This window comes from Acartia tonsa, chromosome 4 (genome assembly GCF_053477335.1).
Source record: "Acartia tonsa isolate MP-2025a chromosome 4, ASM5347733v1, whole genome shotgun sequence".
Classification (NCBI taxonomy): Eukaryota; Metazoa; Arthropoda; class Copepoda; order Calanoida; family Acartiidae; genus Acartia; species Acartia tonsa.
In genome coordinates, this window is record NC_137263.1 from 4,274,637 (window position 1) to 4,346,725 (window position 72,089).

Below are 72,089 nucleotides of genomic sequence, written 5' to 3' on the forward strand. Positions count from 1 at the left end.
TAAATGAGTAGGGGGGCTCATCAAGCCTCCATCCTCCCCCCCCCTCAAAATATTAAACCTTCTCTCATTCTTACACACTTTAAACGTGAATCTTTTGTTAATCCTCTTGGCTTAGGGACTGCATTGATGATACCCCATTCCCCCTCATTGTAATTTCTGTCTTTTCAAAACCATCATTTCTCTCTCTCTCTCTCTCTCTCTCTCTCTCTCTCTCTCTCTCTCTCTCTCTCTCTCTCTCTCTCTCTCTCTCTCTCTCTCTCTCTCTCTCTCTTTATCTTACCCTCTTTTTCTCCGAATAATTGTAAGTGAACATTAATCTAACTCTTCCTTTTAACTTCCCCCCCTCTCTTGTTTTTTTTCCTTTTTGGCTACTTATTATCCACCCCCCAACCATCCACCCTCTCCCTGGCTCGGGACCACTACAGGACCTCATTGGTTTTGTTATGTTGGTATTTAGGCCCAGGTTATGCAGTATTTTATACCAAAGGGGAATATTCTTATCCCATTTCAGGCCTATTAGCCTCAAGCAAGGCCTTATCATGGCTTTACAAATTTATCAAAATAAAGAAAATCCCCCAAAAAATTTACTAATAATCTACGAATTTGATGTGTATAGGTATGTATATTTAAAGTACATAGTATAATAAACAAGCAAGAAATTATATATTCCTCAATGAACATAGTTGTGTCGGACCCTCTCTGCATAATGATGTCAGGGAAATATATCCTTTAAAAAAACCTTAAACTTAATCTTCCAATATTTTTAACTAATATTTTTTTTATGTAAGTAATAAGTGCAAATGATAATCCCTTAAGGAGAGATTTCATATTGATTGTTAAATTAATCCACAACCATTTCAACCTGACTATTTAACATCCACTAAAAACAGGATTTCATACAATAATAAAGGCAAATACAAATTCATTGTCCATTGTCGTATCCCTGAAGCTTTGGGGAGTATCAGGGAAGAAGAGGACTTTGGGCTGCTAATTATACTAGTCCCCAAAGTTTTATAATAATGTTTTCTTATACGTTGCCTTAATAACTTTGGAGACTTTTATTTGACTTTTGATAATTTGTTTCATTAAGTTGAGTGTCCAAATGTTTCAACCACTACAGATAATCTACAGATGGGGTAATTTTGCGTACATCCTTGGGGGGGATGTACATCAATTTATCGGCCATTGTCTTATCCCTGCAGCTGTGAGGGAAGTACACACTACTGTATAGTATACAGGACTCTATAGGAGTGGAGAGGCGCGGTAATCGGATGGTTAAATGTAAACCCGGTGCTACTTCTGTGTGTGTGGTGTGTGTGTGTGTGTGTGTGTGTGTGTGTGTGTGTGTGTGTGCTCAATATCATGCAGTCCTCACTTACTCTAGCAAAAGTTACCACCAGACTGTTGAATCATCATAACAAACTTTCAGAAATAAAATAAAAATAGAATTTGTGTTGATAAAAAGGTTAAAAAATGCATTAAATTAAGTGCATAAACAACAGTTTTACGTGGATTTTTTTTACAACCAAAGCTTAAGTAGTATTCATTGAGAAATGTATTTAAAATTTGCACGAGGCGCAGAGTTGCGAAAGTGACCAAGGATTGCAGAAAAGTTTGCGTACAGAATACATTGGATGAAATTGGTGGCAATTTTGCAGACTTTAGGTCAGGTAACTTTTAGATTTAATCGAGCATGGCATTATAAAGTTTTCTTTACAAGTGTACAATAAATGCTATAGTAAAAATTTGAAGCTTTATCCTTGAAGTACATTTTGACAAAGGATTCTAAAGAATAAACCCTATATTTTTCATTAACGTATCCGCGGTTAGATTTTTCTCTTTCGTACAATATTTTATCAATAAAGCCATCTAACTGTTTTATTAAATTAATTATAACTTCTAAGAGAATAAACTACCTAATTTTTTTCTGGCTTTTTTTACTTTATAAACTTTATTTATAAAATTAAAGTAGGTTTTAATCATCAATAGATCTTTAAACATTGATGGTAAACTGAATTCATTAATATCTAAGTTACTAGAAGCTTTTATTGGAATTGATAAAACTTGGTTTATAAATGACACCCTAAACTAAACAAAGCATTTGACATTAAAACTTTTGTAAAATAAAATTTTTTCCCTTTATTTATACTATACTGTTGGTTGCGACCCTAGATGCCTCTAGGGGCAATGGTACTTGAGATAGGTGAAGCGATGAATTCGACCCCCCCCCCTTACAAACACACTTTGAGTCGTTGAAATTTTAAACTTCAGACAAAATCTTTTTACTTTATATAAGAGGATTGACAGAAATGTGATACATAGGCATGAAAGGTTAAGATCAGTGCTAAATTCACTTGCTACCGGGGATCTAAAGGCATAATACAATGGCCGATAAATTTATGTCACCTCCAATAATGATGTACAAAATATCCCTGCTGTAGATTACAATTAGCAGTTGAAACGATTGGACAATCAAATAATAAGTTCAATAAAAAGTCTCTTAAGTTGTTAAGCCAACGATTAGTGTAAAAATAGTCCAATGAGCCCTCCCTCCTTCACTAGCTTCACTTTAAGATATTTTGCACTGCACTGCTCACTGCAAAATCGCATACCATAATACTTTGCATAACTCAACCATTGCAAAAAAATATTAGTTCATTTAAAAAGATTGATAGTGATTTTTAGTCAAACATTCTGTACGCATTTACTTAAAAGTACATTTTTTAACAAGAACAATATTGTCCATAATTAGGTGTTTAATATTTTTGCTAACAATTTTTGCCTTTAAAATTTTGGTAGAGGAACAAAGTGATGGACAAAATCAGACATGTGACGTACAAAAATGAGGGATTATCCACCTCTTTTTTAGGGGTTTTCTTTCCCACTTGTCCCTCTACAAATTTTTTCTATGGTTCTGTGGTTAATATTAAGAAGTGACTTACGGACAGACCCATAATTGTAAAATTGCTGGAAAAAAATGAAAATCACTTTAGATTTGTAAAAATGTTACGCAATTACAGATGATATTATTCTAATTGATTTATTTCCTGACTTATTTTACAATTAGAGTTTGTAAAACAAATTCTTCTTTCTCAATAATAAAGGTTTTACCCCTTTTAAACATCAAAGTATTGTTAAAAGCGGCTGTACTTCTAGCATCTAAGACCAATGTATTCGACGGACGGAGAAAGAAAATTATAAAAAATAGTCTAATAACAAACATAGATATAAGAGTTAAATAGCCTAAAACCACCCAGAAACATATAAACTCAATCTGTTTCGTAGTTATCAAATCTTAATCTACAGACAAAGAATCCTATTACTTTATTATAAGAAAGATATAGAAATAGAGTTTCCATGATTTATGTCGACTATTTGGCATTTTATAAAGTGACCATAACTGACATATCTTTACAAGAAATATTTTGCACAGCAATAAAAAAGCTGACAAAATCAGTAATAAAACATATAAAATAATTTGCACAAAAGTTTTTTTTATTTTTTAGCTCTTAAAAGCAAATATTCTAATAGTTCATATTTCAGTTCTAGACAATTAAACATTGAATGACGATTACTTCATGTTTTTCTTTAAACCAATAAATGGACCACCAAACCTCAACTCCATTAAATCTTATTTTTGAGAAAAAATGAACCCGGTATTAGTGTCTTAGAAATTATCTTAGTGACGTAACTAAAAACGAGGGATTAGAGGGGAGGTGGGAAAGGTAACCCCTAAAAAAGAGATGGATAATAGAGGTGATTGATAATTGATAATTGATAAAGAAAATGTAGGAAATAATTTATACTCTCTGTACTTTCTACCATAGATTAATTAATTTGTATTTTCTAGACAAGGATGACAACATCCATAAAAACGAAGCACAAAAATCAGAAGGTAGAACAAACGCACAATAGCTAGAGTGTCAGAACTTAATAAGCAGAATATTAATTTTGAAGTCTAAATGAAATTGCACATAAATTTGTTGCAAAATTGCGTAAATATAGCATACAGTAAAAGGACATACTTCCGTGCAAAATTTGAAATCAATAGTATAATTCTAATATGTCTAATAAATGTTGTCAAAAAAAGGTTGAAAAAAGTCCGCATATTTGATTAAATTTTTCTTAAAATCCGCATATTATGTTGATATAAACTATAATATATTATCACTAGCAGTAACATCACTGGAAGCTTTTAGGGTGGTAAGGGGGAAAGTTCATTCTTCCAATTTTCAATTTAAGTTTTAAAACAAAAAAGTAAAATTGCGGAGATGGTACTTTTTTTCTAGGTGTTATTTTTTTTGGAGAGTGGAGAGCCCTCTTCCTAAATAGTTATAAACTTCTCTATACCTATAATAAGCTTCACTGTAAAGAAGAACCCTTTAGGTTCAGCGGTTAACAAGATCCGTTGCTACAGTCAAAAAAAGCTTAGCTTACTAATTTATATAATAGGATATAATAAAGTCTCTTTGTTTGTTTGTTTGTCTTTTCCTTTCAAAATCTAGAAAAATAAATTGGTTTATTAAATTGGACTCTCTCCTCCTCAAGTGCCCCAAGAGGCCTCTAAGGCGTAGCCGCTAGTAATAGGATACAGTAACAAAATGCTAATCCTTATATCAAAGTAAAAGAATGTTTGTGTGTGTGTGTCTATTTATATGGAAGGATCTTCCTAACTAATATGCTTCTCCTTTGCAGGGACATAGGTCATAGGTCATGGGAAGGTTTATAACTATTTTAGGATAGGGTACCTGCACCCTCACGCGCTTAGAAAAAAAACCACCAACATTTTTTAAATTTTTTTCTTTTAAAACTAAATTGTCCTTTTAAGTATATCTGTCAGACAGACAGACAATAAATATATGGAGCAGATCTGTATAAATATAAGGTATCTTGACTAAAACTTACAGCTGGCTATCTAAAAAAGCAGTCGTGAAAATAACATTTCTCCAACAATAAGGTTTTTTAAGCATGACCGACAGTCAGACAGACAAAATAATGTATAGAGTAGATGCAGGGGGGGGGGAAGGGGTGATTACTTGAGGGCACCCTCAAATTTTGGAAGTCGTTAAGTAGATGCACATATATCTTGGGTATAGTCCCTTTCATGACAATGCCTCTTAAGGGACGTTTCTTGGTATTTTCACAGTAGATTTTATCCTATTTCTAGCCACTGCGGGGGGGGGGGGGCTCTATCCATGCGGGGCCATTTTCCTAACCCTGCAGGGCAATCACCTAACCTAACCTAAAATAATCCATCAAAAGCTACTGTAAAAAAAAATACATTAAAACACCTCTTAAAAGACCTTTTCACTTAAAATTTCAGTTGTCTTTCTTCAATAGCAGCCAAAAAACACACAAAGCATGTTTTAAATGGACGTACTGACTTTCTGTTAACAATGATAGAGTTGCTTTCTAAATTATACCTAACTGTCATAGGAATCATCATGAAGAGTTTGAAATTGATAGGATAATTCTAACATGTCTTGTTTAATAATCTAAAATCAATTAATAATTTTATCTAATTTCAATTTCAATTTATCTATGAAATAAATGTAAAGCTGTACAGGTTAAGGCTACTATCTGACTCAATACATTTCTTTTTCTCCTCTTTTTAGCAACCGAATGAAAGTAATTCTTTTCAATTCCAGATAATTATAAGAATTGGTAACATTTGCTTAGATATTTATTTTATAAAAACATAGCAAAAAAATAATAACCGTATTAAAATACAGGTATTAAATATTTATATACAAACAATAAAATTGAATATGAATAAAAATTAAGGATAGATCAATCAAATAATAATTATGTACAGTGTCAAAGGACTAAACAATCTTGTGAGAGGTAATATAACTTATGCATTTTAAAAAGATATTTGTTAAATAGACTGATTATTTAAAGACATATTTGTTAAATATGTTGCTCTACTGGATATCATTACCCTTGTTAGAATGTACCATTATTCATAAAGAAGGTTATTTTTTAATGGCAAAACTGTTTAAGCTAGCTTTTTTAACAATTACGTTCAAATTCCGTTAAAATTATTGATATAAATAATCTAATAATTGATTGTTTTGTTTTTATTCGTAATTGTCTTTTTTATATATACATTATTATGCTTAATTAAAAATTTCTGATAAACATCTCATTATATTTAAAGAAAAATTAGCTGTCTCTAAATTTAATATAGAAATAAAATTATTATGGAAAATCAATTGATTCTTCATGGTAACAGTTATAAGTTATAAAATACAGACGAATTTATAGATGTAATCTTGAAAAGATAGCTTTAATTTAAAATGATAATTATGCGTTATTTTTACCAAAAACTAGACAAAACCCTTTTTTGTTGTTGTTGATAGCAATATCTTATTTCTTTACTCTCGTTTATATATAGTTTTAACCTAATATCTTTTGATTTAATTGTTATTGGTTTGAAATTTTGACTAAAAAGCTGGCTTAAAAAATAGCTCATATGTGATAAAATATATAGCATTTTGCGCTAACTTATGAGATGTTTATACAATAAGTATAATTATAAAAGCAAATATTTGAAAATTATTTAAAATCATTCAATGTTTAATGTAAGATTAAGCCAATTATTAATCACGAAATTACATATAGTTTTTTTATTATTTTGCTAAATAATCTATAAAATATTTACACATTGTAAGTCAACTCTTGAGTTATGTAAGAAGTACAATATCAGATGATAGATCTTATTTCAATTTTGAAAGATAATTTTATAAAAAAAATAAAAAAAAGTTGATTTTGTTTTTTAAAAGTGAGCAAAAATAATGTAGAATTTTTAGAAATATTTTTAGTATTTTTTAAAAGCACAAAAAACCTTGATTTCAGGCCTATATTAACAATTCTTAAAAATCCTAGTAGTATCGACACATCCTATTTTTTTTACGTCACTAAGATAATTTCTAAGACACTAATACCGGGTTCGAAAAAATCTTCTGGAGTATTAAACCATGTTGGGTCCCACCTCTGCGAGGCTTTTCTAAAATTGTTATCTAACCTAACCTAGTCTACAATAAGCTTAAAATAAGGATCTTGGACAAAGTAGCCTCGGACAAAGTAGCACCCGGACAAAGTAGCCTCGGGAAATTTACTTAAGAAAAAGAGCCTCCTAAGGAAAGTAGTCTCCACTGTTAATAAAGGTCATGGCCGCAGCGCTCTGCCCCCTAGCCTATAACCTAACCTAACCTATGTTATCCTCAGGACATTTATTTAAGATAAATATCTTCAACTGTTAAAATACATAGATGGTTTAGAATTTCGTGGATTTTACAAAAAGTGGTTTTAATATTGTTTTTACAATTTTTAACATTGTTTTTGCAATTTTTTAGGTTGGGTTAAATTAGGTTATAGGCAAGGGGGCCGGGCGCCCGCGGCTAGGCAGGCCAGGGGGCCGAGCGCTGCAGCCATGGGGCCGAGGCTACTTTGTCCAAGATCCTAAAATAAGCGTTTTGTTTGTAGTCCATATAATATATGAAGGAAACGTCTGTTTCCTGTAACAAAATATCTCGTATATTATAGATGAATAGCAACCCTTTAATACTTCATGTATATGTAATTAGGTTGCAGAACAAACGCAGGAGTGGCAAACGTCGGGTTGAACAAACGCAAGATGTCAAAAATACAACACAAATAAACCACCCGTTAACCTACAAGGTGGTTTAAAATATGTTTGGTATAGTTAAGTATCCACTCTTACGTTTGTCCACTCCGTCGTTTGTCACTCCTGCGTTTCTCCAAGTACCTGTAATTCTTGTTACTTTGAAAATAAATGAAAATATGAATTTTGGAATGATATCAAATTTCATAATTCAAATATCTGCAAAACTAATTAAATTACATAACCAAGTTCAACTGTAAATTTAACCAAGAAATAATTAACCTGGTGAAATCAGGGAGGGAGGGGACATTGGACCGTTTGTTACACTTGTCCCCAAAGTTTTTGAAAAACGATTTCTTATTCGTAGGCTCAACATCTTTGGGGACTTTCATTGAATTTTAATTGGTTGATTTATTGGGTTAGGTGTCCAAAAGTTTCAACGACGAATTGTAATCCACAGAGGAGTAAATTGTTTTAAATATATCATCATTGGGGAAGTATATCAATTTATCCCTTTAGATCTCTGGGTAACATAAACATACGATCTGAGTTTTTTTATTAGCAAACCTACTATGAAACCTACTTTGTCCGTCTATGTTTATGTCGGTCTATCCATCTATGAAGCCACACAGGGTGTAGATAAGGTTTTCTCAGCCCTTTCTAAAACTACGCCATAGTTCACTTCGTTTTGTAAGCCCAGGTCTTCGGCCCTTCGAGGCTAGCAAAACTAGATTTAATCTTATTTTTTTTTAAATTTCCACGGTAAGGTGTCTTTAATACAATGCGAAAAATAACTATTATTTTACATTGAGTAGGTGTAATATCTTTCAAGTGTTAAAAAGAATTCCTTATTTCATACTATGCTTTTAAGAACAAAATAAGTAAAGGTGAACAAAATTACCCCCCCCCCCGGGCCCCCCCCCCCGGGAAAATATAATTACGCCCCTATGCTATCAACATTGTTCTTTGTAAAAGCTAATTTTATGCACTGTCGCATTGGCTTTGTTGGGTAAATAAATATAAAGCAGTAGTAGATATACAATACACAGCACTGATAATGAAAGTAAGATTTTTTCTCGTATTCATTCGAATCCGGTGGATAGGAACCGGTTCTCATCCATACGAAAAAACTATGTCTAGCATCGTATTATATCAAGCTTTCTACGAATATAAAAATGTACAGTGATAAGATTAAAACCAGTTTTTCTTAGCCCGTGCTTTCGGCATCTCGGGGCTAAAAAAACTGATTTTAATCTTATAATTGTACATTCTATATCCGCGGAAAGCCGTTTATAATACGATGCGAGAAATAACTATTACTTTTTCTTGTTGACAGAGGTCTTACTCGTTCAATATGGAAATAAAACAAGCAGGGTTTGGCAGCCGCAGGTCAGGCGCGTATAAGCCGCAGAGAATCAGCAATTTACAATTTAAAAAATCAGGTGAAAGTTAAAACCCGACCCAAATATGGCAATAACTCTTTTTAAAAATTTCAAAGCACCCAAATTGGTTTAAATTTTGAGATTAGTCGTTGCTGACACGCGGGACCTGAGTATAGATAACATTTTTTTTTATTAGTTTTGTGATTTTTATTATAAATGATTGTGAAAAATTAAAGATTTAATGCAACAAATATGTCACTTTTTTAACTCCAGGAATTGATTACAAAAATTAATTGTATTTAAATATGCAAAAGCCCTTTGTAATATAAAGTAGTAATGTTTGTTTTTGAACCGATTAAGTTTTTAATTTCAGTGAAGCTTATCATTAGTCCAAGAGTGGTGTTCGGCTATGCTTATACCACTTTCAATACATATCCTTAAGATACTAGGGGCGCAACCGTACATAACTTACTAGACCTGTGACCGTGGCTCAACACGTAGCGCTTCCGAACGTCGTCAGAGAAGTGATAGGTTCGAATCTCGGCTTAACACTCGGTCAAAACTAAAGACGTTAAAATTGTTGCTACTGCATTTTATTAAAGTGCGCGACATTTATTGTTATAGTAGTGAGAATGTCTTGGCCAAAAAACAGGCGCAACTCACTTCCATGCACAGTTTGGACTTCTAATACAAAGGTCGTGCAATCAACGAGTTGGTTGTCTGATGGATGTTACGACCTCGATTGTTTTGACAGAAAGGGAGAAATTTGCCCCCTAGAGTTATCCTAGGTTGTTGGACCTGACGTTAGAGTGTCAAGGACAGCATAAATCCATATAAACTTATTTAATTTTAGATGTGGCCCAAGATCTGGTCAGAAATGTGTGATGCTCGCCTCCTTAGACAACTCTCTTCCTTGCCACTCCTCCTGCTGTACAGCAGTGTGCTGCTGGGCCATGGTGTGACCGCACAGGATGAGGACAGCATTGGTGGGGTGGTGAAGGATGCTAGCATCTCATCCTTGTTCTCCAGTAGTGTGTCTCCAGAAATGGGCACAGCACCTCCATACGAGGATGGAGAACCGCAGGTAAAATTGGATATTTTTTTGTTTAAAAAAACAACAAAAATTTTGTCCAATAAAATTGTAACTTATTACATTTATGTTTATTGTGGCTTAAATTTTTAATCAACCGTTTTTTTAATTACTACAGTTTAACAAATTAAAGAAAATATATATTTTATAATTAGAATTTACAATTTTTTAAATAATCTAAAAATCTACTTAGAAATATTAAATAATTCTATAATTAGGGTCGGTCCATTCATTACTGTTAGCTCTTTCGTTAATTTAGACACGTTATAATTGTTCTATCAATTTCAAACTTTGCATGATGATTCCTAAAACAGTGCAGGTACAATTTAGAAAGCGCAAAATTATTCTATTCATCTCATTTTTTACATATACTGATTCCTAGGACAATATAGTACATTGTTATAAGCAAAGATTCTTTATAATCCTTAAACAGTATCCTGTATTCAAGCAGTTTTGAACAATTTTACCCAAAATTTTGTTCAAACTTATATATTTATATTATGCTTATTCATGAATCAGTTCTAAACTCTACAAGTGTTAATTTTTGTTTGTTCTAATATTTCAGTACGTCGCTTTTGTGGATGTTGTTATCCTTTCATTAAAAAATTCTGGTTGTATACAATTCTAACATGCCTAAATTAACTAAAAAAGCTATCCGTTTGTGACGGACGTACGGATGGACGGACCGACCCTAATTATAGAAAAGCTTCGCTTTTAAAAATGGTGGTTGTATAATTATATTTAGAATGAAGTAACTCTCTTTACTAATATTGCTGATCAAGGAGTTTAGTTAAAATTTTTCTGGGATAGGGGTATGACATCTGAAGAAAACTATTTTGTCTCCATCCTATCATTGGAAATAGTTACTTTTGTTTTATTCTTTTTTAATATCAATTCAAGCATATTAATCTATAATACAAAGTAGAATGATGTCTATCCGTCTGTCCGTCCGTCTGAAGCTTAAGATCTCGATAACCACTGAACCGATTGGATTCTACTATTCAGGGTATATACATGTGGTGATTTTAGGCTATTTTCTTGGGGGGTGGGACACCCCCAACCCCCAAAAAAACAATCCCCCCCCCCTTTTTTTTGCCGAAGATTTCTTTGGTCTTTTTTTTGCAGAAGATTTCGCTGGTCCTTTTTTTTGCTGAAGATTTCCTGGTCCTTTTACGAATTTCACCTTAATTTTTTGATCACCTATTGGGGCAAAGCCCCTAGAGGCTGGAGGTGAAGCCGATAGTATTTAATGAGGTATGAAAAAAACTAGATTGACAAATTGTTGTCAAAATTTTTTTCAGTTTAATAATACCACATATTCCGATGGTTATCATGAAGGATATAGGGATGGCACAATGGTTATAAAATTAATGCTTTTAGATGTCTTGGACTTTTGGTACCAAAAACAACAATTTTGGCTAATTTTTAAGACTTTGGGGACTAGCTGAATTTCTTGCAGTAGCTTAATTGATGTTATTTTTTCTAGATAAATCTGGTTTCCCATTGTCCTATCACTATATCCTTGATTATTATGCTAAAAATTAATTTAGCAATATTGAATTTCCAATTTTGATGATTTTGGTTTTATATACAATAATTTTGTATTCTCCAAAAACCGTAAAACTTATAACAAACCTTTTATTTTCAAATAAAGTATTCTTAGGATACATTTCGGTCAAGAAGATTTCATGAAGTTTTAAGCAAAGATTCCTAAATATATTCTAATAATGATTTAATATAAAAAGACTTTTGACCAAACAAAACAAAAAAAACAAATTAATATTAAGGTCACATCTAAGAAACTTTTCTTTATTTTAGTAGCGACGCTACTCCAAAATTTACTTTATCTTTCAGTCCGTGAGTCAGACTTTAACGCGATGGAGGAAATGTGATTTTTAAGTCGCTATTCAAGATAGACGGTTGTTTTATTTGTGAAAATTTTCTTTGCCAGTTAGCATCAAGTATGTAATTTCCTTTGTCCATTGGTCTGTCAGACATGCTACAAATTGCAAATATTAAGAAAAAAATACGTTATAAAGGTTTTGTGATTTTTTTCTCCAAAAGTTTTACATTCTTGATTTTAACAATTTAATAAATGTTACTTTTTAAAACACCCATCTATGAATTTTTGTTTCGCTACTTCTGGATCTTGAATTGTTTCTTGTCTTATACATAATAATTTTCAGGGAAGGAGCATATAGTGCCTGATAAAAAAATCACGTCATACAATAAAAATGACCAATTATAGGCCAGTATTCATTGTTATGGACCAATGGTAAAATGTATACTGGCCTATCTTTGGTCATTTGTATTGTATGACGTCATTAATTTTTTTAGGCACTATAACCTGTTTCAATTTCAGGGTCCAAGTCTTGGTTTCATTCTTGGAGTCTTCACCATCATCGTTACAATCATTTATATCATTGGAATTACTTTTAAGGTAATCATTTATATCATTGGAATAACTTTTAAGGTAATCATTTAAATCATTGGAATTACTTTTAAGGTAATCATTATAAAACAAGGATGACAACATCCATAAAAGCGAAGCACTGAAACGGTAGGACAAACGGACAATAACACAAAATTGCAAGTAAATTTGTTGAAAACCTGCTTGACACAGGACAATGTTTATGGACATACTTACATTTTAGGACTTGATTATAGATTTGCTTTGCTTACAATATTGTTCTTTGTTGTCCCAGGAATCAATATACCAAAAATCAGATCAAACGGATACTTAGATCCATAAAAATTTGTTGTTAAAAAAGTAGAAAAATCAACATGTTTAAAATGGACGTACGGACATTCTGGTAATGATTATAGAGTTTTATAAATCGTACCTTACTACTACAGGAATCATCATGCAAAGTTTGAAATCGATAGGACAATTCTAACATGCCTAAATTAACGAATAAAAGCTATCTCGGACGGACGGACGGACCGACCCTAATTATAGAAAAGCTTCGCTTTTAAAAAGTAGGAGGATTTCTGTATGTGTGTCTGTTTCTGACGAAGGATCTTGTTAACTGCAGAACTGATATGGTTCTCCTTTGTAATGAAGTTTCTTTTAGTGCCTCTAGAGGTCTTTCTGCCGTTGGTCAATATAAAATTCATTGAAGCACTCGGTGTGTGTTGACATACATACATATATATATAGAGTAAAGTATCTTTAAATATGAATTTTAAAGGCTGCTAGCTGCCAAACGGCTGAACGTACAGATCATACCCGCACACCATTTTAAGCGGTATAAGAAGGCCTACAAATAATTTGGAATAGCCAAGATCCAATTATGCACAGGGAAAGCTTCACTAAAGAAAAAACGCGTAAAATAGGCCTTTTTTGCGCATTTCTCTGCACTGCGAGATAATTATGCATTATTGATTTATGGCTATTCCAGATTATTTGTAGGCCTTCTTATTCTGCTTAAAACAGTGTGCCATTTGGCAGCTAGCAGCCTTTAAAATTCATAGATTTTTGGCAATATTCGTTACCAGCAATATTTTACCGTGAACTGCAGTAGATCTTATATTTATTTGTGTTTTTCGGTGTAGTTTTGTAATTGGTTGTTTAAGCTTTTTTTTATTTATTGGGTCATCTGCCCTCAAAAACAAATAAATATCCCAATTTTTTTATATAATACTCTGCTATTATTTTCTAAAACTCTTCTTTGGTCTATAAATCTAATCAAGTGTCCTGTGTTTATCTTTGATATCCATAATAATATTCTTTTTTACTCATTTAAATGATAAAAATCTTTTCCTTTCTTGTTAGATGCTTTTTGTGTTCTTTGTATTATCATATCTATGTATTAGCGGCTACGCCCCTAGAAGCCTCTAGGGGCACTGGTAGGAGGGGTAAAAGTTGACCTTATCCCATTTTAAATTTGAGTTTCAAAAGAGTTTTAAAAAATATTTTTGGGGGGGAGGGGGGTGTAGAACCCTCCCAAAAAATAGTTTAAAAACTTCCCAGGACCTATAAGAAGCTTCATTGTAAAGGAGAACATTATCAGTTCAGCGGTTAGCGAGATCTATCGGGACAGACAAAAAACGCTTACTTTACTTTATATAATAGGATGTATTTGCAAAGAGAGAGGGAGAGGGGACAATTAGATTTAATTGATAGAATTTTTATTTTCATTTCTTTTTGTGTTCTTTGTATTATTATATCTATGCATGTATTTGTATGCAGGGAGGAAGAGGGGATAATGGGCTGTTTATTACACTAGTCCCCAAAGATATATAATAATGTTTTCTTATTCGTTCGCATATTAACTTAGGGGACTTTTATTGAATTTGAATTTGGTTAGTTCATTAAGTTAAGTGTTACTAAATGTACTCTACAGAAGGTATAATTTTGTGTATCATCACTGGGGATGTATAGCAATGTATTGGTCATTGTCTTATCCCTTTAGATCCTTGGTATGTTTGTGTATATGACAGCTAAATTGTATAGCAGGCCAATGTTGCAAACATTTCAACTTTTTCATCTTGAAATTCAATCACATTTCTAAAATGTACAGAATGTAACTTCCCACTGAATTAATAATTTTCATGCATCTGGAAATGTATTTTATATGTAAATAGTGTGGGGTAGGGAAGCTACTCTTCAATTATATTCAATTCTTTGGAGAAAGCCTAAAATGTCACGCGTGACGTCATAAAATACGTCTAAAAGGGAAGGATGAGAGGAGAAGTGAGAAGGGAAACCCCAAAAAAAGAAATGGATTTTTATGACGTCACACGTGACATTTTGGGCTTTATAATTCTTTGGATGTAGAATATTATGACAGGGGAAAAAATATTGTTTATTCAGGTTGCTATTTTCCCCTGTTATTCATTGGTCAATTCGTTGATCCAGTAGGAGGTGAGGGGATAGGTTAAAGGGAGAAAATCGTTAATTTAGCCGGCTACAAATTACACTTTATTAGAAAACATGACAATCTAGTGTAAGATCCAAGAAATAATAGATCCATTTTAATAAACCGTGTTTCCCAATTAACAAATATATTTCTCAGTTTCTTTTAAAGTTTCTAATCAATCACTTAAACCTCTCTCTTATTTTAAAATTTTCACATCTTCATTTATTATTCCTTTTAAAAGGACCCCTTTCAAATAACGTTGTTATCCTTGTTGACTTTCTAATTTAATTAATTCTCAAATTGTAAATATTTATTTTAAATATTAAATTTGAAAATCAATTTTCTAAATTCTTTAATATTTGTTATTGGACATCTTAGAATTGTGTTTCTCAGTTTACTGCGGTATAATTCAGGGAGAAAGGGGACACTGGGCTGTTTATGATACTGGTCCCCAAAGTTTAAAATTGCGTTTTCTTATTCGTTGGCTCAACAACTTTGGAGACTTTTAGTAAATTCTGATTGATTGGATCATTGAATCAAGTGTCTTAAACGTTTCAACCACTAATTGTAATCTAAAGAGTAAGTAATTTTGTGTATCATCATTGGAAAGTACATCAATTTATCTGTCATTATCTTATCCCTTTAGCTCCCTGGGTAGAATTATTTAGATAATACTTGGCAATTCCTGGCTATCAAACTAATTTCAACAATAGTAACAGTTAGACTTAAAGCAGGCATTTGATAGTTGTGCAAATATAAACAAATTTTCAACCATAGTAAAATTTGTTTGTAATCATTTAGATGTATGTTATATTTTACTTGGATATCACATGACGTGGCTGGACAAAAAGTCTCAAAAATCAGCCATGTGGCGTCATAAAAATGAGGGATTGTCCATATCTTTTTAGTTTTTTTTCCCACTTCTCCTCTCATCTACCTCATTTTTATGACGTCACATGGGTAATTTTTAAGACACTTTTTCCGGTCATTCACATGACTGTTTACATATTGTTACTGGCCTTCTTTTTCGGAAACTTTATACAGTTTCACCTCCCTTTAACCCTGTTACAATGAAACATATTAGAAATGTAATATTATTTAGTCCGTAACGGTTTGCTCTTTTCGTGTAACGGTTCGCTTTTTTATTAATTTAGACATGTTAGAATTGTCCTATCAATTTCAAACTTTAAATGATGATTTCTACAACAGTCTGATTTAGGAAGCGTAGCAACCCAGTAACCTTTTGATTTTTGACCTTTCAAACAACAATTTTTATGTCTTAGATTAATCCTTTTCATCCAATAATCTATATAAATACTTCTGTTACATCAAGGTATAATTTTATAAGCGAAGGATATCTATAATCAAGTCCTAAAATGTAAGTATGTCCTTAAACAGTATCCTGTATTTAAGCAGTTTTGCAAAAAAAATACTAAGAATTTAGATTAGACTCATACATTTATATTCTGCTTATTCAGTTCTGAGGCACAAGTGTTAATGTTCGTTTGTCCTACCGCTTTAATGGATGTTGTCATCCTTGTTAATACTTATTTATATTTTTAGGTGGTAAAGATATGGAAAGGGGAATACGAGCCGTCAGAACCAGTTTACCTTAAATACAAATAAATTATTATGATAAGTTGATAATCACCAGACAACTACAACAACAATTGATTAGACAGAAGTTAGAACTACGCACATGAAGCTACAACTTAGTAAAAAGTAGTGTTGGGCCGGATGCCTTTTTGGCCGGATACCGGATATCCGGCTGATTTATAATGCCGGATATCCGGATTCTGGACGGATATCTGTCCGGCAAATTAGCGGATATCCGACCGGATAACCGTATATCTGGCATTTCAAATCGGCTGGATATCCGGTATCCAGCCGGATATCCGGCCCATCCCTAGTAAAAAGGAAAGGACTGTTATTCATTTACTTTCTGAATTTCATCTGATATCTTTCTTATACTGACAAAAATAATGGAATAATGAATAGAATTAGTTATTAAATTTGAACCTTAAAGTATTATAATTAGATTAGCATTGCTTTTATTTGATGCTTAAAATTTTAGCTTTATTATTTTTAAATGATTAATATGTAATATTTCAATCATACTGTAACATGTGAGAGATCTATGAAATAATAACAAATTATTAGTGATCATAGTATATATTTATTGATATATGCCTACAGGGTGTCACAAATAATTAGTATTTTTCCGTCGTTTATTAGGTTAGATTAGAGTAAGGGATTGTAGAGAGAGAAGGGACAATGGGCTGTTTATTACACTAGTCCCCAAAGTTTTATGATAAAGTTTTCTTCTTTTTTGGCTTTACAGCTTTGGGGACTTGTTTTGAATTTTAATTGGTTGTTTTATTATGTTTAGTGTCCAAACGTTTAAACCTCGCATTGTAACATACAGAAGGAGTAATTTTGTGTATCAACATCAATTTATCTGCCTTTGTCTTATCCATGTAGATCCCTGGAAGTTATATTCATTTTCACTTTTTGTGACTATTCCATCCATAAATATTATTTCTTGTAAAAATTAAAACAAAATTTGTGACGCCCTGTTTGTATTCTGCTTTGTATAATCAAGTAAACCAAAGTGCTTTATTGATGTTTATAAATCATTCAATTATTCTCCTTAATCAGGAGATTTTTATTTTAAAAATTTTGCAATTCTAAGTTTATCACTTTTTTATTTTTATCTGCAAGTTATTTTTTTTTTTGAAGCCTCAATTTTGTAATGAAAAAATTTGACAATCATGTTGTGGCAACTCTACACTTTATCTTCCATTAGTTTGCCAACAATTTTGTAAATTATAAACACAGTTCAATCAATAAGTAATAGTTATTTATCTCATAGTATTATAGACAGCTTTCCGCGGATATAAAAATATAAAATCAAACGAATTTTGTTAGCCAAAGGGTCGAAATCCAGGGCTCAAAAACTGGAATAAATTTTATGTTTTTTATTTTAATATTCGAGGAAAATTGTCTATGATATGATGTTATACATGATTTTTCAGTATGGCCTATTCAAATCCAGCGCGGCGGATATTAATTGGTTTCGAAGCCATACTGAAAAATAAAATGTTATTGCATACTATATAGTATTTCTATTTCAGCTAAGACTTCTAAATTATTATTAAATGTAATTCTTAAACTTCCTAATTTTTTTAAAAGCATGAAAACTATTATAAGCTTTTTATTGTGCCTATAAAAATGATGTTATACTGGCCTACCATTGGTAGATCAAAATGTATACTGATCTGCCATTAACCATAGTTGTGTATTGTCCTATCATTGGTCATTTGTTTTGTATGACGTGATTTTTTATGTGCACTTTAAAGAGCTTCAACTAAACAAATTTAAATCTGTGTCACGTTTAAAGATCTGAGCTGGATCTTTAAATGTATAGCCGTTGCCATAGCCGTAGCCGTAGCCGTGGCCGTAGTCATGGCCGTTGCCGTAGCCGTAGCCGTAACCGTCGCCACTGTCAGTGCTACCAATAAAACATGGATTTTTTAAATGTTTGAAGTTTTTACGTATTATTATTATTTTCATATTTTTACTGAAAATTCAAAAAGTGGTTGTGATTTAAAGATTTAAAGCCGTGGCCAAGCGTAGCCAATTTGATTTAAAGATCGCCATTAAGTTAGTGGCTGTACCTCTGGCAGCGGCAGCGGCAACGGCAACGGCTACACATTTAAAGATCCAGCTCTGTTAAAGGCACACACACATACACATACATCACTTGACATTTTGTGAAAGTAGTTTAATTTGCATATCTGCAAAGAAATGTCTGAATTACAATTCTAAAGTGATTTTCTAAAGTTTCAAAATTGAGCCTCTTTACTTTAAGCATATTTACATTCTAATAGAAAAGAAGTAGGTTATCTGTTTGTATGTAAGTAAACTTCCAAAATTACAGCAAAACTTATTAGGTTCTCCTTTCGATTAGGTTTATTTCCTATTTTGGGGGAGAGTAGATACATGGTCAAACCCTTCATTAGGGTTCCAGGACAAACGCAGGAGTCCCAAACGTCGGAGTGGACAAACGCAGGAGTGGTAAAATATTAATTTTATTAAGTATTTCTGTACATATTAGGTTAGGTTAAGATATGAATGAAATGAACAAATAAGCCCCCCGCAAGGGTTAGGCATTTAAAAAACCTATAAGATGGTCTAAAATAGGTTAGGTTAGGTTAAGTGTCCACTCCGACGTTTGGGACTCCTGCGTTTGTCGTAGGACCTTCATTAGTACACAATCTTAATTCAATCTTTCCGTCTTATCTTAAACTAGCGGCTACGCCCCCTAGAAGCCTCTATAGGGTCCTTTGAGGTGGGGAGGAGGAACTCCACGCCCCCATTTTCAATTAAAAATTTTTAAAAACTATTCAAAAACCTCCAAAGACCTATAAGAATCTTCAATGTAAAAGAGAATCATATCGGTTCAGCGGTTAGCGAAATCCTTCACTTCGGACGAAAAAAGCTTACTACTTTAAATAATAGGATTTACGATGCAGCCACTTGTATGATAAAAATAAATATGTAAAAAATATGTATGCTTTAAATACTACAGTAAATATTACAATATTTGTTGTCAGGGACGGAGGGGACAACGGGCTGTTTATTATACTAGTCCCCAAAGTTTTATAACAACGTTTTCTTATTCGTTAGCTCAAAAACTTTGGGGACTTTTGATAAATATTCATTTGTTGGTTTATTAAGTTGAGTAACCAAACATTTTAACCACTAATTGTTAACTACAGAAGGGGTAATTTAATGTATTTTTAATGGGGATGTACATCAATTATTCCGGCCATTGTCTTATCCCTTTAGATCCCTGTTTTGTTATCCATAATTACATTACTGCTTACAATATGGAAACGCAATAGACAAAGGATTAATATCTATCTCAATAAGATGGAAGTTATCATGGAGGGAGGGGTCATTGGGTTATTTATTACACTAGTCCCCATAGTCTTATAATAACGTTGGCTCATTAGTTGGATCAACAACCTTGGAAACTTTTATTGAATTTTGATTGGTTGATTTATTTAAATGAGTGTCCAAACGTTACAACCACAAATTTTAATCTAACGAGGGGGTAATTTTATATATCATCATTGGAGATGTAAATCAATTTATCTGCAATTGTCTTATCCCTTTAGATCCCTGAGAAGAAATGCTTTGTTTGCTTCTTATGCTCGCCATCTGAAAAAGGTTTAGCTTTATTTTTTCTCATTTTATTGCAGATATTAAGTCTAAACTCTTTGTAAAAGAGGGTATTTTTTTCACGTATTTTCCGTAAAGTTGTGTGTTTTTGATCAAATGTAGAACACAGTAATAGTGTCTGACTGATTATGACGTAACAAAAAAAATTAGCCAATGAGAGGCCGTTATTGACCAATGGTAAAATTTATAGTGGCCTCTCATTGGCTAATTTTTTTTGTTAAGTCATAATCAGTCAGACACGTTTAATGTGTTCTCAAATGTATCTATGTGAATATGTCAAAATTAAGAACAGTTGGACTTCATAAGAGCATTTGACCAAACGCAAACACAACTTTAAGGAAAATACCTGAATAAAATGACCTTCTTTAATTAAAGTTATTTCGTACTTGCATTTTCGTTAAATGGCAAGAACTATCAAAAATGTATAATATTTTCCTCAAATTTTGTTTAAACTAGTTTGAAACTATTCTTTAAATTGAACTTCTTACTTCATTTACTCTTCCAGTACCAAAGAATAAAAAGACAACTTTTAAAAAACAATTTAAAAGACCAAAGAAAAACTTCCCAAAAAAGGCCAAAAATGCAAGTTTACGCACAAAAGTCTCAGCTAAACCTTGTATAGAATAATATTTGTATGAGTGCATTCTCTATTATATAAGATACATATACTGAGGTGGATTCTTAAAAAATCAAGCATCGGTGAATCGGCTATTTTATTTATTAAGATTTTATTTAATTTTTGTAGATTTTGTAAAGGATTTTGAAGGATTATTTATAAGAACAATTTGCGGGATCTGGCTACCATAGCCGATTCAGTGATCCTATTTTTTAAAGAATCCACCTCTGTATAGTGTTGCCAAACTATACTCACAAATATGTACATTTTGGATTAGAACTAGAGCTCAGCAGCCGCGCCATCAAGGAAGCAGCTATGACCTATGTCATGTGCCTATGAAAAAATGAAGTCTTACAATACAAATGACCTTTGATAGGACTAAATTACCAGTAGCAGGCCAATATACATACATTTTGATTGACCACTGATATGCCAGTATTATAAGACCTTCACAGCCGCCATCAAGCCAATTAAAAGCTGGGAATATACATTCGTCAATTAAAATGTATACTTGCCTGCTATTGGTTATTTAGTCTGTGTATTGGCCTATCATTGGTCATTTGTATTGTATGACTTCATTTACATAAGCACTATAATGAGCTTCCAAATGTCGATTTTATTGCAACTTAAAAACAACTGACTGACGGCTGCTGAGCCCAGATTTTATCAAATCAAATCCTTGAAAATATTTAAATATGAAAAATAAAACAATAAAAATATTATCTGAACTTTACAGTCTGATTTGATTTTCTAATGCCTTTATGAAAAACTAGTGAAAAATATTTTTTTTTATGATTCCTAAACATTTTATTTTAAAAACAATGCAATACAAATGGGTTTAAATAGAAAATTTAATATTTATAATTTTTAACTTATTATTAGTATTAGTTGATTATCGCATCATATTATAGACAGCTTTCTGCGGTTATGAAAATGAAAAATTAAAACCAATTTTGTTAGCCTCAAGGGCCGAAGCCCCGGTCTAACAAAACTGGTATTAATTTCATGATTTTTATTTTAATATTCGTGGAAAATTATCTGTAATACGATACTATACATGATTTTTCAGTATGGCTGAGAAGCGGTTCTAATCAAGCGGTTTAAAAGCCATACTTTATAAAATATTTTTGTTTACCACTGACTTGTGTACTGTAAAATCTGTGATTTATAAAAAATGATAAAAATTGCTAAAATTCTATAATTTGTAAGAAAAAAAAGTAGAATTGTATTAAGAGATTATAAAAAAATCTATTAGAAATATAAATAAATGATTATAGTTCTTCTTTTTCCTTTAACTTTAGCTATAGTAATGGATATATAAAATACGTGGATAAATTGACAGGGGAAAATTTGCTGTCAATTTGATTTGCTAACATGGTCCTCATTTATTGGTCAGTTAGTTCATCCAGTAGGAGGGGAGTGGATGTTGTAAAGGTGGTGGTATCGTTATTTTAGCCAGTTGAGACTATCACTTAGTTTATCAAATAATACAAATATCTACTTAATCCTAAGTCATCTTTTAATTATGAACCGCGTTCAGAAGGAATGCATTTATTATTACTTGGTTCTTACACCAGATAATCATCAACTCTAATAAAGCACACTTTAGCGGGCTAAATTAACAACACCACTTCTACCCATCCCCTCCCCTCCTACTGTATGAACGAAATGGCCAATGACAGGGGAAAAAGCATCATAAATCAATGACAATTTTCCCCTGTCATAATATCTACGTATATTCTACATCCATGGCCATGTATCACCTAGATTTAGAGTAGCACCTGTGACCGCCAAAATTCATGGCTCCATCCTTTTAATAAAGTAACAGGATGTGTGTTTGTCTGTGTGTCGGATCTACAGCATGACCCTCAAAAAAGTATTTTTAAGCATCTGCAGCCCTTATTTCTCAATGAATTATAAAAAAATGCATATGTCCTTGTTCTCCATAGTATTCCACATAAGTAGATATAAAAATATTTTTTTTACCTCCATTAACACCGGAGATTTTTAGAGCTAAAGTTTTGAAAAAGTGACTGAGGAAAAAGTAACTTTTAACATGAAACGACTTTTTTAGCAAAATTAAGGTAGAAATTCTTTTATTTTTGTTACTAGCAGAAACTTTATACAAAAATGAAATAAAAAATTTAGTTTTTGAGTAAAAAGCATTTTTTTACACATATTTTTTGAGTCTTTTTAGTTTAATGATATTTTGAAAAACTTACTTATTAGGCAAAATTTTTTAAGATTAAAAAACCAAATAAATCTTTATGAATATAGCAGGAAAATTGTTTTTGTTTCATAATCCTAAATTTAATAACAAAAAAGTTATAAAGAAAATAAAATTAAAACATAATGATTTTTTTGTCTAAAAAGCTTAATTAACCCCCTATTAAATTATTGAGATGTCAGAAAAGTAGGCGGAGCAACTGTCATAATTAATCCTTTTCTCAAATAAGGGTTAATAAATAACCTAAAATTTGCAAATAATCAATTCATTCAGTAGTATTTTTTGCCATTAAAAATTTATATTTTTTGGTGGAATAAAAAAGAAATAATTAGTTAACTTGTTTTTCTTTGTGTCTCATTATTCAGTTGCCAGAAAAACATAATATAACCATCCAAAAAATAAGAGAAACAAAAAAAAATTCTTTTTCTCAGTCACTTTTTCAAAACTTTAGCTCTAAAAATCTCCGGTGTTAATGGAGGTAAAAAAAATATTTTTATATCTACTTATGTGGAATACTATGGAGAACAAGGGCATATGCATTTTTTTATAATTCATTGAGAAATAAGGGCTGCAGATGCTTAAAAATACTTTTTTGAGGGTCATGCTGTAGCTAACCGCTAAACCGATCAGGATTACAGGGTAGATTCTCATAGGTCCCGGGAAGGTTTATAACTATTTTGGGGGAGGATACCACCACCCAGGAGAAATCGCCCCTAGAAAAAAAATTATCCCCCCTCCAGAAAAAAAATCCCTCTCCCTCCTTATAAATTTATTTATAAAATAGGTTTTGGGAATCAACTCCCCCCTCCTCAAGTGCCCCTAGAGGCCTCTAGAGGCGTAGTCGATAGTTGATAAAATAAAGTACTGACGTGCAGACTCTATCTAATGAAAGAATAGTTACACTACTAGAAAAAAATAAAATAAAAACACTTAAAAATGATTGAAATACCTTTTATATTATCATATTATGATCAATGTATGACGACATTTATAAAAAAAACATTTTCAGAATTTTTGATTTATTCCAGCTAGTTCCCAAAAATGGGTGCTTTATAAAGTTTAGCAACAATTGGACACTCAACTTAATACATCAACGAATCAAAATTCATTAAAGCCCCCAAAGTTGTAAAGCCAACGAATAAGGAAACGTTACTAAAAACTTTAGGGACTATTGTAATAAACAGCCCATTGTCCCCTTCCTTTCTGGTATGTTTACCTTATTTTAGACTTCAATCTTCAACATATAAACAAAAATTAAAAAGAAAAACGACATAAATAATGGCCAATGAGGTGATTTAAAAAATGGTATACCATTGCAATGGTTAAATCAGCCTTTCCATTTGTTATTAATGTTCATTTAATCGACATTATCAATTGAATCCGTACTGGTAGAATACACAAATTTTGACAACGTCAAACTTAGGGATCTAAATGGCCAATAAATTGATGTACAATGTACATCCCCTGCAATGGTGATACACACAATTACCCCTTCTGTATATTACAATTTGTGGCAGAAATGTTTAGACACTCGTATTAATGAGCCAACCAATCAAAATCCATAAAAGTTCCCAAAGTATTTAAGCCAACGAATAAAAAAACATTATTATAAAACTTTGGGAACAAGTGTATTAAACAGCCCAATGTCCCCTCCCTGCGTCAAACAAGCTCAATTCTGACTGTCTCGTGACGAAAAAAAAGTGCATTGGGCATGCATTGCACATTCATGAATTCCATAATTAGATTTTGCAATCTAATTATTGGGTGTTGTTAGGAAGGTGAAAGGTTCGAATCTAACCAAGGGCGTTTGAAATACTTACGCGACTTAAATAGTTGGAGTAGGAAGAATGTCTTGGCCCACCACAGGTGAAACTCTTTATCATGTACAGTTAGGACTTCCAGACAAAAACGTGCAATCAAAGGGATGGTTATCTGAATGACTTTTCACTATATAAGTATAACCATAAAACAAAGTCTGATTCAGTGAAACACTAAAATAAGATAACAAAAAAATAATTGTTGGGTGTTACTTTAGTTGGTACCTTAGCTGTTGTACCTGAACTTACAGCATCATACAAAGCACATCTTCACAGGGATCTAAAGGTATAAGAAAATTACCCCTTGTAAATCAAAATTAGTGGTTGAAACGTTTGAACGATCAACTTAATAAATTAACCAATCGAAATTTAAAAATCAAAATAAGTAAACGTTAATATAAAACTTTGGGGACTAGTGTAATAAACAGCCCATTGTTCCCTCATTCTCTCTCTGACAAATTCAAGACGACGTAGAGATCCTTAAAACTATGCAACAACGAATAGGATGTCCACAAGTGATGAACAAACATGACCTAATAATAATAATAACTTGATTACCAATAACTCAGATCAATTATAAAGATAAAAATAATATGCTTGTTATATTTACCCAATTAAATTTAATAAATAAGTTTAATCATATTTATTATTAATTCTTCAATAATAATTATAAAGAAAATTTAATTAATATTTCCTTGTAAAAATAAAGATTAACAGTTTTGAATAATTGTTGTTTATTTCCAGATTTAAACTAATCAAAATTTTCCACATCTGTGGTTTGGACCAGGGAGGGAGGGGACATTGGGTTGTTTGTTACACCAGTCCCCAAAGTTTTAAATAATATCATTTGATTGTGGTTTAGTTATTCATTGTCATATTTGTCAGAGAGATAGTAGACAATGGGCTATTTGATACACTAGTCTTATACTTACTTTTTCTTATTCGTTGGCTCAACAACTTTGGGGACTTTTATTGAATTTAACTGGTTGTTTCATTTAGTTGAGTGTCCAAACGTTTCAACCACTAATTGTATTCTACTGAATAGAATTAATTTTGTTCAGCTATTAAACAGCCATTGTCTTATCCCTTTAGATCCCTGGGTTTAAACTCTATTTGATTGTTGTTGGTGGGGACTATAATACTCCCGCTGTTACACAAATGTTACCTAACCTCACCTGTCAGGGAGCAAGGAGATGTAAATATTGTTTTTAATGAGAAGCGTGCAAAGAGCTTAAAAGAGAGTTTTGCAATTATTTTTGTTTTTTTTTGCCTGAAGTTGCAAGGTTTAAGTTTATCCACCTTGATTAGAAATTAAGCCATAATTATTCACTTAAATTTTTTTTTTAAATTAAGTTGATATACTTCTTTAACCCTTACAGCTCGGGCCCCAATTCCCACCTTAATAGATCGGGGGGGGGGCTCCAAGAGCCCCCCCCCTCTATCTCGGCTCCTGTTACAGATAAAGACGTAAAATTTTTTTCTGGTGGTTCATGTGTATTTTTAGAGAAAATTACTTTTTCTAGTCATAGCAGCCAGGCCGCTCCTTAGCCGCTTTTTAGCGGCCAGCCGCTAAATTTTAAAACAGCTGTAGAGCGGCCAATTTTGCAGCTAGGATGACCAAATTTTAGGACGAACTTTTATTTTTCATAACAAAAAAATTACTTTTTCTGATCATCGCCAAAAAACGGCAAATAACGGAAACCGCCATTTTCGGCGGTTACGGCGGTAAAACGGCGGTTGGCGGCGCCGATTAATATTTTTATCTGTTTAATGTTGCTCAAGGATTTACCAAAAAAATTTATAGGACTCTAGCTGTAATAGAAGCCACGATATTCATGATATATGTCTGTAGTAAAAGCCGGACAAAAATCGGTCATAAAGTCGGTCAGGAAGCGGTCAAACGGTCATAACACATTTTTTCTCAGAAGGTCATTGATATCTAAGTATTCACCAAAAAAATTTTAGGTTTCTCCTTATACACAAAAGTCATAATGTAGAAATTAAGATTTTTTTAGAATTTTTTTCTAATTTTGGTGCTACCCAACCGACTTTGACCGGACACCACGACCGACACAGACCAGATATCCTAATAAAATCAACTCTTGCCGACGTATAATTACTAAACTTAAAAAGTCATGAAGTCACAGCACTCCATCTTACCTACAAAAAAAATGAGATTGAAAAAATTAGAGGGGGGGGCTCTTGGAGCCCCCCCCCCGATCTGTAAGGGTTAAAAGCACTACTTCTAAGAATTGATAATCAAAGAAGTTTTGGGTTGTGATAAAACCATCCCTCCCCCCTAAATTAGATTATGAAAATGAATAATGAATGTATGTGGATTATAAAAATTGTCGTCAATTAAGGTTGCTAACATGGACATCACTTTTTGGTCGGTTTGCTCATTCATCAGAAGGGGAAGTGATGGGGTTGGATAGATCGTTATTTTAGCCAGCTAAAAGTTTCCCTTTATTGGAGTTCATAATAATCTGGTGTAAGATCCAAGTAATAATAAATCCATTATTTTGAATTAAACCTGCATATCCCTGCTTCTCCTTTAAAATATTATACAATGTTGTTAATTAATATTAACAAGCTTATTATATATTGTGTAACATATTATGCTCTTTTCGAGATATTATATTTGAGTTTTAATAAAGGAGAAATATCAATTCCACAGTAAAAATATTTTTAAATGTTTAGATAAACAGTAAATGCCTTTAGACCTATTTAGTATTTATACCAAACTGATTTAAAAAACAATTTTTCTTATTGTTTTGGGGACTTTTCAATTCCTCGATTCAATTAGACCCAAAATTCTAGAGTTTTCCCTCATTTGCTTAGAAAGTCTTGCCACAAGAAACACCGATTGTAACATTCCGGCTTACCTGGATTTTTTTTAAGTATGGGGTGCTGAAAAGTAAACTGAGCATATCTGCAGGGAGTTCTTTCTGAAGAACTGCAGAGCAATAAGAATAAGAATAGAAGAATAATCTGAACCCTTTTTTCGTCAAATCTATGAAGGAACATTTCTAGCAGACAAAAGAACTGTTGATTTTTTACGTAAGCTGTTTTGAAGGTTTTGTTGTTAACTGTCATTGTATAAGGAAAAATTGACCTTTCTCAAAAATTCAATCACTAAACCTTCTTCATAATATTTTCATTTTATTATTATTCATAACAAAGTGACTTATAATGTTTTTAAAGCCAGTTATGTTGTAGCCTTTGCAGAGTGTGGACGCTAAAGGGCTTGCTCCCATTATGGCTGTAATTATTCAGTCTTTCTCATACACAGTCAGCTTATATATAATACAGGTTGAAAAAATGTGTTTGAAACCAATTTATGTAAAGAAGTGAGAAAACCAGCATGAAGAAATTTCCACATACCAAAACCATTCAGTGAAGCCAGCTTAAAATATAAGAAAAAATTCTTTTTCTTGTTTCCAAGATGTTTTTCTGTGTTATCTGTTGGGGAATATACTTCCCCACAAACCCTACTTGCAGACCAACCCTCCTCCTCACCCTCCTCATAGAAGAACCTCCCTACATCATTCTACAAGAACCTGTTAACCCCTTCTCCCTCCTCCCAAGCTTGACCGCTGGGTGACGCTTGGCTGTAATCTGAACCTAACTTCGCATCATCACATTGGTAAATGTGGGACAAAACAATTTAGCTTGGAGATAACTAATTTGTTTTTTACATAACTCCTGATGTTTCAGTTATTATCTCCTGGTTTTACTCATGCCAGGCAGCTGCCATTTTTTATGGGTAGAGGGTTTCTTTATTGAAACTTTGGCGTCTTGCTGTCGACGACTTGCAGTGATCTCTGACACTTTCCCTTCAATTCAAAGTCATGGTATACACTGCATAAGAAATCAGCACTGAGAAGCATTGATACCTGTCTATGTGGATCTTGTATAAAGTGTAAAAAGTGACAATAGTAAACTTCATTTAAAGCAAAGCAGACGGTTTTCCTCCATCTTTATTTCCGTGGAATCTTGACTACATCAATTTGAAGAACATATCTACTTGAAGAATAACATAAATATATTTAACTACAAATCTATTATCTTGTTGATTATCACTATTATTATCATATGTCTGCCCATGCAGAGTAACATGGGATCATTATTATTTGTTTTGGTATATGCTTACCATGAACATTATTATCCAGTATTTAATGAAAAAAAATACTGATGAATGCTATATGTTTGTACACACTATAGCCCATTGTGAGTAGCCCCCTCACCCTACCCGAGCCTAGCGGGTCCAATGTCATATATTTTGACAATTTACTAATTACAAATTTTTAACACTATTATTACTGTGTAGTTAGATTAATGTTTTTATTATTCTTTAAATTGTTTATGTTTTTTTTTAAATTTAAATGTATGATAGTTCCTTTAAATTAATATGTGATTTAATTATGTATAGTTTGTTCTTAAAAGAATAAATTATTAAATAAGAAAAAAAATAATAAAATGTTTTTAAAGGCAAAGCTTTTCTATAATTAGTGTCGACTCGTCCATACATCTGGAACTCATAGACGTCCAAGGGGGGGGGGTAAAGTGGCGATTACCCCCCCCCCCAAACGTACCTCCCCATTTAAAATTTACCCCTACCCTGGGGGTGCCGTAGGCACCCACAACCATTTAGGAGGGGGTATTTCCCCCCGAAAAAATAAAAAATCTCTAACAAAAAAAAATTTTGTGCGCTTCGCGCGCATTTTTAATACTAAATCTTTAATAAAATTTAAATTATCCCCCCCAAAAATTTTACCCCGGGGGTAAATTTTGGGGGGGTAAACAAAATTTACCCCTGCTAACAGATTTCAGGGGGGGTAATTACCCCCCCCCCCAAAGCAAATATACCCCCGGGGTAAAAACTTTTTTTTGGGGGGGGGTAAAAAAAATTTGCTGTGCGTGAAGCGCGCCATTTTACCCCCTCCCCCCCCAAAAAAAAACGAATTACTCCCCCTTTTTTTACCCCCCCCCAAAAAAAAAAAAAAATTGGATTTCCCTTGGAACGGATAGCTTTTTGTGTTAATTTAGGCATGTTAGAATTGTCCTACCAATTTTAAACTTTACATGGTGATTTATGTAGTTAGGTATGATTTAGAAAGCGTAACTACTCTATAATCATTACCAGAATGTTCGTTTGTCCTACCGTTTCAGAGCTTTGCTTTAATTGATGTCATGTTTGTTTGGTGGCAAAGCTACTCTTCAATTCGAAATTATGTCTGTCTGTAAAGAACCAAATAGAGGAAAGGTAGATTTTTAGTAGCAAAGCTACTCTATAATTCAAAATCTCTTTCCGTCTGTCACAAAGTGGGGGAAACGTGGTTTTCTCTGCCCCTTTTCAAAATACAAGGCTGAAGCTTTTTGTTAACACTCCAATCATTAAGGAGCTTAATTAATTTTTAAGCAGCTTTTTAGCCGATTATATTTTTCACAACTGATATAATTGTCTCTCATAGAGAAATAACAAAAGAGTGGAATCGAAGCAACTAGAAGACGAAAATAGGCAGTGGGCCCAGAGGCCTACTCAGCGCTGTTGCAGCGTTAAATTTTATTGCTATTCCACCACTTTTCACATGGGAGGATTACAAAATTAATATATAAAGTTTTAATAATTAGAATATAATATTTAAATTAAAATAAAATTTTGTTATTAAATATAAAAAAATACTAAAATAACAACATTGTAAATAATATTAATATTAATAATCTTATTTTTATACAAAAAATTTTTTGCAGGAAAGATGAATCCTTCCGTTTCTAAAAAGGGGGAACTTTTATTTATAATAAACATTCAGCTAATTCTATCCTCTCAGGGCTGTTTGCTAAATATTGCTTTTCTTTTTATTCACATTATTATTTATGATTGACATACAAAAAGCCCTGTGCAGTTTGTGCTTTTTGTCTGCTAAATTTTCTTTAAAAATTTAGGGGTGCGCACCATATTTAGTTATGAAAATCTTTTTAAAGGTTTTATGATAAGTTTTTGCATATTTTTTCTCTTTTCTTTGTTATGATAACAGATAATCTGCTCTAAAACTCACTTTGTCCGTTGTCTATTTCATAATTGATTTTGTGCTTTGCTACTTATGTTTGTTGTCATCCTTGTTTAAGTGCTATTCAAGATAAATTGCTTCGCTATTTATGGATGTTTTCATACTTGTAGGATTATCTACTAAAACTTTTAAAAATTATATCTATTACAGAAAATTTTGAAAATAAATTTTTAACTGATATATCTAACCCATTAGTGCCGAGCGCTACTTTTATGGGCCGATTGAGCTGAAAATCTCAGGGAAGCTTTATAATGCTAAAAACGGAAAACGTATTTTTTTGTTTTGCTCTAGTGGCGTGCACAGGAAAGTTGAAAAAAACCTGGTTTGGCATGGCCATAAATGCACAACGGGTATTTTGACCCGTTTTGGGCGGTTTCCGCCGGCATTAAAACCCAGTTTTGTAGTAAAAACCCGGTTATTTCGATCAACAATTAAAAAATGTAATTTTTGAACGCCCAAAGTGAGATGAACACTTTTTAGAACTTTGATACGATCCGTAATTGAAAACTACACAACCTCCTGTAATCTATAGAGCTACAAGTAATATACAAAGCAATTTATTTCAAATTTAGTGTTTTGGCTATAGGTACCACCCTTTTCGGGTAAAAAAACCCGTTTCTCGAAGTTTTAAAAGACACACACTACAAAAAAAGAACATATAAAATTTGGGTGTTACATATCAGAAAACGAGCATAAAACTATTGGGTGACACATATAGAGATTACTTGGGTTATTAGGGTGGCGCAAACCCTTACTAATGACGTAAACTGTTATTTTATTGGTTGAAAAGTTAAAACCGGGTAATAAAAACTGAAACTGAGCCGGGTTTTAAAACTGACGGGTATTTATGGCCAAGCCGAACCAGGTCATTATAGGGCGTAAAAAAACGACAAAAAAATCATATAAAAAATAATAATTTGAATAAAACGAATTCACAAATAGATGTACTTGTCAATAAACATTAGATTTCACCAAAAAAATCAGCGACTTTACTATAAAAACTAAAAAGTTAGAAGGGGTATTTTGAATTTTCATGATTTTTAAATTTTGTTGAGCTATACCGGCAAACGGAAGTAAGCTAAACTGCCTGCTCCAGGGGGAAATGAAAGCCAGGGTAGTAGAGGGGGGATTCATACTGAGAATGATGCAATTATGAAGCTGGAAACCGTTTTTTTTTACATTTTCTGGAACCAGGTTTTAATACCCGGTTCGTCACTAATGGGCTAAATTAAGTTCGTTTTTACAATCACTGGTAGAGTTTCAATTTACAAAAAAAAATCAATAAGGTATTTAAAAAAATTATTGTGAATTTAATAAAACCTTTTTGTTTGAGGTGTTGCGAATAAACAATAAAGGTACTAAGAAAGAGAGGGAATGTCTGATTGAGCCAATAAATGAATCGCATCGGAGCATACATGAAATCTCATTGGTTGAATTAAACGGAAGTTTTCTAGATTTTTTACTAGAGTTAATTAGAGCTGTTCTTTCAACTTTTACTCGAATCAAGTCCATCACATGAAGTACTGCCTTCATATTGTTGTTTTACATCTATGTTTTATCTGTGCATTAATAATAAATATGCTTCATCTATTACAATCATTGTAAAATAATAAAAATCCCTTTATGAATTTAAGTTAATAAAATCATATTTATTTCTTGAGTTTCTATTAAAACAAAAAAAAAATATCTCGGACTTCAAATGTACATGATTTATAATCTTTAATTTGTAATTCGTATCTATTATAAACATTTAAAATACATAAATTCAAAGTTTGTTTCATGTTTACCTCGAAATAAATTATATATAAATAAAATAACAACAAATAGCAATACAACAGTACGTTCGTTACGTTTTCAACAGGACCTAGCGTTGTACTGTGTATACACTGTACATATATGGGAAAGGGAAAGGGCATATTTTTTTCATTTTGTTCATATAAAGAGTCAGCTGTAAATAGTCGTATTTCTTAAGATAAAGCTTTTCTCACGTAAATTATATCATGTTAAAATTTATTTTCTAGTATAGTGTAAAGCATATTACAAATCCTTTAATAAGTTAGCTATGAATTGTTGAATTCCTTAATATAAAGTTAGCTTTCTAGAAATTATATACTCGAAAAATTTTAAAGTTTTTTGTCAGCTGGAGGAGTTCCTTTGTCAGATTTACGAAAAAGGGTTCACACTATAGTTCTTCTCTCCTATTTCTATTGAATAAACATATTGTTTTTAACAGCATTTTCCACAACACTTTTGTATCTGAGTTTCATCGCAGTAAAAAGTTTTGATATCTTTGAAACCATATTTATGAAATTCTACGATCACATCCATTAACATGGTGAAAATCTCTCATGAATGATGGATTTTTTCCAAAAAAAACAATCTTAAAACTTCAAAAACAATTTTTTCAACAAGATTTTTAATTCTGGTTAAACTATCACCTTAAAAGGAAAGTTTTATCTAATATACTTAACCTTTATTATACAAGTCAAAAACCAGAGCAGTCAAAACAATCAGAAATAAATCAAGATTATTCAACTCAAATCTTCTTAATGGTTCTTCTCTAAATATCTTATTAAAAGTGAAGCTTTTCTTCAATTAGGGTCAGTCCATCTGTGCAGAACGGATAGCTTCTTTCATTAATTTAAGCTAGTTAAAATTTTCCAGGTGTAAAGGAATCATCATTACATTGGCTTCTTTTTTCCTCTAACATCTCCATCCTTTTCTTATTAAGTTTTTATTTCTTGTCAGTTGCTCGATCTTAATCTGTCTGTCTATCTGGAGTAGTTCTATTTATCTGGCTTCTAATTCATCAATTTCATACAGCAGACTGCCATCCATTTCATCAGATCCATCCACTCTAACATTCTTGTCAACTCCTGATTTTCTACCATTTTCTACAACAAATGTTAATTGGTTTGGGTCATTTATGTTCTTTCTATAAGAAACAACTGGAGATGAAGAACCTGCTGGTGTAGGCGGTGGAGTAACAGCCCTTCCACCGCCTGTTTTAATGCACTGCTTTCTGTGGTGTGCCAGGTTCAAATTATTAATCCCTCCGCCTTCCCACTGGCCTTCTCCTTTGAAGGGTCAATAAAACAGGCTTAAGGTGGGTTCTATAGTCGGAACTGTGATCACAGTTCTATCACAGTGCTGTTCTATCACGGTATCTCACATTGCGGTACCTCGGTCGGCCATTTTTGTGTGTCGGTGCGTTCTATAAACATTACTGTGAGAGATAATATGGTAATATGGTACAGTGATAGAACTGCAATACTGCAGCTGTCATCAACAACAAAATCAACAGCAAAACTACAATAAATGGGATGTTAAGCAAATGTCGTCTTTGAATTTTGGTCAATTCAGCCTATTTTTTTAAAGTACAGAAAATGTGAAGGGAGAGGGGGAAAGAAAATGCCCCCCCCCCCCACAAAAAAAATTTTTTTACTCACTTATAGATTACCTAATTTTTTTTCAAGTAAATATTTTTTTCTACAAAATTTAAAAAAAAATTTTAATTTTCATTACCTATCAAAAATTTTATATTGAAAATATTTATTTTTATAATAATTATTCAAATTTTTTTACTTAAAATTTTTCATCCCCTGCATAGAGATCTGTTGGGAATGCCCCATTTTTTCATCATAAACCATGCTTTCAATGCATGATTTATTGTTTTATTTACATAATTTTCGTCTGTAAAAGCAGGAATTTAGACAGCTTTTGATAGCTTGTACTGTGAGATGCTGTTCATCTCCCTGATCCATCTGTGAAATCTACAGCAATGTGAGATGACGTCATAACAGCGATATGTTACAGCGATTGCGTATACCGTGAGATGACTTCTGAACGTCTAGCATCAGATTTTTGTTGTTGATACCGTATTTGCAGCTGTCGATACCGTAACAGTTTTGTTTATAGAACCCACCTTTAATGATTTCTTTTAAAGGATTTCCAGTTGATCCTTCCTGTTGTCTTGTCTGCTTTATTTGTTGACTGCCATAACTTATAGCAATTCATTCAATGACTTAAAAAATAAGTCCACGGCTTGTTGGATACAGGATTTTTAACATGTTTAGCAAATTCTCCCCCATCCTCAATTTCAACAAATGTCTTCAAAGATAATACAAGTTTTTGAGACCAATAATCTCTTCAAACTTTTCGCCATTATGTAATCTCTTTTGATGAAGTGAATCAAGCAAATATAAAGGGTGTGCAAAAAAAAATGCAGACATTTTTAAAATTGAAATTGCGCGGCTTGTGTTAATAGTAGAAAAATGTTACGCATATCGTTAGAACCACTAGGAAGTCTATTTTTTGGAAATATAAGAATGATTCCTCTGCTACGTATAGTTACAGAGCTACATGTTAAAATGTCCCAACTGATGTATAACTTGACTTGCGAGTAAATCATTAAAGATTAAATTAAAGGGTATGCAAATAAAAATACATACATTTTTAAAATTCTTATTGCTCGGCTTGTGTTAATGGTAGAAAAATGTTTTGCATACCTATGGAATCGCTATAAACTCTATTTTTTGGAAATATAAGAACCATTCATGTGCTACATATAATTTATGAGCTATGTGGTAGAATCTCCCAACTGACTTAAAACTATAAAAAAATTCCACTTTTCTCACATTCATCAATACAGCTCCTAAATTATAAAGAGCACAAAAATCATACTTATATTTCCAAAAAATAGAGCTTACGACTGTTCTAACGATATACATAGCATTTTTTTACTATTCACACAAGCCAAGCAGTTTGAATTTTTAAAATGTCCGCATTTTTGCACAACCTTTTTTTTATCATTAAAGGGCGAATATAGGTTCGATATGATATGAGCTTATATCAAAGGTGCAATTCCATAGATTATAAATAACTTAAAAATATTGACATATTCAATTGTATAAGTCTATTTATAGCTTAAAACCCGTCAATCTCGAAAAAAAAATTTGGAATTAGTGTGGTTCCCTAAGAACTCAAACACCCTAGCATCACACAAGGCTTCGTGGCAAGGTTGAATTAAAAAGCTTTCGTTAAATGATAGTCGTAATAACGTGGAAACCAATTGATCAGGGGTAAATATACCCTCCTTCTACCTTCATAAAGTAAATTATTTAAAAGTTAAAAAAAAACATCAAATAATGTAAAAAGTAAAAAAAATTAATCGATAAAATTTTCTTGGAGGAAGAATGATTTCAAATCCCTGTTTTTTTGTGGCCGTGTGTGTGTGTGTTTAAAATGCGTACAGAAGGGTTGTTTATATCATCATGAATTAATCAAAGATCTCTGTACAGAAAATAAACTTTAAGACGTATTATTTACCCTGTCAATACTCCTGACGCCTTTCTACGCAAATTATTTTTATACTTTTTAAAAAATTAAATAAACTAGTATATAATCTAAAATAATAAACATTTAAATTATCTTTTAAGGTGCGTGCCAATGTAATAGTCAATCAAACTTAAGCAAAATAGTCAAAAAAAGTCTTGTAAAGGGCTAAAATAAACGATTTTGTCGGCAATCTCATTTATTATATGTTCAATTGAAACAGAAAATTGCAAAATCTACTTAAGGATTTTTTTGAATTTTTAAATTTGGCATAGATATTCTAAAAGTATGTAATGGCACCTTTGATATAAGCTCATATCATATCGAACCTATATTCGCCCTTTAATGATTTACTCGCAAGTCAAGTTTTAAGTCAGTTGGGACATTTTACCACATCGCTCCGTAACTATACGTAGCAGAGGAATTGTTCTTATATTTCCAAAAAATAGACTTCCTAACGGTTCTAACGATATGCGTAATATTTTTCTACTATTAACACAAGCCGCGCAATTTGAATTTTAAAAAGGTACATATATGAATCAAAAAATAGACCTCCTAACGGTTCTAACGATATGCGTAATATTTTTCTACTAATCAAACAAGCCGTGCAGTTTCAATTTTAAAAATGTCCACATTTTTTTGCACACCCTTTAGCTTGGTCAGATAAAAATTTTTTGCAGAATTCAGCCCACATGGTATTCAGTCCACATGGGACTCAACCCACAGAATTCAGCCCACATGGTATTCAGTTCATACAGGACTCAACCTGGGGAATTCAGTCCACACTGGACTCAACCCACAGGATTTTATGTAATTTTTAAAAATTATAAAAAAAAAATTTTGTATTTTATGTTTTTTTTCTTTCTTTTTATTTTAGGTAATGAATGAATAATTTTTTTATGTTTTTGATTTTTAGGAGCTGAAAATGTGAGCTACTGCACTTGAAAAAGCCATTTTGTCTGCCTCTTCATCATAAGAGGTGATTTTTGTGGCAAGTCTCTCTGTAAAAAGGACATAATTCAGCCTTAGTGCAGGGTTGTTCACAACATGGATGACAGCCCATGTTTTTCTTTAGAGCGCCATCTCTTTATTCAGGCCAGTTGGCACCTTCCACAATGATGGAATTCAGGGCATTTTAATATCCCTCACACCTTGAAACCTTTGAAGAACTTCCTCCTCGGGTACAAAAGACAGTGCAAGCAAAGATTGAACAGCCATATTAGTTTCATAGCTCTTCTTTAGTCCAAGTTCATTAACTTTCTTGTTGAGATTTTGACCCTGATGGAATAGACAGCCTTTGATTCTGCACCCTTCAATCACTGATCTAAATGCAGTTGATATAGCAACCTCAAAATCTACTAGTATAGTGATTGGACTAGTCTGGAAGATAAGATTTTTAAGGTCTTCAAATGCTCTGACGTATGTAACTTGTTGTTTATCAGGTAATAAAAAATACACAGGAGGATAATTTACACTGATTTTACAGTGATTAGTATATAGCTGATAAAACATATCTGGGCTAACATTAAAAGTGCCATCACCAAGCCATAAGTCTGCTCCTTAAAGTACATCCAATAATTCCAGTTATCCCAAAATGAGAAATTGCTTTGGATCCTCTGAACCTGAATCAATTCAAACTACATCCTGAAATTCCTCAAGAATATCTAATACCCTTGTGTGAGGTTATGGTTCAACTGGAATTGAGGCTGTCCTCTTGCCACATTCACTGTTGTCCTAGGCTGGTAGCCTCAGTAGAACATCCATGGGCACATCTTCCAAGACAGAAGAAACACTGGACTGTGTTGGGTACATGCTTATTGATGCCTTGGTGGGCACATCAGATTGAATCTTCCTAATCATTGGAATTAAAGGATAACCTGAGTGGGAGTGTATCATTTCCTTTACCATAACCTGCCCATTGAGTGTTTTAACAGTTGCAGGACATTTGTATTTAACAAACTCTCTGCATCTCCATGATCTGGACCCATCCCTGCCTCTTCTATCCTTTCTCTCAATATAGTTATGGCCATGAACAAGGATTTCATCCCCTCCTCCCAGTTCTAGAAGTTTCCATAGCTCAATAGTTGAAGAAATTAGAGTACATTGAATTTCATAGTGCATGTGAATAACAAATAGAAGAAAACCCATTTAACATTTATTTTTTATTCATATAAACAAAATCAAGTTTCAGAATTTTAAAATTTTGTTATTTTCTGGAAAATTGGCATAACTGCAAGAGTCTACTGATATAAACAAAAGAATGTTTTGCATTTATTAATAATCCAGTAATGATGTCCATGTGGGAGCTATGACACATCTTGAATATCAAATCAGGTTAATTGATGATTAAGTCATGAAAATAGAAATAGTTATTTTTTATGTCTAATTGAAAAATTATTAGTTAACTGTAATTAAATAATTAAGGCATGGAAAAAAGCTATTAAAAAGCATCTAAAATTTAATGAAACAGCTCTCAATCATTTAACGTTAATATGTTAACAACACATTTGCCAGTTCAGCTTAACAGCTACAAGCTATTGAATTTACAACAAATAAGCAATCTGCACTGAAGAGCAAGGACTGGATGAGATTTAAGGAAGAGCCTTGTAAACGCATCCCTGGTATTTAACTCATTTTAGGCTTATTTGTCGTGCCCTGCACGTTATTCCAGATTTGTAATCCTTATACTAAAGTAACAGGATGTCTGTGTGTCTGTCTGTGTGTCTGTGTGTACCGAAGGATCTCGCTAACCGCTAAACCGATCGGGTTCTCCTTAATAGGGTAGATTCTCATATGTCCTGGGAAGGTTTTTAACTATTTTGGGGGAGGGTACTACCACCCTCCCAAGAAAAATGACAAAAAATTGAAATTTTAAAAAAATTATGGGAGACTTCAACGTCAAATAAAGAGGTATCGTACGTAAAAAAAATATCGTAGAAACTTTAACAAACAAAAACATTTAAAGTGCCACTAGAGGCCTCTAGGGGCGTAGCCGCTAGTATCTTATAAGCTTGTTACAGGCTTCACTGGATTGTCCTGAGTAGGAAGCTATTGGATAACCATCCAACCAACGGTGCCAGATGTGCAAATTTTGTGCATAATGTACGCATTTTTGACCTGTTTTTTGACAAATGTACACATTGAGCAAAACCGCCGAGGATGTGCGCATTTTCAACATTTTTTTAAAAATGTATATGTGTACACACAAAAATTGGAATTTTCCTTCCAAAAATGGACCTTTTACCCCCAAAAATTTGCTTCCTTCCTCGATTTTCTGGTTATAAACATTGAAGTTTAACTGAATATTTATATTTTTTGTAGTAACTTGCAAAATTACAACTGAAAGTGAGAGGTGGACTCCCCTTTCTCCCTTAAGTGCTCCTAGATGCTACTAGTGTAATTTAGGATAGCGTAGCAAATCCCCCTTGTACCCCATCCCCTTCTCCCAATTCCCCCCAAAATGTACACATTGGAGGTCCAATGTACACATTATTTGTACACTTTGATCTGAAAAATATCTGGCAACTATGCATCCAACTTACTAAACAACTCACTAGTGTAAACATAAAGTATGAACTGTTGGTGTTATACTGGACCATGGAAATGTAGTTATGAATTTAATCTGTGCATCATAACCAATATCATGGAGTTTATCAGGCTTAACTCTGTGATTAACTTGCTGTATAATTGAGTGTTGAAAGTTTAATTTCTGCAGCAATGTACTAAAGTTTTCTCTGTCTTCCTGGTTATGAATAATGCTACAGATTGCCTCTGTGCTCTGGGCTGAAAAACCTTTCAGCCAATACACCAGTATTTGTGTTGCCACCTGCTGATGTTGGCATAGCAATGAGCATCCCTGGTTAGCTTCTTATTTCAGAGATGGATTCTTATAAAAAGAGGACTATTCACGAACGAGAGCACATGATACCTTCCAGCATGATCCTAAGTATTTTCTTTCAGAATACAATAGGTCACTATATATCATTAATGTATTGATGAGAAAATTAATGTTTCGCCATGTTTTTTAGAAATTTTAAATGTTTTGAAAACTTTTATGAAGCTAATTCTTTTATTAAAATGGATATTTGATGATACATATGTGAATACTTGTGTTATATAGATTGTAGATATTCCATATTAGCATTAATTTAAACATACATATGAGATATAGTAAATGTGCTTTTGACTTTTTTTTATCTTTATAATTATTAATAGTAATCTAGTATATTCTGAATGAAAATACTTAGGATCAATGCTGGAAGGTAATTAGAATCACGTGCTCTTGTTCGTGGATAGACCTCTTTGGGTGGTCTTCTGTCAATCAATCAAATGTTCGTCTTCCGTCCATCAATTATTGACATTTAAGATACCAAATGCGTGGATGCCATGAGTTTTATAACACTTGTTTGCAAATATTCAATGTGTTTACAAATATTACAATGTCGACTATTTCTATTACAACATGAATGCTTTATCAATAATTAATTTTGTTGAGCAATTTGATGAAATTACTGAGGAAGAGGTCCACGCTTACCTAAGATCTCATAATCCTGAGTTTGAATGAATGGTTTGATATGCGAGATCGTCTTGGAGAACAGTTATTCCCAGATGAAATCATCATGACATTATAATAGTCGCCCCCTCTATGGAAAAATGTGACTAGATGGAATCCATTGCCTTTGCATTTGAAGGTGCAGGCTGCCCTTCTAGCTATGATTAAAAAATTAAATTAAATAATCAAAATTAACTTTCTAGTTATATAAAAGAATAAAGAAATAAAACCCGTAATACGTAATATAATTTATTAATATTCTTAATACTCCTCCCCCAATTCTTATTTCAAATTACGTGTTTACGGCATTTCCATTTACCTGGCATAATGGATAACTCCGCCCACCTACACATGAATTCTAATCTCAATTTTCAATTTATATTCAGTTAAATAGTCCTCACGCTGCAGTCAGCAACACTTATATTTTATACTTGTGATAATTTTTTTCAAATATTAATATCTAATAATATTAATATGGCCAAAACAAGATCTAATACTAAGGCCAATACTAAAATAACATCTGGGCCGCATTCCAACATCATTGTTAATGTTGAATCTGCTGCCAGCCGTGTTGGCAAGCGCGGGGATTTAAAGCAAAGGCCTGCTGGCCGCCCTGCTACTGGCCCTGGCCGTCCTAAAGGTAAACCAAGGGCCGTCCTAGCAGTGCCAGCGGTGCCAGTGCCAGAGCCAGCTGCCGCCCCCATCCCAGCAGTGCCAGCTGCCGCCCCCATCCCACCAGTGCCAGCTGCCGCCCCCATCCCACCAGTGCCAGAGCCAGCTATGCCACAGCAGCAGCCAGCGATGCCACAGCCGCCAGCGATCCCCGACAACGCTAGGGTGTATATAATTTATGGAGGGAATATTACATTTAATTAAGTAATGTAATGTAATTTTATTAAGTAATGTAATGTAAGTAATTCACTAATTGTATTTAAATAATGTAATGTAATTGACTTGTATTGTAAATATAAATAAGAAATAACTAATGTAAAATAGATTGTTCATTGTAATATTGAAAATGTAAATAGAATTTTATAAACTATACCTATACCAATAAATGTGATAGAAACCGAATAATACACTTTTCATTTGGATAGCTTTTATTTAGTTTATTTAGATTTAGAATTAGACAGTTTGCATTAAATAAATTATGATGGACATAGATAAATAGATATTTATTGCATCATATTATAGACAGCTTTCCGCAGTTATTTAGAATGAAAAAAATATACAAATAAAACCAGTTTAGTTGGTAAACGTTATCATAAAACTTTGAATTGACAAAATTGTCCTATAGGAAGAATTATTAGGGGGGGGGATGTATGAAGTGAGACTTATTGAGATTTTAACCTTCAGACAAAAAAACTTTATATATCATTAGCGTTTGCCCCTTTAATATCTACGGACTAGAAAAAAAGCTTAAACCCATCCCAAGACTTAAATCTAAAAATTAAATAGCCTAAAACCATCACGGGACCGATGTTAAGTTTATATAAAATAGAGAACCCAATCAGTTAAGTAGATTAGATATTAAGAATGAGACATTGAAATCAAATTGACAACATATTTACAAATAAAAATATTTTTATTAGTTAATTTTTGTTGTATGTTGTAAATCATACAAAACTTGAATAGAAGATAAGATACTAAAGTCTTCCCTGGAAATACTAAAAGCTATACTGACAGACTGACGGCATATAAAGGAAAAAAAAATTCATTTTTAATTTAAAATTAAGGCCGTCTAAAGCAGATGAAGAATTATGTTTTACCCTCAGACAGACATTTCTAATTATAGAGGTGCTTCGCGTAAAAAATATATTTAATAATAATTAAGCAAGTGAGGTTTAGGGTGCTTTCCCATATCGAGTACATATCAAGCATTGAAAATACACTTCCATATTTTATAAACTTGCAGCTTCGCCTCAAGAGGTTTAATCAAACCAATTTTTCGTATTTTAGATTTTAAAAAAAAAATTTAATTTTGGGGGGGGGAATTTTTTTTTTTTGGGAGGGGGGATAGTTGACCCCACTATTTTAATTTTAGTTTTAAAAAGAAATTTTTTTTTTGGGGGGGGGGGGTATTTTACATTTTTTGGGGAGTTGGGGGTGTCCCACCTCCCAAGAAAATAGTTATAAACCTTCCTGGGAATTATGAGAAGCTACCCTGTAAAGGAGAACCCGATCGGTTCAGCGGTTAGCGAGATCCTTTGCTACAAACAGACAGACATCGTTCTACTTTGTATTATAGATAAATTGTAAAGTAGAAGGGATAGGTTTTTCCCATAAGCCTAATTCTTGCAAGGGGCCCTAACCCACCGAGGTTTACACTTGATGTGCCTTTACTCTTGATAGGATTAATTATAAGAATTTCTAAGAAATTTTAAAGCTTAACAAGGATGACATTATTTATAAGTCCTTTGTAAAGCTAAAAAACATGGAAAGGTTTACAATAGATTTATACAATATCTTTGATAGTTGATGCATATCAAAGCTTTCCAACAGACGGACGGACAAAGTAAGTTATATACTGGATGTTCATCAGTATGGGGATGTTTTTTTAATTCCAGCCATTTATCTTTAATAACTGAAGAGAAATTCACGTTTACTCCTTTACGGTTTCTTACTGACAGAAAGACATTTCAATTAGAGTACAAAGAAACATATGATAACATCCATAAACTTTGTGAAGTTAATAAAAATCTAATAAGATAGACAATGTGGTTAAAACATTAGATTTCAATAGAAATATATATAGTAAACTTTAAACATGATCTCTAAAACCATAAAATCTATTTACTAAAACTTTAGCATAATGGATGGACTGACTGACAAAGATAATTGAATATATGATGCTTTTTAGTCAGCAAAATCCTCACAGACAAATTTGCTTTCTATTTTTATTTTAAAGTAAATCATAATTCTGATTGTGTACCAGACAGACATATAAAGTTCATGTAAGATTTCCTGCTAAAATATTTTTTAGTAGAGAAGCTACTCTATAATTTGAAATGTCCCTCTGTTTTTTCTAATAACTCGGACCCTAAGGCGGCCTAAGGCCACTTCGTCACTAGTCTCATATATTTAAGACTATTTGTTAAAACATTTTATCATTTTGACAAAAAAACCAGTACAAAGAAGTGCAAAGAAAGAAAGCTAGATTTTTGGAAACAGATTAATCAGTTATAGAACTAGTTAGAATAACGTAGCCAATCTAGAATTGATACCATAATTTACACAAGTATAGACTATTCCATTTATGAAAAAAAAATTTGATATTAGGTCATGCTTTTTCCACAATCAACCTCCAGGTAAAAATGACTTGTGAAGAGCTGTACTCCTAGACATTAATAAATGTGTTGATTTAAAGGTTTCCGATTGTCAAGTAAGTTTAAAGGAAGAGATTAAGGTATCAATCATGTTTTAATTCTGAAAATTGTGCGTTTAAGAACAAAATTAGTATTTCATCTTCAATGTGTTAAAGTTGATGGCATTGCTAGTCAAAATGAAAAAAAATTATTTTGTATTATTTAAGGAATAAAAGAACTTTTCTTTGATACACTATCAATTGTTTATGTATGTTTAACAATTTAGGATAGTTTTTAGGCTTTTTCTGTTCATGCGTGATTTTTTTGTATAAGAAACTAAGAAGTGCTCTGGAGCTATATCTGAGCAAAGCATAGAGCGCCTCCATAATGTAACAAACAAAGAAGCAAGAACTGCCATCCACAGAGCTAATCCTGCAGATAGGATTAAATATCTTAGAGGTACATATATTTATAAACATATCATAACTAGGATGATAACATCCATAAGTACCAAGCTCAACATTAAGGTTGCATATCCAGAAATAATTTACTATTCAGCATAGAAAATCTAGGAATTGATATGGCCCCCCATCCAATAAGCAAGTCTTTATTAACCTAATATTTACTTAGAAGAACTTAATAGTAATGTATATATTACTTTTAGATTTTGGAGATAAATAGGGTCGCAGTGACCTCACAAATAGCAAAATCTGTTCTTCCTAAAGAAAGAAAACAAAATTGCAGATGTGGAGAACGCTTCTCTATAAAACTTGATCAATGTCCTGTCTGTGGATTAGATTACAATAAGAAATGTAGAAGAAATTTAGCTGTTTATGTATTTATTATATAGGTGAATCAGAGTAAAAAAGACCCAAAAACAGGGGTGCACACCAACAATGTTGAAGGTGTGCATGCCCTGATCAAGAGGGATTCTTCAAGACAGTTCTCTAGGAGCCCTGACAAAAAGATAGTTTTCCAGTTGGTCCTATACCTTAAAGTGGCCCAATGGCGGGTAAACAGAGGCCTCAAAGCTAGAGCCACAAAAACCCTTAAAACCTTTTTAGGTCGTGGCCAGCCATTCTGCAGCAATAGGTGTTCGAGATTAAAAACCATTCCAACAGAATTTAAATTGCCTCTAAAAAATTCAAATGAGTGTTATACTAAGTAAAATATAAGTCTAATAACAGTACATCATGTTGATGACTTTAGATACATCATGTTTAGAAAAGTGGCACAACTCCAATCTGTATTGCATCTATGAGGCATGCAAACCCACAAAATAGGAGTTTATTTTACAATTTGAGGCCGATTGTTAGTTTTAGTGTGAAAAAATAGTTTGATCTATATGAACAATACTCAGAACCCTTAGAGGATAGAAGCTTTGCCCTGTAAATACTTGGGATGATTGTTATTTTCAACTTCCTTTCCATCAAATAAATTGGGCAAGGTATGATATTTTTACTGAATGAGAAAAAGTTTCAAATATCCTATCCTTCAGATTGGATGCACTGCTTTAATTTTATATCATTGAGGTGTTTATTTTTTAAGGTTTTGTGGGTATCAAAAATTTATGGAAAAGGGGCTCTTAATTAGGTGTTATTTCTCAAAACTAAGGAATCTTGCATAAAATCTGGCTTGAATCACTGAATCTATGCTAAAAATAAGCACAAGAAACCTGTAATATTAACAGTTCTATGCTTTTAAAGGAAAATATTTTTCTAAATCAAGATGTACATGCTTCTTTGTGTAAAAATGTTCAACAATTAATGGAATAAATGTTTGAACTTATAGATATGGATTGTTGTTTCTCAACAATCCAACGTGGAAGGAATCATTATTCTTAATTTGGATCAACTAAAGCAAGACAAGTTGGACCTGTGTTCAACAAGTATGAATATACAAAGAGGCTACAGAAGGGAAAAAAGATCATTATTATTGCAGTGTGAACATAAGAGGTAACATTGTTTGATTAACAGAAATAAGTACAATGATATTTAACGACAAAATGTTATAAGAATTGAATAATTTAATCATAAACTTTTCTTACCCTCCAGTAATAAGCTAACTTTAGTGATATTGCTGCAAATTACAATTTGTGTTGTTGAAAGGAATACATAAATAAATGATAAGTTGTTCAGGTGACCCTGTCCATTAATGCTGTGACTAAAGTAGTTTTGAAGATAAATGGTGAACATCTACATAACAGTGACCAGTTGAAGGCCAACTCTGAGTGGGTATTAGCACTGGTGCCATCCTGTGATGTTGAAAAGGTATGGAATGAGATAATGGAGCCAATTATTCCAGATGAAGATGACAGAGATGTTAGATACATTTAATACTTCATTGCCTACTTTGTGAAGACTTGGATAGGAGCCCCAAAGTACTGTTATAAAAACAGGAGACTGCCAATGTTCAGCCACAACAAGTGGTCCAGCTTTGAGGCTATTAAGGATAGGGATGACTCAACCTACACAAGAGTATGTAGGATCTAAAATTCACCTATACGTAGAAACTAACAATTTGATAACCAAACAACATTGTAAAATAAAAAAAGTTTGTGATGAAAAGAATAACCAACTGCACAGATCATGGAACTACTCAAATATTATTCTAGCTAAAAGTGGATTTAAAGTATTTCTTGTATATCTTTAGTTTTAAACTGTTTTTAATTTATTTTAAAAGGTATATTAAAGATATACAATGCAATGTAGAATCATACTGCAGAGCTAGAAATATGAATAGGCCCCAAAATAACAGTTTGTGGGATTTTAAAGTTAATTTTTTTCTATGGATCTATAAAATTTTTACAGAACAGAAGGTTTTTTTTATATTGGGGTAAAATTCTTAGCTTTTAGAGTGTTATGTTAATAAATATTGTATTCTAGTATAGAGTAAACTTATTTTTTTTTAAATATTTCTAAAAAGTATGTGTGTGGTTTTCATTCTTTTCACTTTACTTAAATAAAAATTATTTAATTATATTGGAAATAAGTCACTTTGTGAAAACACTTCTAAAATGTAAAGATTCAAGATTTTTTATTGGTTAATTCTAAGGCATTCTGTGTTTTATTGTGGCAAAAAGCTTTTTATGTTAAATTTTTCAATGCAAATGATTGTTTTAGAAATGAAATTATTTCCATTGAACAGAGTAATGTTTTTGTAATTGTATTAATAAAATGTGATTTATATAAAATTATTGTTATTAAGCAACAATTTTACCCATAACTAAAAGACCCTTTTGCTCTGTAAAAGATTGCCCAATGAACAGTAAAAATTTATTTTTAAATTCCCCCCCAAAAAAGTTAATCGTATCACTTTATTCAAATTTAGGCTCTGTAGTCTGATTCTACAGTAAGAGATATAAGTTTTCCGGAATTTTAATGTAGGGAGTAGATTTGAAATCTGGATCAAATTTTAAGGATTTTTTATAAAATTCGTTTTTTGTAAAATTCTTTATCTAAAAGCGAAAATACATTTTAAGTTAATTAATTTTGACCAATAGGATAGGTGGATTTTAAACTACCTGCGCTCTAATTGGTTGAATGATGTACGACATCCAATCAGAGCGCAGATTTTTTAAATCCACCAATCACAGATGCCAAAATTAATTAACTTAATTTGTATTTCCGCTTTTAGATAAAGAATTATACAAAAAACGAATTTTATAAAAAATCCTTAAAATTTGATGCAGATTTCAAATCTACTCCCTACATTACAATTCCGGAAAACTTATATCTCTTATTCTACAGGTGTCCTAGTATGTTTATGACCCCCCCCCCCTCCCTTTCAATAAAAGGTTAAGGGAAATGCGTGCCTTAAAACTGTGAAAGGAGTTGGCAGCCCTAAATAAATTCTTGACTTGAGAAGGAGTTGTTTCTTCCCCCTTTTGCACGCCCCTGTTCACAATATATTGTATAACTAATGCCCTGGTTTTCGGAAGATTTGCCAAAAAAAATCACTACAAACAACACTAAGAAACTAACGGGCTATATGGGCTTACAGATATGATATTTAGAAATATACACAAGTTTAAGGGAAGCTTCATTTTGGTTGTAGTCAATTTTGTGTCCTCAGGTGTTATTTTTTTCAATTGGGTTGGGACACAATCAGATTATTACGAACATTAATTAGACAATAATTAGACTTTTCCAAATCTAAAAAATTTTTCTTATCCATTATCCAAGAAGTAAATACGTTGTTCGTGTAAGACACAGGCTTTTCATAAATTAGTTTCAAAAAAATAAGAAAATGAAAAATCCAATAAAAGTTCTTTTATAATTATGATTTCACGTAGGAAATGGTATTCAGTAAGTCTAGTTTTTAAAATAAAAGTATAATTATAAATTACACAGAAATTTGATTGGTTGATACATTAATTTGAGTGTCCAGACTTTTCAACCACTAAATGTAAAAGTAGTAATTTTGTGTAACTTTATTGGGGATGTACATTGTACATCCATTTATCGGCAACGGCCCTTTCTCTTTTTCTCTAAATTACATCTTGAATATGATCGTAAAAAATCACGCAACCTTTTTATTTCTCTGAAATCTTATTCAGTTCTATCATTCCAAAAATAGATATATCCCTTCCCCCAACCAAAAAAAAAATCTAGTAGTGATTTTCAAGGAAGATTTTTCCTTGTCTATATCTAAATTCATTATATTTTTAAACACAATAGTGACGTCAGAGTGGACAAACATCGGAATAGACACCTAGCCTAACTATTTAAAACCATCTTATAGTTTTGTTTGAATACCTAAACCTGCGGGGGGCTTACTTGGATGTTAAAATCATCTTACCTAACCTGTATAGAAATGTAGCATTATTTTAGAATTTTAAACACTTCTGCGTTTTTCCACTACGATGTTTGTCACTTCTGCGTTTGTCCTGGAAAATTCAATCAATATTAAAAAAAAAATTTTTTTTTTTTTTTTTAATTTAATTCCATCAACAACGGGCGAAGCCAGGAAACTAAATAAAAAATCAAATAACAAGGTGATAAATAATATATAAAAACCTAAAATATTTTCTTAATCGTGTAAATTGTGTATGTAACAAGGGAAAAATGAAAAGGTGCAGGGATCTAAAGGGACAAAGGCTAATGGCCAATAAATTTTATATTCCCAATAATTATACACAAAACTACCCCTTCTGTAGATAACAATTAATAAACAATCAAAATTAAATAAAAGTCACCAAAGTTGTTAAATCAACGATTAAATAAAACGTTATCATAAAACTTTGGGGACTAGTGTAATAAACAGCCCAATGTCCCCTCCCTCCCTGGAAAAGATGTGTGGTAGATGAGAAAATCATTTTCACACAAGTTTTTACAAGATTTTTATTATGTGATCACAGATAGGACAAAATTTATTTTTGAGAAAAACTATTTTACCTTTATTCTTTTTTTTTCACAGTTTAAGCTGCATTGCGGCGGAAAGCTAGTATGAGCAGCAGCAGCTATTCTATTAGTTTTTAATTCAAAGCCAGAGTGAAGCTGCCTATTTTAATAAAACAAAAAAATGACCTGCCAAAGAAAAATGAGGCCATACTGGCCTACCATTGGTCAATTAAAATGTTTACTGGCCTGCCATTGGTAATTCAGTCTGTGTATTGGCCTATCATTGGTCATTTGTATTGTATGGCGTCATTTTTTATAGGAACTATAAAGAGCTTCACCAAAAACACCTCCAAAGGCAAAATGAAAAAAAATCATTTTGCATAATTTTGTCCAATTTTGATTAACTGTGTTCGGCTGGGAACATGAGAACCAATTTTCCCTAGCATCATAACCATGGGGTGGTGGGCGGGGCTACACACCCACCCCGAGGGAGTTGTTAAGCTTCTGTAACAAGAACTCATGCTGTCTTATTGGGGATAAACAGTTACTTCACAAGGAGGGGATATAAAATTGGGGGAGAGGGGGGGATGATAGACACGCCCTCCTAAAACTCAATCAAATTGAATATTTGATGCAAATTTTTAGTTGTCCTGCTAGGATAAGAGGGGGGAAACATGTTTGACTTTATATATATTTTATTCAATCTCAATTGTTTTTATTTAAATTTTGTTTTAAAAAGGAGTTCTAGTGGCTTTTAACAAGCATTTTGAGGGTTGTAATAAAAAGTCAAGTATAAAAATTGCATAAAAAATCTGCGATTGAGGAAAAAGTAAAAAAAGGCTTAGATGCGACTAGGAATGATGACATATGACTTCGTTTACAGGTGAATAATAATCAAGTGAGCTGTTTTTATTTTATTTTGGTCTTTAAAATTAATTTGTAAAGTTTTTTGCGGCTCCGTTAGTGTATTGTCCCGAATTGTATGGCCGGCCAGCAGCTGCTAGGCTTACAGTCGACTATGGTGGCAGCGAGGTCAGCTGAATACGGCCAACTACTCCTAAATTTATCCATAATATCGTAATTATATAATTCTAGTATTATTTATTAGTATTTAGTATTATGGTTTTAACCATTTTAACATCTTGAAAAAACAAAAGCCGGATATACATGAAATTACGTTTCTATCTTAAGATTGTTATATCCATCTATCAAATAGGTATGCCTTATTCCACATAGATATATCTATACTTATTATACATAGGCACACTTACCTTTTTTGTGATTTTCCATAATAATTAAGCAGAGTGATGAAGACAATTGCCTATGCATTTCTGATTAGAATTACAAACTATTAAAAAAGAATGGAAATCTAATTGCATGGAATGCCAATTGGGCAGCTAAAATTATCTCCTTAAGTTATTTTTTGTGTAAATTAAATTTTTTTAGTTAATTTTTTAGGGGGGTTAAAAATAGAGTTTAATAGAGTGAGCAACAGTGTAGCTGCATTTCATTTTTTGGCAATTCCTTTTTTTAATTTCAAAAAGTGTTGAATATCTTTGAAATCGTTTTGAGATTGAGATATTATATATTATAACGATTATCTCTTAAAATCTTTAACTGCATTCTGTGGTAAAGGCTCATAAATAATCTGGTTTAACCAAGATCCAATGATACACAAGGAAAGCTACAATAAAGAAAAAAGTGTAAATAAACATTTTTATATACGTTTAAGTATCTGCACTGCCAGTATATAGATTTTAGGTGATAATTGTTACCAGGAACATTTTACCGTGAACTGAATTAGATCTCAATATAATATTTAAAAAATTTCAACAAAAATAATGCGGGTAGGAATTATTTTTGCAGTATGGCTAAAGACCGATTAATATACAATGGATTTAGCCTGTTCTCAGTCATACTGAAAAATCATGAATAGCAATGTAGTACAGACAATTTTTCACGAATATTAAAATAAAAATCATTAATTGATACCTGTATTGTTATATCTTAATATCCGCGGAAAGCTGTTTATATCACGATGAGATAAAAAAAACTATCAAACAATGAAACACTTATACTTTTTATGCTGAATATCGATGTCAAAGATTGCTTCTGTAATGCTCCTATATCAAGAAACAGCGTAAACTGCCGCCAAAAAATGACGTCATACACTACAAGTATCCAATTATAGGCCAGTATAAATTTTACCATTGGTCAATTACAATTTATACTGGCCTATCATTGGTACTTTGTATTGTATGACGTCATTTTTTGGAGGCACTTTACGCTGTTTCCTACATTAACAACAATAAAATTTCTTATCTGCCTAGCTGAAATAATTTAGTATAAGTGAATTTAGAAATAAATAGGTGATAACACGGGAATGTATTTATGTGTGTAATTGGTTTTAACTTCATTAGACAGGTTCATCAGAATGAATAGAAAATAGCAAGGCTTGACAATTTAACTAGCTTGCGCTAGCTTTAAAATTATAGTTATATAATGCCATGGTCAATTTATGATTATATTAAAAATGGATACGGTTGGGCTTAAAATTTGCAAAAATATTAAACTATTTCTACAATAACATATCAAGAAAAACGTCGACAATCGTTTTTGGCCAATAATGTTTAACATTTTTAAAAGAATGATAAACCCAGTCAAAATGTATCACTTAAATTCTATCTTTCCTTTTCTGTCTCCAGAGCTGCAGAGAATGGTAGATGGAAGGTAAATAAGTATTTCCTGATATGCAGGGAAAAGGGAATGCTGATCGAAATTAAAAGGAAATAGGGTCCTATGACAAACGCAGGAGTGGACAAACGCAGGAGTGGACACTTATCCAAACCTAACCTATTTTAGACCTTCTTTTAGGTTTTTTTTAATGCCCAACCACTGGGGGGGGGGGCTTTTTTTGTACATTCATATCTTAACCTTACCTAATCTTTATAGAAATACTTAATTAAATTAATATTTTAACACTCCTGCGTTTGTCCACTCCTTCGTTTGTCTTGGAACCGGAAATAGGGTAAATGTCTTCGTTTAAAACAGGCGCAACCATCCACAGTTGAAATTCACAGCAATGGTTGTCCAATAAAAGAAATGGTTATCTGTAATAGCCGACATATTTTTATTTTAGGATCTACTACAAATATATAACTCTACTTTGTTGTTAACTTGTGGATACGCCCCTAGAGGCCACTAGGAACATTTTATGGAAAGGGGGGGGGGGAGGAGTCAAACCACCACTTAGTTTTAAAAGATAGAGCCGATGGTGAAGGTAACATTCTACAAAATAGTTATAAACCTTCCCTGGGAAGAATACATCACTAAAAAATTGGGAGAAGAAAAATAATCTCCCACTTATCTATTCCTGTATCCCTGGCTGTCTCCAAGATGCTCCTAGTTTGGTTTGCAGCATTGCCTGACACAAAGAATTCCCACGGTCATTAGAGAACAGAAAAAAAATTTATTTGGTCGTCGTTGTTGAGGCATTATCACACAAACAATTACTACCCCCCCCCCCCCCCTCTAACTATAAAATAAAGTTTATTTAAAGTGTCTTTTTGGTTTAGTTTTGGTTATCTTCAGTTACAGCCCTGTAGGGTTTTGGTTTACTGCAAGAACTCAACTTTCCTTGATTTTAGGTGACCTTGGCCTCCTTTGAAAATTTGTACAGGTTGATTTTGGGTATTCCTGGTACGATATCCCTTTTTTATTTTCAGTGTCCTAAATATTCTCGGAGAGGGGATGAATGGGGTGGTCCTTTAATGTTTAAAGGGATTTCTAATGCGTTGATATCGCAGAGTATAGAGTGACTAAGAAATTAAGGGTTCTGTCAGATTGTTTTAGTTCACAAATTATCTTTTTTTTATATTTAGCTCATGGCTTCATTAAATTTAAATTTCTCATTCAATTTTTTAAATGTAAAAATGCATATTAGCTTTGAACCTATTAAAAATTTCATTGGGAGGGTGGGGGGAGGGTGAGAGGGGAGTCAAAACCTTCCAACCGTTCACCTCAAATCTTTGAGGGGAGGGGGGGGGGTTATAAATAATATTTTATATTATTCTTTTACATTGAAGGAGGGTGTTTAACTTAAACTTATAGTTATATGGGTATTTTCCTGTGTTGATGCACTTCTACCCCCCCACCCCCCATTCACAATGCACGCCCACATTGACAATCTTATCCTGGCCGTCACCATATAGAGTGGCTCAGTACTGCCTCGTAAACTAGATAATACAACTTCAGATCAAATCCTTTCTCGCGCGTTATCAACTAAATTTTGGACAAATGAGATATAAAGCTGAGATTGACAAGTTTGGAATTCTTTATACTATCTGTGAATACTTTATTTAGACTTGACAATGGTTTTAATAAGAAAAAAAATTGTGTGCCTTGTTATTAAAACATCCATAAAAGCAAAGCACTGAAACGGTATGACAAACGGACATTAACACTTGTATAGTGTCAGAACTGAATAATCAGAATATAAATATATAAGAGTCAAAGCAAAATTATAAGGAAATTTGTTTAAAAACTGCTTGATACAGGATAATGTTTAGGGACATACTTACATTTTTAGGACTTGATTATAGAGTTGCTTCGCTTATGATATTGTACTTTGTTGTCCAAGGAATCAATATACCAAAAATCATATCAATCGGATTATTAGATCACATAAAAATTCGTTGTTAACAAAGTAAAAAAACAACATGTTTAAAATGGACGTACGGACATTCTTGTAATAATCATAAAGTTGCTACGCTTTCTAAATAGTACCTAACTACTACAGGAATCACCATGTAAAGTTTGAAATCGATAGAACAATTCTAACATAGCTAAATTAACGCAAAAAGCTATCATTTACGGACGGACGGACGTACGGACGGACGGACCGACCCTAATTTTAGAAAAGCTTCGCTTTTAAAAATTCGAATTTGACAAAGCTTAATAGACATGCAAAAAATAATATAATAGCCATTATCAACAAAAATATACAAATTTTCTTTCTGGTTAAAAAGTTTGGACACTGCTAGCAATCCAATGCAAGTCCCCAAAGGTTTAGAGTCAACAACGAATGATAGTACTTCTTTATAAAACTTTGGAGACCAGTATAATTTAAAGTCCAGTGTTTTCTCTTAACTATTATTTTTTTGTGTAGTTATTATATCATAACATTCATGGTTTTAAAAGAATATGGTTATGTTGTTGATATGTCAACCATGATCACTTTTTATTAATTATACATATATTAGTGTCACAAGAATACTAATAGATATTTCTCGCATCGTATTTTAAACAGCTTTCCGTGGATATAAAATGTACAAGATTAAAACCATTTTTTTTAGCCCCGAGGTGCCGAATGAAAACTGGATATAATACGATGCTAGACATAGTTTTTTCGTATGGATGAGAACCGGTTCCTATCCGACGGATTCGAATGAATACGAGAAAAAAATTTACAGGGTAAAAGTTCTGACTGGGTAAGGTATGACTAGTTGGATAATCTATGAAATAATTGTGATATGAATTAGGGCCACGGGATAATCTAGACTTACGATTGGGTGTGTACATCAATTTATCTGCCATTGTCTTATTCCTTTAGATCCTTGCAAGGTATGACTAGTTGGATAAGCTGTGGAATAATTGTGATATGAATTAGGGCCACGGGATAATCTAGACTTAGCTCCAGGAATTACAAACTTTTATTCTCTTGTTAAAACTTACTTTTCAGGAGCGAGGCTGCTCTATACCCGGAGAAAGCCGGCAAGATTGGTAATTTTTGCAGGGCAAGCTTACTTTTCAATTGGGTGGAAGAGTACACACCATATTTTAAAATGTTTATTGTGTCTTCGCCCTTATCCTTTAGGGTCTATGCTCTAATAGACAACGACTCTTCTTTTCACTTGTTATTAAAGATGTAAAATCATCAGATATCAGGGTTGCCATGCGTCAGCCGCGAGTAGGTTTCAAATTTAATGCTTTAGAATTGTTTTTGATTGACAGATTGTCTTATTTTGGTCAGGTTTAGACTTTCAGCTGATTTTTAAAATTGTAAAAAGTTGATTTTATTGAGGTTAACACTTTACAGGCGGCTGCCGAGCCCTGTAAGAATCATATTTTTCTCTTAGATGAGCTACATTTGGACAGAATTGTTCTTTCCTGTATATGCTATACTCACAGGAGATTTACATACTTTTCTATAAATAATCATCTTTAAATATTATTTTTTGTTTATTCTGCATTAAGATTATTAAGTATAATACGTTTCAATAAATTCCTAGTATAATAAATAATAAAGTAGGTATAAGAGTAACTGGACAAAGTGTCTCAACTATTAGCCATTTGACGTCAAAAAAAAATGAGGAATATGAGAGGAAAGAACCCCCCCCCCCAAAAAAAAAAAAAGATGGATAATCCCTTATTATTATGACAACACATGGTTGATTTTTTCAGACATTTTGTCCAGTTACGTAGAGTGTGTCTTTTGGCGTATTATTAAAAGCTCTGAAACAAGGATGACAAAATCCAAGAAACGAGCTTAACAAATCAGGAACATTGGCAAATACAAATAACGCTTTATATAATATTCGATTAAAGACATTCTTAACTTGTAATATTGTGCCTAATCGTCCTATAAATTATTATTACAAATAAGATAATTAATAGGATAATTATATACAAGTTGTTGTAAAAAGTTTTTAAAACACTAAACGTGTTGGAGTTAGACCTAAAAACAACAGTAATCATGCAAAGTAATCATGACAATTCTGACATGCCTAAATTTATTCTAGGAGCTATGGTCACTGGTCAGACTGACTGACCCTAATTGAGGAAATCTAAAGATTTAAAATATTCACCAAACCTAATTGAAGTCATTTGACTTAAATTTTAAACTCTCAAATATAAATTTGAGAAAGCCTTGTTCTTTAATGTGTAGGGGAAAAAAATATTTTCCAGAATGGCTTCGAAACCGATTAATATCCGCTGGAATCAGCCATACTGAAAAATCATATACAGCATTGTATTACAGACAAATTCCACAAATATAAAAAAAAATCATAAAATTTAAACGAACTTTGTTAGCCCGGGCCATCAGCCTCTCGGGGCTTACAAAACTGGTTTTAATCTTATATTTTTTTCCTTTAATATCCGCGGAAAGCTGACAATAATACTATGCTATATATAACTAATAAGTATCTCCATCTTATAAGGGAAATAATATCAGGAACAAGACCTTAACTCTTTAATTCAACATCCTGGAAACAAAATGCTAGCAGCTCCAGGTTTGTTGCCTGCAACTGTATCCTGTGACCTGTGTGTGTGGGAGGAGGCTGACCCATTCACGCCTTCACCTGGCCCTAACTACCTGAGCTGCTAGGAGAACAGAACATAGGAGTAGCATCAATCACATTTCAATTAGAAAGCTTTCCTTTATTTATTAGGGTGGTAGGTTTTTTATTATTCATTTTATAAAGTCCTTTAATAAAATACATGAAAGATTTTGAACAAAATTAAAAATTCAAGAGGTGAATGAAAAAGAAAAGTGTTTTTTTTATGATTTGAAATATATAAAATTTAATATGTAATTTTACATACTTGTTTAATGTACAATAGTAAAAATCAAATTGAAAATTAAAGAAAATTATGTCCACCCTATTGTAGAACATGGGTAAGATAAATGCAGAAAAAAGGAAAGCACGTATTCACACAAATACGTAATCACACACACACACACACGCATATACCCTACACACACACACACACGCATATACCTTACACACACACACACGCATATACCATACACACACACACACACACACACACACACACACACACACAAATATATATACAATATACCGATACACACTTACACACATATACCCACACACACATACAAACACTCACACACACACACACACACAAACTCACACATATAAACACCCATACGCACACACACAAACACATATCCTAACAAACAAGGAGCATAACATATAAAATTCGTGGCAAAACTTAGTATTTTCTATGATATAAAAATAAGAACTCACTACCAAAAATAATCACGTGCTATTTATTAGTTATACGTCTTCATATTTTTGGCTCTTTACATGGTTTTCCAATCACAAATTATGACTTAACGACAAAGTAAACTCTAAAATATTTATTTCTGGATGAATAAACTATCTTTAAAAAAGTAAAGAAATAGTAATATTATTAAAACCCTATGACTTTTAAACTAGAATATTATTACGACACATTACTACTCTAATGGTACTCCAAACAGACAACCAGCCCTTTGATTCCATGACCCTTTCCAGAAAGTTCTAACAGTTTAACGTAATACTGATAAGTTACACCAAGTTAACCAGCCAATTATGTTTAGAATTTTTTAAAAATTATTATTAATTTTCTAAAAAAATATTTAACAAAAAGGACATAATTAATAATTATATTTATTTTTTCTTACTTAACGATATTTTTTGGTACTATTCTTAAAATGTTTTACAACATAAAATGTTAATTGGATGTATATTCTTTATTATATACTAGCGGCTTCGCCCCTAGCCTCTAGGGGCTTTGCCCCAAGAGGTGATAAGAAAAAAAAATTATGGCAAAAATCGTAAAGGACCATGGAAATCTCATTCAAAAAAAAAAAAAAAAAAAAAAAAATGGGGGGGGATTTTTTGGTTTTTGGGGGGGTTGGGGGTGTCCCACCCCCCAAGAAAATAGCTTAAAACCACCACAGGACCAATAGGTAGATACCCTGAAGAGTAGAATCCGATCGGTTCAGTGGTTACCGAGATCTTAAGGGACAGACAGACAGACGGACAGACGGACAGACAGACATCGTTCTACTTTGTATTATAGAGGTACTATTCTTAAAATGTTTTACAACATAAAATGTTAATTGGATGTATATTCTTTATTATATATTTAATTATACAAAATCATATTTAATTTTATTTGTCATCAATCGACTAAGTGTTTATTTTTTGTATATTTAATCATTTGATTAATGTTTTATAACTATCAAAACAAAATTAATAGTGCTACATCTTTTAATTTTAAATGCTCCCATTTTTTTGTAGCAAAGCTACTTTATAATTCGGGAAACGTGAATTCCTCGGCTAATCTAAAAGATAGATTAAGTATTTTACATCCATGGCGGTCGGACGGCTTTTGGGCAGTTTTTTAGCTTCTTTTATTTTTTCACTTATTTCTCTATATGTTTGGTGTTTTGGGTCAAATTTTTAAAAGTTTGTGAATAATTGTATCAACAGTTAAATTTCCCGTTGTTCTGAACATCCAGTATAAAATTTTCTTTGACCGTCAGACTGTCGGTCATCAAAAAACTGTTAATTTTAAGAAATTAAAAATGCGTGAGAAAGGTTTTGTGATTTGTTTTCCAATAAATCTATTCTTTATTCTAACAAATGCTCTTTAAATCTTCTTGTATGTATTCTTATCCAGTTTGTGCTTTGCTACTTTTGGATGTTGTCGTCCTTGTTAATTATAATTATTATTTTTGCTCTAAAATGTGTATGTTTTTAGTCATGTATTAAAACTTGTTCTAAAATATATTTTAGTGAATTGATTTGATAATTTATAATATAAAATGTGCAATACGTACATACAGAGTTAGGGCCGGGAAGATAAACTTTAAAGAACACATTTTGTGTGTAAAAAATTATACATATATTCCCTCCCAATTTTCCGTAACTACATAAAACCTAAAATAAATATTTCCATCTTTAAAGGTTATAAAGGGCGGGGAGGGAGGGGACATTGGCCTGTTTATTACAAAAGTCCCCAAAGTTTTGTAATAACCTTTTCTTTTTCGTTGGCTTAACAACTTTGAGGACTTCAGTGAATTTTGATAGTTTGGCCCATAAAGTTTAGTGTTCAAACATTTCATCCCCTAATTTTAATCTGCAGAGGGGGTATTTTGTGTGTTATCATAGGGGATGTACATCAATTTATCGGCCAATGACTTATCCCTTTAGATCCCTGTAAGGGGTTGCTATTGAATAAATATTGAATTGATTTGGCCCCATTATTATACACATAAATTAGGCAAAGAATTCCTGTTGCCCCCAGAAAATTATACCCCGTTGGATAATAACTCCGCCCCATCGATAATGGCCTTCAATTTTTACGTTCCATTCAAAAATATTTTTCAATCAACTTAATTTCTTATGAATAATAATATTTCCAGTATCATGTATGGCTTCGGAACCGATTGATAACCGCTAGATTAGAACCGCATCTCAGCCATATTGAAAAATCTGGTATAGCATCGTCTTACAGACATTTTCCCAAGAATATTAAAATAACAATAATAAAATTAATACCAGGTTTGCTCGCACGGGTCTTTTAAACTTCAGGCCTAACAAAACTGGTTTAAATCTTAAACTTTTTCATTGAAATATCCGCGGAAAACTGTCTATATAACGATGCAATAAATAACTATTATAGATGATGTTGAGCTTAATAAGAACATTTATGACTATAAGAACCGCAGCAATAATAAGTACAGTTATAAAACTTTTTACAAGTTTTGTAAATAAATCAATAAAGATGGAATATTTCTCATATTATAAATCCGTCAAATAACAAGAATGACGGCCAGATTGTCTCTGCGGAATTAATAAATAATTAAATTACTTAATATGGTTTCATTTGAATTTTTAAAAAATAAATAATGTACATTTTACATCGGTTAAGCAGCCGCTACCAAGAGTAGTAGATAGCAGCTGTAAAAAAGCGGCCAAAAAAAACAAGCCGCTAAAATAATAAAGTATGGGATTCTTATTTTTTTAGAAAAAGAAAAATGTATGAGAATGCAGGTTTTTTGTTAATTCAGCCTGAGAAAAATTTTCCCCAATTATTCTTGGAAATCTTGAAGAAATAAAAAAAACATTATTTTCCAACTTTAGATGCAATAACGAAACAATTTTTACATATTTTTTACTACACACCATAGAATAAATTATAGATTGTGAAAGGATATTGAATTTATGGGCTCTGTATGTTGGTTTATGGAGAATTTTTAGATGATTATACAGCTTGTTAGGCGGTGAGAGGGAGCAAAAAAACATTCTACTGATAAAGTATAGGAGATAAAACTGACCATCTTAGTTTCACAGTTAATCAATAAAAGTTTAACCAAATAACGTTGAGATTATATTCAAAAGGGAAAGGGGACACTGGGCTGTTTATCACACTAATCCCCAAAGTTTTAATAACGTTTTCTTATTCATTGGCTTGAAATCTTTGGGGACTTTTAATGCCTTTTGATTAGTTGATTCTTTGAGTGTCCAAATGTTTCAAACAATAATTGTAATCTACAGAAGAGAGGATTTTGTGTAGCATCTTTGGAGATTTACATAAATTTCTAGGCTATTATCTTATCCCTTTAGATCCCTGGATTATATATATTGTTTTGATAAGCGAAGCTACTAATTAACTTTGGTTAGTCTGTAAGTTACCGCGGCATTCCATCAAAGTCAAAAGACGTACGCGTAAATATTTTCTAGAATTTTACTTTATTTAAGTTTACCGTTGTTATCGTAATCAAGAATATAGTTATTCATTCCTTATATCATTAACCTTGTTTAACTTTTAAATTAATATTAAATAAAGTAACTTGAATTGATAAATTTTGGCCGAGATTAGATGCTTTTTCATATCTACTTAGTTAAATGAAAATAAAAGTCAGTTTTAATGCAATGTTTTCTTTCAATCTAAAGGTTAAAAAAGCCACGTTTTAACGTTTTTAACTTTTTCTATGTATTTTCTAGTGGCTTCGGCTCTTGCATTAAAGATTAATTTATAATTGAAAAGAAAATGGCATTATAGCCTAAAACATGCTAAAACACCACAAAAAGCATTCCTAAACATTGTCGACTTATATCTTGAGTTGTTTCCGAGATCTTACCTTACAGACAGACTCACACATTCTAATGCTCATCAGAAGACAATTGTGTTACCTCACTTTGAACAGATAGACGGACAGACAGACGGACAAACAAGTGAAGCAGGGATCTAAAAGGATAAGACATTGTGCTGTTAATTTGATGTACTACGTCCCCAATGATGCTAAACAAAATTACAACTTCTGTAGATTACAATTAGGGGTTGAAACGTGTCGACACTTAACTTCATGAACCAACCAATCAAAATCATTAAATGTCCCCAAAGATGTTGACCAAATGTTATTATAAAACTTTGGGGACTAGTGTAATAATCAGCCCAATGTCCCCTCCCTCCCTGCAAGTGAAGAGTAAAAGTAAAACTTACGCATGTCATTTGTCAAAATTATTCAGAAGGGTTGGAAATAATTCTTACACTCAGAAACAGTTTCATACAGGGGACAAAAATATTAAATATGTTTTTGAAGCAAATGGCTTTGTCCATGGAGGTGGCTAGGTAATACCCCCTTCCAATTATTTTGGGGGGTTTAATTTACCTTTACCCCCCCCCCCCCTTGGACGACTTTTGGTAGGGCGAGTGGTGGAGTATTTTTTTCGTTAAAGGTTGTTACACCTTCCCTGTCCAGTGTCCAGTGTCCAATAGTCTAAAACCTCACCTGGACAACTGCAAACTTTCATAAAAATTGATGAATGAATACATACATAAAGACCTCCTGTTACTTGTGTATTGATATATTCAGTAATCTCAGCCCAAAAAAAACTTAGCGTTACGTTATTTTAAATCTTAAAACACTAAAAGGTAATTTTATTATTAAACATGAATTTAAAAATAGTTATTTTAAAAATAGGTATTACAAACAACTTTCCGCAGACATTAAAATTAAAAAATATACGATTCAGACCAGTTTTATTTCGTGGAAAATTGACTTCAATACGATGCAATATGGCTGAGAATCGGTTTTAATTCACTGGACATTAATCGGTTACTGAAAAAAATGTCCCGTTTTGGACCAATGTTACTCTGAGAAGCTAGTTTGAAAAAGTAAATTTACCGAGTGACATTTTTGACATCAAATAGAAAAGTAAGTTATCATAACGAAGATTTATTTTTACATCAGGGAAAATATGTCAAATATTCAGGGAGGGAGGGGACATTGGGCTGTCCCCAAAGTTTTATAAAAACGTATTCTTATTTGTTGATTTATCAACTTTTGGGACTTTCATTGAATTTTGATTGGTTTGTTCATTGAGTTCAGTGTCCAAACGTATCAACCACTAATTGTAATTAAAAGAAGGTGAAAAATTGTATATCATCATTGAGGAATACACATCAATTTATAAGCTATTGTCCTATCCCTTTAGATCCATGTTTAATTTTACACATTAGAAAAATAGAATGATTTTCTAGTGTTTGTTTTATTTTATGTTGAAAAATTCTTAAAGTTATAGTAAAGTTTTATAAAAATATTAATTATAATGAATAACTGTAATCCTATTATATAAAGTATTAACTTTTTTGTCTGACGCCTAAGATCTCAATAACTACTGAAATGATTGGGATCTCTATTTCAGGCAAGTTTCACATAGGACCTGTGATGATTTTAGGCTAATCTATTATCAGATTTAAGTTTATAAAGGTTTTTAGATATTTTTCTAACCCCTTTCTACCGCTATGAATACAGAACCCCCTAGATGCTAGGGTCGTATCCCCAGGATCTGAAGGCATAAGTCAATGGCCGATAAATTGATTTCATCCCCAATAATGATACACCAAATTACCCCTTCTTATAGATTACATTAGTGGTTGAAAGGTTTGAACACTCAACTTTATCAATAAAGCAATCAAAATTGAAATTGAAGTCCCCAAAGTTTTAAGCCGACAAATAAGTAAACGTTATTATAAAAACTTTGGGGACTAGTGTAATAAACAGCCCAATGTTCTTTCCCTTCCTGGTCGATGAATAAAATAAAACATGATATACACAAAAGAAATGTGGAAAAAAATTTAAACAATAGAATATAAACAATATAAGGTTTAAATTTCAATTTAAATGATGAGATAAAAATCAATATGCAAATGAATTAAACATCTCATATCAGATATGAATAATCAAAAAGGTTTGGCGTTTATTTACATTATACATATGTGGATAAAACCTTTAGATTTTGAAAGACTTTAAAACATACGAAAATTTAAAATATAATATGTAATACTCTAAGTGTTAGTTAAATCGATATATATTATTACTTAGATGTTGCATCAAATTTTCAAGTACTCTGATAAAGTGATGCTTGCAGCTGGCTAAAATAACGATACTCCCCATCCACCCTCTTATCCCCTATCCCCTTCTGCTAGATTGACGAACTGACCACTAAATGAGGTCTATAACAAGTTAAATTGACGACAAATTTTCTCCTGTCTACATATCTCCGTAAATCATATATCAATTGTTATTTAAAACTTTTAAATTATTAAAAAAAAATTTGTTTTATAAAATTGTGTATCCATGATTATTACATCAAATGTATAAATCTGTGAACTGATTTTGAGTAGAATGATTATCCAGATATTGAATTACAATGGATGATTTTAGCTGCATCCTGCTGGCTATTTAAATCATTTCAATCGCCAGGGAGGGAGAGGACAATGGGCTGTTTATTACACTAGTCCCTACAGTTTTATATGGAAGTTGTTTTTTTTGTTGGCCTAACAACTAAGGGTACTTTTATTGAATTTGATTGGTTAGTTCATTAGGATAAGTGTCCAAACGTTTCAACCCCGAATTGTAATTTAAGAAGGGGTAATTTTGTATTTGATTTATCGGTCATTGTCTTATCCCTTTAGATCCCTGTGAAATCGTTGCTGTTCTAAAATGTCAATTCTTGCTAAAATCCTTGTATATTTCGTTAATTTTAACTTTACTGTTATGTTGAGTAGATTTTTTATCCTTCTTTATCCTTAACTAGCGCTACGAAAAAGTAAAAAAAAATGTTGGGGGAGGGGGGGGGGAGGGGCGATTTCTCTTGTGAGAGTGTGGTACCTTCCCCCAAAATAGTTATAACTTTCCCTAGGACCTAGGAGAAGCTACCCTGTAAACGAGAACCATATTGGTTCTGCGGTTGGCGAGATCCTTCGGTACACACACAGACAGACAGACACAGATCCTGTTTCTTTATAATAAGGATTAAAACATATCTAACGATGGACATTGTAACAATTTCTTTGTACTTGAGTATTTTCAACGATATTTTTTCAATACTCATTTAATAGTTTTTCATGTCTGAATGTAAATTAACAAGGATGACAACATCCATAAAAGTGAAGCACTGAAACGGTAAGACAAACGGACATTGATACTTGAATAGTGTCAGAACTGAATAATCATAATATAAATGTATAAGAGTCAAAGCAAAATTGTAAGTAAATTTGTTGAAAAACTGCTTTATACAGGATAATGTTTATGGACATACTTACATTTTCAGGACTTGATTATAAGGTTGCATCGCTCATTACATTATACTTTGTTGTCCCAGGAATCAATATACCAAAAATCAGATCAATCCGATAATTAGATCACATAAAAATTTGTTGTTAAAAAAAGTAGAAAAATCAACATGTTTAAAATGAACGTACGGACATTTAGTAATAATTATAGAGTTGCTATGCTTTCTAAATCCTACCTAACTACTCTAGGAATCATCGTGCAAAGTTTGAAATCGATAGGACAATTCTAACATGCCTAAATTAACGAAAAAGCTATCCGTTACGGACGGACGTACGGACGGACCGACCCTAATTATAGAAAAGCTTCGCTTTTAAAAATATTTTATGTCGTCTTTTCTAATAGTAATAGTGGCTTTGCCCCTAGACGCCTTTAATTTAATTTTTGTAAGGATTAAAAAATTTGAGTTTACATGTTTTAAATCAGTAAAAAAAAAACACGTATAGGAAAAACAGTTTCTATTATTTTTTCCTCTTAACTCTTCTAATACCAAAGAAAATAATAAATTTTAATTGAAGTAAATATACACCAGATGATAGTTTAATATTTATTAAAAGGAAAAAAACTGTTGTTTATTCTAATCTCCATAAATAAATTGAAACCAATTGAAAATGACAAAGAAATATAACTTTGTTCTTATCTAAATAGCTCCATTCTCACCAATCTGCTTGCTACCGCGCGTTTCAACGCGCGTAGTCAGATTTTGGCGCATTTTAATAGCAAGCTTGCATGTTAAATGAAACCCAGCGTTGCAATCAAAACAAGTAGCGAGCTGATGTTGGATTCAATTTAGCGGCGACCATCACTTTTGGTCATTTGATCTGGAAAAATTGGATAAATTTGTGTGTAACTCAGCCTGCATGTGCCAATTAAAATTGGGCGGTGAGCCCGCAACGTCAAAGCTCCACAAAATTCATTGGGCTTTAATTCACACGAGCTGTTTGTTCTCTACACTTTAACCAGGGATCTAAAGTGATAGGCCAATAGCCGATAAATTGATGATATATTCCCAACGATGATACACAATATTACCCCTATTTTGCAGATTAAAATTAGTGGTTGAAACTTTTGAACAATCAACTTAAATATCCAAACAATTAAAATTAATAAAAGTCCCCAAAGTTGTTAAGCCAACAAATAAGAAAACGTTATTATAAAACTTTGGAGACTAGTTTAATAAACAGCCCATTGTCCCCTCCTTCCTGACTTTAACACAAGTTATCTTATATTCCTCATTAGTGGTTGTTTGATGCCTAAACATGTATTATTAAGTTTATACTGTTAAACGTCAAAGCAATTTTTTATTCTTGATTCAGGAAATTAACTTTTATTGATTTTATATATTAAGTAAAAAATTTTTATCTAATTTTTTCTTTTTGCAATATTTTGGTAATTAAGCTAAACTAAAATGTTGAATATAATAATTACAATGGATTTTTTTAATATTAATAAAAAAGAGAATCTGAAACAAATCTTTTTCATTATTTTATTGATCGAAACCGAAACCACCCTAATCTGTTGACAACATAGCTCCTTTAATGGTTTTAGTCTACTTTTCATCTACTCTCTCCTTTGAAAACAGGGTACTAGAAACTAGGTACAAAGCCACAAGTAATATTTATTCTATTACAATTTTTTTTAAATTGTAATTATTTGAATTATTGTTATAAATGTTAGATAATATATCTAATTCATTTTATCTAAAGAATATTCTCGCTTCTTTAAATATTTTAGCCGTCTAAAGTAAAGATTTGGATGGGAGTAAATTGAGATCATAAGTACTAGAAATAAAATAGATTCACAGTGAGAGTGAAAATAAAAGATGAATTCAGGGCGAAGACGGGGGTTGGTAAATTAAGATGTTTATTACTCTAGTCCTAAAAGTCTTAAAATAACGTTTTCTTATTCATTGGCTTAACAACCTTTAGGTCTTTATTGAATTTAGATAGGTTGGTTCATTTAGTTGAGTGTATAACGTCTCAAGCGCTAATTGTAATCTACAGAAGGGTTTCTTTTCATAATTATCATCATTAGGGATGTACATCAATTTATCGGCCATTTTCTTATCCCTGAGATGAATTAATTTTAAAAAGGCATAATCGAAATTTTAAGAGGAATATTAATTCAGTTTTTATTATGCTATCTTAAAAGTTTTATAAGACAAGCATTAAGTTATTTTAGTTTTTATAATTCATCAAATACACGGCTATGACTCTATTTTTAAATCTCTTTTGTATTTAAAGGGGGAAAAGAGTTTTGATATTGGGATAAAGGGATATTCAAATTTTCAAAAATATATATTCAAAAGCTTTCACGGATTTTGCTTTAAATAGATTTTTTTCAAATTGGCAAATTGATGGGGTAAGTTTTGGTAGGGTGATGATACCTTCATTTGAAATACCTATAAACTCTCAGCTTGTAGCTTCACTGCAAAGGAAAACCATATTGGTTCAGAGCTTGGTCCAGCAACGTCCTGGAATAAGAACCACAGTGCATTTAAATGTGCTTTGACTTTTGCGTCAGAACATAAATTGGGACATTTTATTACCCTGGGTTAGGGAAATTCATTTCAATTTTCAATAAAATCTAAAATGCAGCCGTTTTTGAGAAAATTAGATTTGAAAATTTCAAGTTCAATTTTCATCCCCTAGGAGTTACTGCATAATCATGACAAGAAAAGCTAAGATTATTGATTTAAAATTTTAAACAAGTTTGCTTTTATAGAGTTCTTCACAAAACCACTCCTGATAGGAGTTGATTCATGGCCAATTTTATCAGTTGCTTTGCTAAGGTCATGGAAATTCAGCCTGAAATAGATCATATATAGAGAGATTTTATGAAAGACTTCATAAGAGCAAACTTGTTCAAAATTTTATTAAATAATCTTTGCTTTTCTTGTCATGATTATGCCGTAACTCCTAGGGGATGAAAATTGAACTTTAAATTTACAAATCTTATTTTCTCAAAAACCGCTGCATTTTAGATTTTATTGAAAAGTTAAATGAAGTTACCTAACCTAGGGTAATGAAATGCAATGTCCCAATTTAGGTTCTGACACAAAAGTCAAAGCACCTTCTAACGCACTGTGGAACATATTAATGTTATCTTCATTGCAATAGTGATATATGAATAAAAAGACATTAAACAGAGCAAGATAGAACTAGGTCAGATAGATATCTATTTGGCTATTTTAGCTTTAGAGTAAGATAAAGAAGATATCTTTTTGTGTGGTTCCATCCTCATTCTTCTTGGGGAGCCAAAAACTCAAGACTAACTTGCTTGGTCCTTCAGGGAACAGAGATTTGGTCTGTCCTCCAGACCAGTAGCAACCTGGCCTGCTGAGTTAAACCACCAACAGTTAGCTAACCTAATCTTTTTTCTTTTTTTTCTGAAAACAAGAAAAAAATCAATTATTGAATTTTCTTTTAAAGCCACAGTAATTGTTGCTTGAATCTGGATAACTTGATCTTATAGCTTGGACACAACAAGATGGAGTTGAGTTCTTTATTTTCAAGGCTGCAAGTTTGCTCCTTAACCGCTAATTTTCATTATTTACTATCAGTATCATGCCTAATGTTGCTCTCCAGTTTCCTTTTTCAATAGGCGTTTGATTTCATGCGTGTTGGAGAGACAGGATTCTTGTTGACTGCATGGACCCAACCCAATATACTTTTTAAGTTTTAATTTGTAAGTAATTTACCTGCATGTAAAATTTTTTGCCATGTGACAACATCTGGAGAGTGGCATGGTAAATCTTTTCTTGGTCAACTAGTGTAAACTTATCTCCTTTTAACTCTACCAGACTCCGGAATTATTGGATGAATTTTGTAATTTCCATGAGTTCCGGGAACTTTGGATTTGAAACAAATCTCATCACTAAAAGTCTTTATTGTCTGGTTACCAGCAAGTGTTTCTTGTCTGAGCACTTCATAGTTTCTTAAACAATAAAATTATGCATGAATAGAAAAAGCCTAAAAACTCTCCCAAATTGTAAAAAATACATTAAGAAATGATATTGTGCTGTAAAAAAATATTTTTTCCAACAATAGAAAGAGATTTTTTTATTTTCTTATACACTTAGGTGAAGCCATGGCTGCCAACAAGCAAATGTTAAAATTGTATTTTTGTTCTCATTAGAACAATTTCCAGAGTTAACATGAGTTTTATACTTTAAATTTTTCTTTTAAACTTGCTTGACAATTGTAAACCTTTAAATCAACACATTTATTGAAGTGTTAGGAGTACAGCTGGCCAAAAGTCATTTTTAATGGAGGTTGATTGTGGAAAAACCATGGCCTTATATCATTTATTTTTCATAAATGGAATAGTCTATACTTGGGTAAAATTTGGTATAAATTCTAGATAGGCTACGTTATTCCAACCAGTTCTATAACTGATTAATCTTTTTCCTAAAAGCTAGCTTTCTTTCTTTGCACTTATTTTTACTTGGGTTTCTTATCAAAATGATTTAACAAATAGCTGTTGGAGCCTTCTAAAAAGTAGATCCACTAATTATGATACGCTTCAAAGCCTTATATGTGTAATATAATTTATAGTGAATAATATAAATCTTCCACGGCAACCATGTTTCACAGTTTGATTTTGACGTGGAAGTTTGTACAATAAAGTAACAGTGTCTGATTTTGTAGATACTTTCTTTGGAAAGCTTGAAAAATTTAAAAAAATATTGCAAAACAACAAGCCAAATTTTGTTCTGAGATAAAAGCAAACCTCTCCCAAGGTGAATGTACCATCACTGGAGATTTAGCATGAATTATTCATCTCTTTGTCAGAATGCTATCCAACGTACACAGCTTTTCTATTAACCTTTTTTTATATTAATATCCCAATTGCCTTTTAAGTAAACAATGCACTGGGTGTGTTTAAACAATGTGTATTCTAAGACATAAAGAGTAACCACTTCTCCACTCCAACATTCAATTTGGACTTTTTTGGCATTTGTTCAAATTATGAACTTTATTATATTTTTTTGTGTTAATGGAAAGATTAAAAACTTGTTTTTCTAATTTTCTGTAACCCACACGTTGTTGAACAAATAAATTTCAATTTAATAGGCATAATATACTAAATCTAGCACACCCTTTTCAAGATTTTGGCTATACTGCTGAGTGGTAGTTTTTAGCCACTTCACACGGCAAGTCAGAATGCAGATAGTATCAGTGGTACATTAAAAGAATGGCAGCAAACCACTCCCTACAGAGAAGTGCAGAAAATCAAATTTTAAATGCACAACAACTGTATGAATTCAGAAAAACCAATTGTAAAAATATTAAATATTTATTTGTATCACAATAAGAAGTTCTTAATACCTGAATGTTTTTAAAAGCTAGAAATCAAGCTGCCAGACAAATTATATAAACATAAAAAAATGCATAGTTTTGTTCCTGATAAAACTGATTTTTCAATAATCCATATGAAAAGATATGCAAAGACAAATTATAGAAACATAAAAAAATGCATAGTTTTGTTCCTGATAAAACTGATTTTTCAATAATCCATATGAAAAGATATGCAAAGGACTGCAATTCAAATAAAGCACATATTTTCTAGCCTTTTTTTTCAGATTAAAAAATGTAACAATTTGTGAGTTTCTCACTATTTATTTTATGTTATATTCAAGAAATCCTATCAATTCTATAAGTTAAAAGGCCTTGTTTGATGTACTATTTTCTAACAACTTCATTAAACATATATTTACTGTATTATTTTTCTGTTTGTTAATGCTTAAACATAACCATTTTACATGTGACAAGCCAATCAATGTATCAAAAGAGTTAATTTTATAGTAGCTTTGCTACTAAAAAGTTGCTTTTATGTATATCTATGTAGGGTTAAACTGTTTTTAACCTATTTTTATATCATGTATCAAAAATATACTTTGACACCAGTAGAATCAGACTGCAGAGCCCAAATTTGAATTAAGTCCCCAATAAACTTTTTTTGGGGGAATTAAAAATTAATTTTTACTGTTGCTCCCATCATTTTGACCAAAGCAAAAGGTCTTTTTTATTCGGGGTTATATTGTGGCTTTAAGACCAATTTATATAATTCACTTTATATTGATACAATAAAAAAAAACCTTACTATGTTCATTGGAATATATATAGTTTTGCAGACAGAGAGTAGTTCAAATATAAATACACGGCCCCCCTCCCATACTATATTTCACTCCCTTCATCCCCACCTCCTTTTTAAAAGTAGACGAGAAAGGGAAATGGAGAAGGAGGTGGGGGAAATAAACAGGATAAAAAGGGGCAGGAAGGCGTGCGGTTCATATACTTGCCCATCCAGCTACACGCCTGCCTGCCCCTTTTTTCCGTGTTCACATCACTTGCCCCCAAATCTATTTTTCTCTTTCCCTGTGTCATCTGAAGAGATCCAGGGAGATATTTCTAGTAATTAAAGGGCGAATATAGGTTCGATATGATATGAGCTTATATAAAAGGTGCCATTTCATACTTTTAGAATATCTATGCCAAATTTAAAAATTCAAAAAAATCCTTAAGTAGATTTTGCAATTTTCTGTTTCAATTGAACATATGATAAATGAGATTAACGACAAACGGTTTATTTTAGCCCTTTACAAGACTTTTTTTTGACTATTTTGCTTAAGTTTGATTGACTATTACAATGGCACGCATCTTAAATGATAATTTAAATGTTTATTATTTTAGATTATATACTCTTTAATTCAATTTTTAAAAAGCGTAGAAATAATTTGCGTAAAAGTTTTGACTAGGGTAAATAATACGTCTTAAAGTTTATTTTCTGTACAAAGATCATTGGTTAATTCTGGAAAATATAAAAACCCCGATGTACGCAATTTTAACACACACACACACGAACCTTAAAAAAACAGGGATTTGAAATCATCCTTCCTCCAAGAAAATTTTATCAATTTTTTTTTTTACTTTTTACATTATTTGATGTTTTTTTAACTTTTAAATATTTTACTTTATATAATTTGTATTAAGGTAGAAGATGGGTATATTTACCCCTGATTAATTGGTTTCCACGTTATTACGACTATCCCTTAACGAAAGCTTTTTAATTCAACCTTGCCACGAAGCCTTGTGTGATGCTAGGGTGTTTGAGTTCTTAGGGAACCACACTAATTACATAATATTATCTTGAGTTAGAAAGGTTTTAAGCTA

At 32.2% G+C, this 72,089-nt stretch overlaps 1 protein-coding gene across 2 annotated transcripts; it reads left to right on the plus strand.

The window, feature by feature from the left end:
* Positions 1-1,359: 1,359 nt before the first annotated feature.
* LOC145315730 (uncharacterized) lies at positions 1,360-16,683 on the plus strand. 2 transcript variants are annotated; one of them, XM_080155765.1, is made up of 4 exons: positions 1,360-1,665; positions 9,863-10,093; positions 12,462-12,539; positions 16,525-16,683. In XM_080155765.1, the coding sequence occupies exons 2-4, from the start codon at positions 9,863-9,865 to the stop codon at positions 16,585-16,587; spliced, it is 372 nt and encodes a 123-aa protein (XP_080011891.1). In that variant the 5' UTR covers positions 1,360-1,665; the 3' UTR covers positions 16,588-16,683. The 2 variants fall into 2 exon arrangements, with proteins under 2 accessions (XP_080011891.1, XP_080011890.1); XM_080155764.1 differs by having other exon boundaries at positions 1,386-1,670.
* The last annotated feature ends 55,406 nt before the right edge of the window (positions 16,684-72,089 follow it).

What these genes read in the sequence shown, in the direction of transcription:
- LOC145315730 (XM_080155764.1), top strand. Translation starts at nt 1,635, where the DNA reads ATGAAATTGGTGGCAATTTTGCAGACTTTAGGTCAG. An exon ending in TTTTGCAGACTTTAGGTCAG is followed by an intron (nt 1,671 to 9,862) that starts GTAACTTTTAGA and finishes ATTTAATTTTAG; the next exon opens with ATGTGGCCCAAGATCTGGTC. An exon ending in ACGAGGATGGAGAACCGCAG is followed by an intron (nt 10,094 to 12,461) that starts GTAAAATTGGAT and finishes TTTCAATTTCAG; the next exon opens with GGTCCAAGTCTTGGTTTCAT.